The sequence below is a fragment of the Falco rusticolus genome, chromosome Z (genome assembly GCF_015220075.1).
Source record: "Falco rusticolus isolate bFalRus1 chromosome Z, bFalRus1.pri, whole genome shotgun sequence".
Lineage (NCBI taxonomy): Eukaryota > Metazoa > Chordata > Aves > Falconiformes > Falconidae > Falco > Falco rusticolus.
In genome coordinates this window covers 6,445,125-6,517,213 of record NC_051210.1, presented here as the reverse complement: position 1 = coordinate 6,517,213, position 72,089 = coordinate 6,445,125, and the positions used below count along the sequence as shown (strand labels likewise).

The 72,089-nt window shown below is 41.0% G+C and overlaps 1 long non-coding RNA gene across 1 annotated transcript; it reads left to right on the top strand.

Moving 5' to 3' along the window:
• The first annotated feature begins 26,461 nt into the window (after nt 1-26,461).
• LOC119141771 lies at nt 26,462-52,453 on the top strand. Its single transcript, XR_005102034.1, has 4 exons — nt 26,462-27,340; nt 36,726-36,877; nt 42,420-42,576; nt 46,999-52,453. It is a non-coding gene; the product is annotated as an uncharacterized LOC119141771 (long non-coding RNA).
• Nucleotides 52,454-72,089: the final 19,636 nt, after the last annotated feature.

Here is a 72,089-nt window from a genome sequence, read left to right as displayed (position 1 = left end):
CCTCCAGGCATGGCAGCCTGGAAAATGCTGGTATCCTGGGGAATGCTGCAAGCTTCCCTTCAAAGGCTTCTCTGGTGTAACAGGGAAACACCCCCCCCCTCCCACCCCCCCCCCTTTTCTGGCATAACACAGACTTGCTCTGCTCGGCATTCCCACTCCTGATGGTTTTTCACTGTCAAGCAACTTTGAAAGGAAAGGCACAAAATGCAACAGTTCACATTTTTCCTGCTTGGATAGCCAAGCCCCAGGGAGGCTTGGCTCTGAATGCGGGGCTCGTCTTGCTTGGGAGCAAATGCTCCCATCCCCTCTGCCCCTTCCTCCTTGCCAATCCTTTTCAGCTCACACAGGGGAATCCTTCTGCTCCTTTGCTAGGCACTAAGGAAAGTTTTGCTCTTGGTAAATAATGATAACAATATTCTTGTCTTGGAAAGTCTGAGTTAGGAGCGGAGACAGATTTCCACCCCCATCCCTCCCGTTTGCAATAAAACAGGCAGAATCCATCACAGACCAAACTCAAAAAGCTTAAGTGAAGCTCACATCCTTTCATCCCTGCAGGACTGGAGAGAAACAGAGTCTGTTAGATTAGCAAACATTAACCTCTCGCATAGTTCTGGATGTAGGATTAATGTCTACTGAAGGGACAGCTGTATGACCCTCACACATACACTAACTATACATTAGGGCTGTCACTCTATCGATTGGGAGAAGTTTGTGTGAAGAAGCATTCCCCACCAGGGAGCAAAACAGACTAGTGCTGGAAAAAGCCATTTGTACTCTGGTAAGACACGCTTCTAAAAACTCAGTTCCCATTTCTGGCATCCACAGTGCAGATGAGCCGTAATCTGCATGCTTCACCCCGAGGTTCTGCTGCATACAGACCACACACAATTTCCAGCTGTGACCCTGGGATCGGCTCGTCTTTGGGCAAAACGCAGACCTGTGCCAATGCTGGATTTGCACACAGTAGAGCACTGCTTGGACTCTGCCCACATGGGGTTTTAAGTCCCCGTGGGATTCTCGCTGACTGTACATTAGCATATCTATTCCCCATTAGCTACTTTGGAAAAGGCTCCTCTCCAAGATTTTCCTTCCTTACCCCTTATCTAAGAAAAAAATGAAATAGGGGTGAATAACACGTTTGTCAAACTTTTTTCCTATTAAAATATGAAAACTTCATGCTATGAAAAAACAGGTTGATTGTTTCTTAGGGTTTGCTGGATTAGGTACAAACACTGGGCTTCACTCTGGTCACACCCTGTTTTCATATTAGTCTAACCCTTCTCATAACACAGGAATTCCACAGAAGTAACAGCAGGTTCAGTGCATTTCTGAAAACAGACTTATTTTAGTTGTATAAATGAAAATAAATGCTTATTTTTTAAGCCTGTATATTAAACATTAATGGTTTCTTGGAGTCTGATCCACACAAATATTTAGATGTCAAATATTGAATTTTCCAGCCCTTGATGGTAGGAGAAATGACTGTGCTGTGGGCTCCCAGGCTCCCTGAGGGAAGGAAGGAAGGAGGTGCATGCCCCAGAACACGCTCAGTTGGAGCCTGCGTGCCTTGCAGGGTGTCCCAAAGGGCACACTGACCAGTGGTGTGGCCCGTGGTGGCCCATACAGAGCTAGGTGCCTGATGAGGGCAGTTGAATGGAGAGAGAACAGGCAATGAGATGAAGCCAGTGCCTTTTTACACAAGCCTGGTATGGCTAGGGCATGTGCTGAAATGATGAGCTACCTGAGATGAGTTTGCAGGCAGATGTGTCCCTTACAGATGGTTGTACACAGTCCTTGCTAGCACATGGAACAGAACAGAGCCACACACTACTAAAAATCATAGAATCATAGAATGGTTTGGATTGGAAAGGACCTTGAAGACCATCTAGTCCACCCCTTGGCCATGGGCAGGGGCACCTTCCACTAGCCCAGGTTGCACCAAGCCCTGTCCAGCCTGGCTTTGCTTTGGTTCAATGTCCCTTTGGGACACCTGTGACTGGGGAGGAGGGTCTTGCAAGAACAGGGAGTGGGCAAAGTGGACCCCAATCCCCTGGGCAGAGGCAGTAGCTGAACTGCTGCTTGCAACAGCCAAGCCAAATGCTCCTTAAGTGGCCAAAACCCGGCTCCTGAGTGGTACCTGGCAGGGAAGGCAGCTAGTGACATGCCAGAGACACGATTGCGGGCTTGTCTTGAAGGGGTTGGAGGCTAAAGACCAGGATAAACTTGCAGCCCCAGCAGCTGCGCTGAATGTTGTCGTGGCCGGCACACGTACGGCAGGGCTAAGGGGCTGGGCAGGCTGGTGGTCCTTGCAAAGGGGCTGCAGGCACCAGCTCTGCTCGGTGTCCTTTACAGGGCTGAGGTTTTTACTCAAAGGACATTTCTGGTGGTAAGTTACCTGACCCAAAAGCTCATGCTGGAGCCACCTGATTCCCAGAATCTGCTCTCCGACTTTCAACAGAAGGAGCTGCCAGCGTATGTGGTGGTGCAGAGTCTGTACTGGTAACTGACCAAGCTGTGAACTGGCCAAAAGTTATCCTACGGGGCAGTTTCCAAAGAAAATGCTGATTTGGCAGAAGAATGTTTCAGAGTAATATATAAATTTCATCAGCTCTTTAAATAGGGGAGCATCAAAACGCTTTGCTGGAGCAATCCTGAAATATTATCCACCACTTTGAGTTCATATTAATAAGGGAGGCAAGACAAAGGTGAGAGCAGCTGTTTTAGATTTTTTTCAGTCAGGTTATATCAAGGTATTTAATAGTGCTTGCTGACAAATTGTGAGGGTCTTGGACTTTGCTCTTAGCTACTGCAGTGCTGAAACCCTGCAGTTCTGGAAGATGCAAATATTGGCTTTGGTCAGCTCGAATCGACAGGTATAGGGAAAAACAAACCCACAGGGAAGAGAAACAAAGAAGTCTCCTCTGATGGGCACAACGGAGATTTATGTCTTGCTAAGCCTGTATCCATCTCTTTATATATTTTGTGTAAGACAATTACTGGGCCCTGGGCCCAACTTCTGGATAGTATTAAAGGGAAGATCCTGACTGGAAAGGTAAACATTCAGTCAGACCTCTGACACAGTTTATTTTTCGTGTGTTCAGCAGCAGGGAGTAGAATTTTTTTTTTTCATTACTGAGGGCCATGCATTCATAGCTGTGTGCATGGGTAGGCAGGGAGCTGCTGGGTACATGGAAGCAGGAGGTGAGGAGCTGGAGGGCATCAGTCCTGTTGCTCCCAATCCACCTTTAAGTCATTTAGCTCAAATGGCCAGATGAAGGGTTAGAAAAAAATTGCTACACTAAGATACTCAAAAACTAGGCACCATCACTTCTCTGGAAACGCGTTCTGCTGGCAAGTAATTTGATTTTTGCATTGAGGCAGACAAGGACAAGAAAGAGCTTGCATTTTGTGGGTGTCTTGAAAGTCCACTGAGGGTTAATTGCAACTTTCCCAGGAATTGCTTGGGTTTTAATACACCCAGAAATTTGAGGTTACTTAAAGTATGAAATGGCATTCAAGTGGTTAACACTCACACACTTCTGAACAGTATTTGGAAAGGAAGTATGGTCTCTTGCCCACCCATTAACCTCTGCTATTATGGGGCTTTTATACCAGCAGCAGTAAAATTCACCTCCTTGCTGTATGTGTTGCTGTATCGAAGATCAAAGTTCTGCAATTTACAAAAACATGGGAAGTATAGCATAGTTAAATCTGTTTGTTTAGTTAGTTTAGTATCAATGAATAATGAATTTCTGCTTGTCCACAAAGGGCATGAATGAAAACACCAAATGAATGAGCAGGGATTTCTTACTTCAGATTTTACAGCCATTGCTGTATTGATCCTTCATTTTTTCTGAGTGGATACGTGGCTTACCACACCAGTGCCTCATTACTATGATCACAGGGAATGCATTAAAAATGGTAGGATCCACATAGTTCCAGTACTTTATATAACTATTAAAATTAGCTGCACCAACCATTTCTTTTCAGCTTGCACTGTGTTAAACAACGTTGAAGAAATACAGTTCTGGCTCTAAGTGGCTTTTCAGCTGTACTGTATTCTAGTATACCAACAAGACCGTCACTAGTAAACTGTGTGTGTGTGCTGGTGGATATTCTGGCTGTGGAAGGCAAGCGTGGAGGTCCCATCCCCAAACCCACTGATTTTTAACAAGACAGCCATTACATATGCATGTGCATGAGCTTGTGACTGGAAGATGATCCCTGTTGGACATCCTTTCCTAGAGAGCTGAACATGAACTTTGCTGACCAACAGCTGTGGTCCTCCTTCAGCCAGGAACTCTGACAGTGACTTTAGTTGGAAAAAGTATGTACATCCAGTTGACACTGTGTACTGGACTGATGCTACATTTTGACCTTGAGTATTTTATTTTTTGTGTGTTCCAAGCCATTTTTTCTAAAGGACATTAAGAGGGAGAAATAGCATTAAAACTAACTGTGGTACTTCTCTATAAAAACTGTTTTATCTTCTAGGTGATGTTTTTGAGATTTTCCCTAGCATTTGAATAATAAAGACAAAAGTATCTCAGCATTTTATTACGCTTTTTGTAATTTTTCTCAGCTTCATTAACACAGACAAAATTATCTCCTCAATTTTGCCGTTTCAGTTCTCAAATTTCCTTTCTCATCTGCTGACACGATGGCACCCTGTCTGGGCTATGAGCATTTCCACAGATTTAAGTTCAGAATGCTGTGTTTTTACTGGATGTAAAAAATGTCCCGAGACGTGAGTTTTGCAACTACAACTTCAGTTGTAGTTTACGTCTGATTTGACATCGTCTCTTTGAAATGACAACAGCTTTAGAGAAGGTGTAAAAAGCAGCCGCTGATACCTTGTGATCACTATAAAATAGCATGAGAATGCCTACAACAGTAGGAGCAGTGTCCTGGCTATATTCCAGTTTGGCTAACTACATCCTGTTTTTCTAAATTCAGGCTTATTTGCGAGCTTGATCCAAAGCCTCCTGAAATAACTGTTTTCCCATTGCCATGTTCTGGTCCGGGACTGGTTGTGCTTCACTGCTAGGTGAAGCCTCATCCACGTCCCAAGTTTTTAATGAAGAAATAAACTTTGTTTTTACTAGGAAAGGCTGAACTTCACATCTGCATAGCAAATAAAGGGCCAGTAAAATCCTTTATGTCCTTCTGGCTAAAATATCATATATATATATATATATAAAATTATAATTCTAATTTTATCACTTAACAGTTCTTCCTTTGTCACACATGCCCCCCACCATGTAAAAAAGAGAATTACACCAGTATAAAGGTAAATGAGAACAAGAGGCAGGAATCTGTCAATAGACCTGCTCTGTAGGTAGGGGGAAATGCCAAGAATAAAGTAACTCACGGTGTGGGTGCGTCAATTGTTTAAAAATGACAACATTGTCTGATTCAGCTGTCAGGATATCAGAAACGTATATTTAGGAATGCATGGGATAACAATAAGTTGTATAGCAAACAATGAGTTAAAATTCCAATGTAAGAGAAATCTGCAGTCAAGGGACTTTCTGTGTAAAGCTAGCTGCGTTCAACTAGTTCAAAAGTTTGGTTTTGCAGCAAAAGCCTGGAAAAGGAACTAAACGTTAGGAATCTGCACTTTTGAATGTAATTAACACATAGTAAGCTACAACTTCTGCACAATTTCATATTTAGGGTGTCCGTTTCTTGTTTCCAGCTCTGTCTAGAACTATCCATCTGATTCTGCCAGGTTATTTGTAAAAATACAGAGCTGGAGGTCACATCTTATTAGATAATCATACAGTGTAAAGATGCTTCTCAGCTACAGAAAGAGGGTAAAGCAGTTGCTCTTTAACAGATGCCATGCTATATGAATTATGTCATTTCCATAGTTATAAAACAACTCGAGAAAATGTACTGTAACAATATGATGTATGCTAGGATTGATTACCCCCAAAATCCTTTCAAGAGGAAAAACAGAGCAGGGGAAAGGGAAAGGCTGTTTCTATCCAAGCTTCACATCCTAAAGGTTTAGCTTCTGTGGAGAAAAGCCTCACGTTTGGCTGTTATATAGGGTGGTCACTCCATTTGTGTATTCATTATGCGCATTAAACAGTCAAATATATTCCTTCCAGTAAATATGAATAGTTTAATTTGTTCTGGTGAAAGAGAGACAACTATCAGAAATAGCAATAAAAGTCATATAATGAAATAAGAATACTAGAAAATCTGAGGATTTTAGTACGGTCCATTATTCATTCAATTCCTGGCAGCCTTTATGATTACAAATCACTTGATTGACTAACTAGACATTCTCAAAGTGAATTATGAATCAGGTTCATTTTTCCTGGTTGAGAGTTGGTACATGTTGTAACTCTTCCACTTTGTGATATATCAAGTTCTTGTAACAGTAATAAGAGATATAATCAACTCTTTATTTCAGGACAAATAAATTGCCTTTTCAAAAATGAAATGTGGTTGCTAACATTTTAACAGTGTGCAATGTAATTCCTTCCTGCTATTCTCAGAGTGCAATCTGCTGTGATGACATAGCTTTCGAGTATTTGACTTTGCTGAAATTATTTTAAGGGCCTTATACCCTCAGTCTGTGCATGCTGACCTCCGTGAAAATTTGGCTCTGGGGCAAAGAGCAGCTAGCGGTCCCTTCCCTTGCAGAAAATGAGCCTCAGACACCTAAACCCTGGGACACAATTTGCCCTTTTGTGCCTGGCTCAGATCTCAGCTTGGGAATGCCGAAGAGTTTTAAAGCTGTTTAAGTTTACTTTGGGGGGGAAAAAAAAAAAAGAAAAAAGTAAAATGAATCTCTTCTAAAGTGTGCTTGACCCTCAAATCCTCTTGCATGAAAAACTCCCTCAGGCTTTTGTGGAAATTATGCAAGGGGAATGACTGGCAGGCTGGGGTGGGAGTTATTTGTAGAACAAATGCACAATCAGATCCCAAATCCCCCTAGAAAAGGTTTAGTGTGAGGTGCATTTCACCTTCGAATGGCTACAGGGAAATAAAATTGGAAAAAAAAAAAAAAAAGAAAGAGACCAGACTGAGGCTGCTCAAAATCTGTGCGAGTGTCCGAGGTGAAAACCACTATAAACAGCATTTATGCCTCGCATCTGCACATCAGATGTAGGCAGGGCTGCTGGTCTGGGTTCCCTGAGCGTGGTGGTCTCCGGACGAGTGTGTCCTGGCCAGCAGAGCCAGCTGCCACCAGGCTGGCAGGGGCTGGGGACAGGGTGGGCACACCATACACAGCCAGCTCTGAGGGACAGGGGACACGATGCCCGCTGGTACGCTGTGCATCTTCCCACACCGTGTTCTGAGCAACAGCCTCGGCGCAGCTCCCAGCTTTGCAGGGAGGAGAGGATTTTTCCTCTGGTTAGGGAGGTCATCCTGGTGTTTGGGTACTTATTTTGGCTCTGGTGAAGGGACAGGCTGATACTCAGTGGGTTCACATTATTTATAGAACAATTTCAAAGATTTTAATCCCCTCCCAAACGCAAAAGTATGTTTCTAAAGCAGGATCTTGTGGGAGAAAAGATGTATTACCACTTTAGTGTTTGGAAGACCTTAATGTGGTCATTCATTTTAGAAACAGTGGTTACAGACTTCAGATTTATTCCTTATTCATCTTTCTATCTCATTTCTAATCTTCTAATAACCTTAATTAAATGCTGAGTAGTTTAGAATATTATTAAATGGCTTTCACAGGATTTTTTTTTTTAAATTTCTGATTACATCATGAGTACAGATTATTGAATATTCCATTAATTTTAAAATTATGATTAAGAGGATAATCCCAAAAAAGATGTTTGTAACAATTTTAACTAAGCTGTGTTAATTGATTTAGGGGATAAGAAATGAGATTTAAAGGGTGAGCAAAGGGTAAAATCAAAGCCCGCGCAGTTTTAAAATCAAGTGGATTAAGAGATTGGTCAGAATGGAGGAGGTGGTGGGTCAAAAAGTGAACGAACGGTTCAAATAGAAAATTCACTTACCTTTAGGCCACGTTCCTGTCTTTCTCGGAATTGGTATGCCAGGGCATTCAGTGTAATGTGGTTAAACATGAGATGTAAAAAGGAGTTAAAAGTTACAGATCAACAAAACACACATTGTTGGTTGGAGGGCAAAGGTGTGCAACGTGGAAAAGGAGATGGAACAGCCTGCTCACATTTTATGGTGTCTGACAGTGTTGCACCCCTGATGTGCTCAAGCACACCAGATCAGCCCCCAGCACGCCTGTGTCCCACAGGGACATGGGGATGATCGTCTGAAGCCATGCAAGGAGCAGCTCTGAGGGGGCAATGGTTTGGTGCATCTGGTTTAGGATGTGGGGTGTGGGCCTTCCCAGCACGGCTACGCTGTCCTTGTGTGGGTTTGTAATTCACTAGCTGTCAGCATAGTATTAATTTTGCTAGGTTATTTCCTGGTGCTCTGAAATGTTCCCTGGGGGTTGATTATTGCAGCTTTTCTGGTGACCACCTTCTTGATGATGTCCACCTCCCCATTCCTCACCATGCAGAGGGCTTTACGTGTGATGTTCCCAGCTCGCCTCCTCTCGTAACAGCAGCGTAGCTCTATCGTACCTGGAAAACAGGCAAGACATTTTTACTTGTGTTCCTTAAACTCTGTATGAGTGACAGGAGACACTCGCACATTGAAGGAGTTTCTGGAGTCATCAGAACTTACGGAATTGACAGCACCCTTTGCGTTCCCAGCTGGGGACGTGAGAGGAAACCAGAGCCTGTGGCACTGGGACTAGGGAGAAGAAAGATGGGAAAGCGAATGGAGAGAACTTAAGCTACCTAAAACATCATATGTCCCAATGAAGCTGGGGAGAGGCCGACTGCAAAAAAGCCACTCTCAAATCCCAGAAAGAAAAGCAAGTGAATCTGAATTTAACCAAGAAGAACAAAATACTGTAATGACTGGTGGAAGCACTGGTTTTGTAGGCTCGGCTATGTAGGTTGGGATTTAATCTGTTTAGATCTTTTTCTTCCAAGCTTAACAGCTTTAATTATTTTTACAAAGAAAAAAACCCAATACATCCTTACACACTATTAATAAAAAAATCAAGTATCATTGATATTTGAAAACAGAAATCATAAAGAACATATTGCATTCACACCAACTACATACCAAGCAGAATGTTAATAACATTAACCTTTACTCTATCAGATATTTTCAAGAAATACCACTATATTTTTTGCAACGGCTCATATCTGTCATTTAACTGACATGTGATCTTTGCTAAGTTTGCCAAATCACTGAGGCCTGAATACCATTCAGCAATGTTAATTTTGTTTTCCTATTCCAGCCTTTACACAATTATTCTCATGGCAATCATTCTAGCCTTGAGTATAAATAATACTTCAAGTGGTTTGTTTATATCCAGAAAATGATGTGTATCTACATTAAGAGATTCTGGAATCTAATGGGAGAACCATGCATATTATTAAGCTGAAATGCCTATTTCTTTCCTCCCAGATGGGAAGTAGTACAGGGTAGTGCCATGGCATATGCATTAATTTTATTCCTTCCGCAAATTTTAGCACATATTATTTTTGCAGATTTTGAATCTTTGCCTCCTACCAAATATCCAGGAGATTTAAACAGGATTTTGCTGCAGAAAATTCTCAATCTTAACACTTAGGACCCTGGATAATTCTCAGGTGAGCTGGGGAAGAAGAGCATGGGAGCAGTTCTGCTCTGGAGAAGGATAAGAAAAGAAATGAGAGTTTGGTAGGAGGATTCCTTCAGGACTAACAGAGACAAAAAGAGAGACAGTAATTTTCCTGGATCCTGTATTGCAGTCCTACAGATTAGGTATGCTTGCTCTGATGGTTCTAGCAATAAATAAAGAGCACATTTAAAATGAGGGGGATTACAACTGAAGAGCCACGAAAACATAAATCCCAGTATCTGTCCGTTGGTGTAGTTACCCCATTAATACACACAAATACTTTTCTACTTAAAAATTAGTCTGTAACAGATTTCTTCCTAAGTCTGTGGATTTCTTGCACATTATCTTCCATGATTTTTATTTCATGTTATTTGCTTTTTCCAGTTCCAGGCCTCTTCTTCCTTTTTCTTTCTTTTTGGTCCAGCAAGACTTTTTGTTTCCTCAGGACTTGAAAAAGAGGAAGGAGCACGCTGCATTGCATGCTGAATGTTTGTGTGGGAGCAAGTTGTGTGGGAGCATTTCCTCCAGCACTTTATGGATATTCTAAAGGCCAAGTTTAAAATCAGGATTGTTGACGTTTGCAGATGTGTAAGCATAGCGGGGCCTCGGCTGGAGAGGCTGGTGGTCTGAGGAGACACAAGGCAGTACAAAATGAGGGTTGGACTTTGCGTGATTGCTGTGCCTCTCCTCACTGCTTTGCTTTATGGGTTCCTATAACTTGGTCTTTGCATATGTTTGGACTTCACAAGCTGTACCCATGACTTATAAAGAGTTTTAAGTCAACATCGGTTAAGGGCTGTGGCTCTGAAGACCGGAGCCTGGAGTTGATGTTGAGTCTTGAGGAAAGCCCTGGGGGGAACTGGCTCAGGGGAGTCCTGCAGGTTCGAAGTGTGGTTGTCCTTTCAGCCTGGCTCAGCCAACATTTGCAGCAAGACATCCTAGGTGAAGGTGAAGTTACTCTTCCAGCTCCAAAGAGGAAAAAGGATATCCATAGGTGAGGACATGGATGGAGACAAGGCACGTGGTGGTCCCCACAGCCCACCACCCAAAGCAGCTCCCAGAGCAGCCCTGCCGGTCGTGCTTGGGTGATGCCTCTGGCAGGCAGGCTGTGCCCTTCTGCTCTGGAAGGAGCTCTGCTGGCCTTCAGTGGGGGCCACGATCCTCCCCACTCTCCAAAGGCTTTCTGGATGGTGAAACACATCTGTCTCCAGAGCAAAAAAGTGTATTATGGCATACAGGCATACACTGCTTGATCTGAGCAGCCAGGTCCCCCAGCCAGGTCAGCCCCAGCTACCTAGCACATTTAGAAAACATGTATCTGGTGGCCACGCGTCCAGCTGCAAATCTTCATATAAATTGATCCTTTCAGTATCTGCCCAATCCATCTTGGTTCTAATTCAACCCACCTACAGTTAATAAATATCTCAGGATCTTCCCTCTCCTCACTGAGTAACTATGGTCACAACATCCCTAGTTTAGACATTTCAAACACTCTGAATTTAGACATCTCAGTTAAGTGCTACCACTAGATGGGATGAAGCCAGCCTTTATTTCAGCGTTCTTTTTCTGTCTTTATTTTTTTTTTTTCTTCCCCCTTCCCATCAGCATAGATGCAATTTTTGTCAGGATAACTTCTGTTGTGTCTGAATTCCTCTTTGTGCTCTTCCCAGCATTTCAGGCAGCGCTGCACTGCAGCATCACACCCCTCTCTGGAATGCTATTCCCTGAAGACTCCCATGGCACAGAGAGATGGGTAATGTTTTCTGAGCTTCTTCCACTATTACCACGGTTTCTATAGAGGATCAAAATGGATTATTTTCATCTTGACATGCAAATGCCTAGGCTGTGCCCTTGGCTGAGATCTCAGCATTGACTACAGAAGTAAAAGATACGGGGGTAGCAGCTTTTTAATATCACATATGGAAGTGGCAGTCTTATTTCTTAAGGAAAGAAAAAAAAAAGGAAAAAGAAAAAGCGACTGTAGTCCATTGTGCCTCACAAAAAAAAAGCCTAATAAAAATATTTCTTCATGCACTTAGTGAATACTGTATTCACATGCAGTCGTTGGTCTGCACAGAGGCAGATGAACATTGTGTACAACTCAGGATCTTACTGTTGTACTCTGATCTGCCCATTTGCTGTGCCAAAATATCAATGGGAAGAAAAGGCACATGAATAATTTTATCAAGTGAGATTACAAACCTGAATACGAATATTTAATAAGAGACGGAATTAGGACAGGAGTAGGAAGGATTTCTGAGGTTCCTTGTGAAATGCTTATAGAGCTAAAAAGGTCAAATTGTTCACCAATTCTCACTCCACGTAACAGCAGTTAAGTAAATGAAATAACATGACCTGCAAATTGGTGCAGGATACAACTCGCAGAATCCGTTGATAAACTGTACAAGTCGTTGTGTGGTTTTGAGTTAACATGAAAGAAATGGTATCTGACCACGAGAGCACCCGCACTGACTCACTGTTTCTAATTATTATTATATTCTTTTTCTGAAACAACAGCAGCGACAAAACACCATCAAGCAATTGCCTCCTGGCTAGCATTCTCGGCAAACCCTCATGACTATTGACTCAAATGAGCAGCCCGGCAAGTTAAGTTGTTAGCTTAAATGAATATTATAGCAGAGACAAAAATGTCAGCCTGGGAACTGAACTAATAAGGGAAAGAATGTGCACGAAGCTGCCGGTGCAGTTTTAAACCTCAGGAAGAATAAAGGGAAACGCAGCCACCAAAATTAACTTGTGAGGCTGAGGTAAACAGAGCCCACATCCACCATTACGTACCGCAAAGCCAGTGAGTGCAAGACTCTTAGCAGCGGTGGCTTTAATACACCTTTACACACTGAAACTCGAGACAGGGTTTACGGTAGGTGGTGAATTAGGTGTGGGCTGAGAGTTTAGCAACCTGGTGACACTGCCAGCCAGTCTAACGTTCCTGCTTTTTGGCTTGCGTGCAGGAAGAGTGACAAGATGGGGTTAGATGACCTGGATGTGTCCTTCAAAGCAGCCTCCCGAGGAATAAAGAGGCTGTTTGTAAGCAGGGGGGGAATCACCCGGGCCCCGAGCTGTCCGAGCGGGGTGAGGAGTCGGAGGGGAAAGGTGATAAGCCACCTTGGGCTTGTTCGGCAGAGCCCCTGGCTGCTGTTCAGGCTGAGGTCTTGGACACGGTCCACCGACAGGCCTCCTGCCAGGGGATTTGTTACTGCGAGAGCTTGGCTTAGGCAGGATTTTATTACAAAAATCGTCTCGATTCTTCTTCTGTCTTATTAAAATCTATCCCACCCTTCCCTTCCACCCCAGGAGGAGGAATATTTTGTGTATATCTGGGTGAAACACACAAACAAATTCATTTCCCTCAGATCATATATTCAGAGTGATTTGCTTTTCGGAGTCAGGAGCTCAAAATGATGAATTTATTATGCAAAGTAATAATTGCAAATTATATTGGCAAACTCCATTCCAGAAAAAAATGGGTTATTAATATAACTAAAAGGATTAAAAAATACTGGCTGTTAACTTGGGGCTACTGTAGATATTTTAGGAGGTTATATATCTCTGTACCACCTAAACCACCAGAGGCAGCAGCTTTCATTTTAAAGGTCTAGTGAGATACTGTAATTAATGGGCCCACCTAACAGCATATGTCGCAGTCGTATTGAGTAGTAGCACATAGTGCATATTATGAAAGTGAAGGAAATGCTTAGCGTCATAAAAATTTGCATCTCTTTCTAGTTCATTTTTCAGTGCAAAGAAATTAAGTAGATCAGGGCTGGAACACAAAAGAATTTGACTCCAGTTTTTGGGTTAAGCTAACCTGTGCCTTTAGTGGGGTGACTGAACAGCATATTTTGACTTTATGGGTCCTTAGGGGGTCCAAAATGCCTCATTAACAGTCCCTTGAAGATATATAGTGCTTCCCAAGGGTGACTGGAGGAGCTCAGCTGCTCCAGGTGAACCCAGGGGCACGTGGTTATTCCTCCTCCAAGTTGCCCACAGGTTCCCTGTCTGACCTGGTTCTTTATGGTCGTCAGCAGAAAGGGGCCCCAACAGCTGAGGCTGAGGTCTCTAATGCAGCGATTGTCAGCTACATGAAATTTATTTGCTCTGCTGGATCTGTGTGTTATGTCAGGGGTACTCAAAGGATTAATTTGCCATCATGGTCTTCTTCACAGAAAAGCACAGCTCTCTGCAGCTACAGAAACGTTTTCCTTTCTGGCACACATCTCCCATTAGGAAGTACTCTGTGGTAGATTATGTTCTCCAGGATAGTTGAGACTTGCGGGTAATTATGAGAAGAATAAAGATAACGTGTTTGTAAACTTTGCAAGTAATGGTTGCAGTACTAATGCTGTAATTCATAGACATGGCACCATTGGAAAGTGCTGGAACTTGTTAAATTAAACCACCAGTGATATTTTGGACACAGTTTTCATGAAAACATTATGATCTGAGTGCAAGGATGGGTTTCAAGTGCTCCACAAGCAGCATTCCTTGGTCTGGCACACGTGCTGGTGGTGCTTTCAAGATGGTCCACAGCTCTTTGCTCCCCATGAGGGAGATGCTTGAGAGTCATCTGCTGCTACCAGCCCTGAAGCAGCTTCTCCAGAGCTTGTTCTGTGAGATCCTTGGTGTAGCTGGGCTTCAGACCACAGCACCAGGCATTTTAAACCATGCCTGCTTGTAGCTAAAGCCTTAAGTGATGTGCCTTTGTGAGGTGGGGATAAGGGTGATAGTTATTTAGCATTTGCAAGGCACTTTGAAGATACAGGAGCTGTGGGAGTTTACACACCACTGCAAGCCGAGAACAAACTGTCTAACACTTATTTCCTCACATCTTTTCTTGTAACGTGTCTCATTGACAGTCATTGCTATGAAAGGAATTCCACCTTGTGGAAAAAAGTCACTGGAAAAAAAAAGAGGGGCAATTGAGATGTTTAGTGTATAAACATTGAACTTATGATCAACAACTTCTTCACTGAACAACAAACCTCTATTTTGCTTTTCAAGCAGAGCAGCGAAGACCATGATTCACAGATTTTTACACAGATCCCAAGACCAACATGCTTTAGAACTGACAAAGAGGAGCAGCCTGCAGCCTTCAGCATTGCCTGCCCAGCTTGCAGTATCAACTGCAGGCACCAAGGTAAACCTACTACCACGGTGTCACAAGGCAGCTCCTCCAACGGGACCTCAAAGTGCCTTTTGGTCTTGGTCTTCCCAGGTAGGTGAGGACACAGACGAGTTAACTCCTTTATACACACACTAAGTCCAACTAAACGCATAAATAAAAGGGAATTTGAATTTAGCAAAACTCAACAAAGCTGAATAAATACTCAGCTAAAGCCAATTCTCTTGTTATTCTTAGAGCTATGCTTGTGAGGGAGATGTTTTGGAAATAGCTTTGGGTCATCCAAAACACTGGTTAATAGCCACTGCCAGAGATGTGTTACCTTGCTTGGTGTAGCAGTGTTTTGATAAGGTTTGAGAAGTTCCTGTCACTTTTGTTGTATGTTCTCAGTGAAATTGCTGTCATGGCTGATGATATCAGCAGCAAAGAATGACGTAATGGGAGCTGTATCACTGAGAAGCCATCGATCCGGTAAAACATGTGCCATAACGTTTAGCAATAAGTAGTGAAGAATTACAAATGTTTACAGCTGAACTCTGCATGCCAAATATATGAAACAAGTGTCTCCTCTTTCCTGCTAAAGTGCAAGATAGTCAGGCCAAGCCAGCTACAGAGGCTCCAGTGTGAGCAGGAAATGCTCAGATTAAAACCCATGTTGGTGTCACCCAAATTACACAAAAACAATAATAGAAAAATGGAAAGTCAGGTCTGTATTTCCTTGCCAGGGTCTCAAATCTGATTTTGAGGCTTTGGTTTTCTCTACAGCCCTGAAACCTGCAGAACTGTGGGATTTTACCTAATTTCATTCTTATAAATATTTGGCAGTCTAGACTGCCTCTACCACTGCTGAAGAGGACCAGGGTGGCCAGGAGTCTGTTCAGCCTGTCAGGTGTGTAAGAAAGGCAGTCTCTGGGTTGCTGGCTCCTGCGGACACCAAGGTGAGCCTGGGTTGAAGTGTCTCCAAGGCTGATCTTGCGGTAGGTGTCTCCAAGTGTGCAATCCGAAATGCTGAATGAGCAGCCTGTGTTTCCTACCCAGCACCTCAAAATGCATTCAAAACAGCTGACAGAAGCATCTATTCGCTTGGTAGCCAAACATCCTCATGAGTGTGGGTCTTGCATTCTTTTTCCTTTGTTTCTCAATGAGCTGAGAAAGGAATCACTGTTTTCTGTTAAAATACTTTGGGAAGAGGAGATAGAAAGTGATAGTGCCTGCCCCTTTCTCGTAATGCAATAGCCTTATTGTCAGAGCAGCACAGAGGAAGGGGGACACGTGGGTCCGATTTCCCCTTCTGCCTCGGGCAGCTCAAGCCCAATGTTTCCCACCCTTCAGAGGAATGGCTGTGGTCAAGGGGAGGATTCAGGATTCGCTGGGCCAGTGAGCAAAGATGAAAGGGAGCATGGCTTCAGGGCTCAGGGCATCCTTTCTGTTCCATGCTCTGCTCCCAGGATCATTTCTGTCTTTTATTTAAAGACTGTTTCATGTAAGCATACACAGTCCTGGGAGTGGGATGACAGAGTGGTGTGGTTTCGCTGCCTTCTGCTGACCTGCATGACATGGACTGTGCCTTGCAAAAATGTATAAAATGCGCACATTTTCCTATGAAATGAAATTGAAGATTGGGACTATTCAATTAACAGAAATGAGTAAGGAGAAACATACTGGCACTGTTTGAGATAATTAATCGTACTGAGAAGGTAAAACAGGTTCTTCTGTTTATCCACTCCAGAAACAAAGTTTAATGAAGCAGAAGGGGGTGGGGGGAGGGGAAATGTAATCAAAGGAAGCTTTTTTTTTCTCCTTTTCTTTTTCTTTTTTAAACAAAGGCTGCAATTAACCTGTTGAACTCATTTCTACTAGGTATAACTTAGGCCAAGAGATTAGTAGGATTCAAAAAGGATTAGACATCTATATGCATAATGAAAATATCCATAAGCTACAGTGGGTAGAATACTATCTCAAACCCATTTACAGAATAGCTTGCCTCTTAATACCAAATGAATCCTGTGTACCAACTTCTGTCTAGTCGCGGACCTTGTGAAGTACCTTTCTTATCCAAGATCTTTATGCAGCACCCCTACAGAAAAAAGAAAAAAAAAAAAGATGGCACCTAAAATATAATGCACTCTTCTGCATTACTGCTGTTCCAGGAAAGCAGCTGTTACATTGCTTACATGGAATAGTGATTTTATGAACTTATATATTTGTATACCTCTTAAATTGGCATTTTTACACTGTAAGTAACATTCAGTCCTGGTAAATAAAGACGGCGAGAAGCACAATCTGACCACCCAGCTTGGAGCGAAATGTTGGAGCTCTTTCCATAAGAGTCAATCCACAGTGAGGGTCCGATTTCCCACTTTAAGTCTACTCTTACTTGCAGTTGGAGCAAACTGACAGAAAAGGTCTTTACAGAATAGTTGTATACCAATAATGCAGGGAGAGAAATGGATGGCTACCAAATTCTCCACATGTGCATTTCATGCAGGCTGAGGCTAAAACTTTTCCCACCCAGTGAGTTATAGGTGCACACTGGTGTTTGGATAATCAGCGAACGTTTCTGAAAATGAGGGTTGGGTTCTTCTTCCTTCCCCTGGACTCAGTTATGGCAAAATAAATAAGGATAGGCAGATCTTAAAATAATTGTCAAAGCTGTATAATGTGGGTTTTAGCGTCTGCAAGGCCATAGAAGTTAAGTGAAGACTAACTCTTAGATTATATTAAGTCAATTGTTATTTACTGTCTGTAGTAAATGTAGAATCAGAATTGCCTTTGAATATAGACAGTGTTTTCTCCTCTGATCTCTTTTTGCTTGTCCCTCTGGCCAGCTATGCCTTCTCATCCCTGAGGAAGGCTGCCCTTCCAGCCCTTCCACACCCCTAGGAGTGAGAAGACCACCTGATTTTCTGGTTTGTGTTGAATGTATTGTATTACTGCTGTGAAAGTGTAAAAAGTTCTCGCCTTGCTGCCTGTGCCACTGTCTCACATGCTCCAAATTCAGAGAAACAAGCCCACCATCTTTACATCCACCATGCTTTGTTAAGCATCGACTGGGCTCCCAGGTGTCCTCGTGCCCTCAGGTACCACCAAAGTTTTTGCAGTCCAAAGATGTTCAGTGTCTCAAGTGATGGGGAGTTGAGAAGGTATTTCCTAGTGAAAACTCTTTCCACCATACAAATTTACCAGCTAAATTTAGTTGTGGGTGATATTTAATAATTCCATAGTCCTTTTGCTTTTGGTTTACAATTTGTCAGCATTACTTCATTACTGTTTGCAAAAGTAACAAAAGGTGTTGCAACGGGGTGTCATCTGGGCAAATTAAACCTGCAGTGGGATTTCAAATGCAGGCATTTGTCCTCTGGGATTAGGCATCAGCAGCCTGTGGAATTATTTCTGACATTTCATCCATCATACACTCAGAATAACTAAACAAACCGGTGCTGCTCTCTCCCTGCTCAAAGAACAACTTTCACAGAGCCTTCCCACGGAAATATCCCAACCTATTAGTGTCAGGAAATTGTGCTTGGAAACTTAAGAGAAAAAAGAAAAATCTTCCATAAGTGAAAGGCAGAGTTGTTATTGCACGTCAATAATGTGGATTGGGAGGTCTGCTCATAAACAGTGCTTTGGCTGGTGTAAATTGGAATGACATAACTGGTGTAGGTATATTGATTTTGTTCAGCCCAGGAATTTTCACCGTAGAAGTGACTAGATCTGCAGCTGTGAGAATCTGGACTTACTTTTAAAGAAAGCTGCCAAACTGGTATTAGGTGAAACCAGAGGAGGGTTGGGCCTGCAAAGATTGCTTCTTTTCCTCTTTTTTGTTTGAAAAAGCAAATTTTAAAATACACAAGCTTTCCACATAGCCTCTTGCACCCTGTGTTTTTCAGCCTTTTCTTGAAATGCCAAGCACATACTTTGGTGGCCAAAGTGTTTATTTCAGCCAGCTCATTCCTGGATAAATACGATGAGACTAGATTAGCTGTAGTATTTAAATACTGTAGCACCAGTGAACAAAAACTGGACTAGCTCATTATTACAGGATAATACCCTTTTAATCTATATTAAAGAAAAAATTGTATCTAATAGACCTCAAATTGGTTTCCCATTCTGGAGAGACCTCCAAGGATATATTGCAATTACAGGAGTTCCCCACCACCCCCCCCTCACCCACCCCACCCCCCCCGCCTTTAATAGCTAATATAATGTGCTTTGAAGTGATGTGGTCTCACACTGAAATCTACAATCAAACACCTAAACTAACAGAAAAGGTAAAACCCCACAAGGGAGAATTTAGAAATGGAAGTGCATAATCAGATAAATGAGAAGAAAGTTTTGAAAAGGATTGCAGAGGAGTAACAGGAGATATTGCTGGTGTGTTTCTTACTTCATTGTTGTTTTCCTTCAGTAAAAGTTCTATCAGCTGGGGAGAGTTGCTCACTTCTTTGAAGCTAGCTCTTGTTTCTCTGAAATCAGATTCCTTATTCCCAGGGCTCCACTCCGCGATGCCAGCACAAACATTACATCAGCAGCTGCACAGCACTTTAAAGAGTTAGCAAGGAGCTATCAGGCAATTACTTATTCCATTTTAGATCTCTGTCCATTATTTTCACTGAGCAAGTTTGAACCTGGGGGAATAAAAATCAGAGAAAGCAAATAAACATTTTGGAAGTCTGAGCATCTCACCTAAGGAGGCAAACTCACCTACTACTAATGAAAGAGTCCAGACCTGTAGGTGAGGAGTGCCAACAGGAAGGATAAGCCCTTTCCCATGAATAAAGCCTTGAAAAGTACTTGGGTCTTCACTCTGAGGAATATACAGAGTTTTGGTGGTGCTGAGCTGGTGCCAGCCTTACTTCTGCCAGGGGCAGGTGCAGTTCTGGCAGCTTCCATGTGGGCAGCATGGCAGGCAGGCTGGTTTCACCTGTGGCGGAGTTCTAGAGTTGGTAGGGCTGTGCTCTCTGTGAGTTGGGTAGGATGAAGTGAATGGAGAAACACAGCTTGAAATTCTTGGATTATTTCCAAAATTAAGGGCTCTTTTTAATTTTTTTTTTTTATTGTCACTGAGCCTAGATTTGTGTTGTTTTCTGGTGTGTGTGTATGTGTCTCTGTGTGTGTGAAATACAAGCTATTGTAGACAGAGACTGACTTTTCGTATAAACAAGTGTACATTTATCCTTTGGCCTGAAGTACACGATGAATAAAAGCATTAACAAGCTTCCCATAAAATAAGCAATAGTGGAACCATGAACCGCCTTTGCTTCAGAGGCGTCTGTGTGACTGGGGGCTGTTAATAATGCTCGCAGTGTCCCTCACTCGATACCAGCAAAGCCAAACGCCATCCCAGCCAAAAGGCAGCAAAATATCAAGCAGTCCCATGCAAGCTTATGAGAATAGATGGGCTTTGCTGTTTGCCCTCACCTCTGTTGGCTTGCATGGCATGTATAAATTTTACCAGTGGAAGTGCTACACTGAATATTTGGAGGAAAAAGGAAAAAAACATTCAGATACAATTTACTACGGTGTCTAAGTCAGAAAGTTTCAGGCTGTAACTTCCTCATGCTTTACAGTTCTCTAAATCTTTTGCTACCTAAACCCCATCCTTATCTGCATTGTCCTAGGAAAAAAAAACAACTTTTTTTTTTTTTTTACTTGAATGAAGCAAGGGAGAGCTTCTCATATGTACAGTTAGACATGCCTTGGCTGCTGTGGATGTAGGACTTGGGTATTTTGACAGGACACTTTTGACAGTTTTTCACAGTTGTCCCCCAAAGCAAAGCTGTGGGATTGCAGGGGAAGGACCTTTCCCCTCCGCTTTCCTCCTTTCACCCTAAAGCAGTGAGATTTACTTCCAGACGAGCACCCAAGGTGGATCTCCCTGCTTGCATCCTACCCGAAGACGTGGCCAACATTCCTGTGAGAAAGATGACTCAAACTCTGCCATTGATTTACATTGTGGCTTTTCATCTGTCCTCCTTTATTAACCTATGTGTAAGTGCATGCAGCTGATTAAATGTCTCCAGTACCAGAATTTCAGAAAATTGCAGATGGAGCGAATACTTGCCTGCCAGAGAAATTTGATAATTTTGCTGTGGGAGTAAGGTGTGAGCAGGTCTGTGCACTGTCCTGGGAGCCAGGCTTGCTTTCTGGTTGGCTTTTCCATCTTGGTCCCAGACCAGTTTAATTTCTCTGAGAACATATTTTTATGAGCTGGGACAGAAAGTGAGAGGGAATGAGGCAGGGTGGGATGGCTTGGGAATACAGCCGGGCTTTGCATAAACCAGTAGTTCAGTCATTCACCCAAAACATCAGAGGATCAGTCCTAATCCCCGAGTCAGTTATAAAACAGTGTCAACATGGAAGACAGCGCTGCATGTTTTTGGAGACATGGGGTTGGATGTCAGCTTCAGGGAGACATATACAGATCTGAGTTGCAGCAGAGCAGAGACAGGCAACTCAGGGCTAAGGATTTCCCCAGATGCTCTAAAATTAGGTTACTTTATATATTTTTTTTATCCTCCTAGACTTTTAAAAAAAATCTGGTTCTGCTTCTAAAACATTTGCCATTAAGGAAAGATATTGTGGAGGGTATCTATAACTGAGTAATTCGTAGCAGATAGCTTTTTTAATGAATGATGGATTTCCTTTTTTTCCTGTCCAGAAAGAGTGAAGTTATTTTTTCAACCTGCGTGCTGGGAATAGAGAATGTAATTTACGTGTGGTCCCTATATGGTGGCCGCAGCTTTATGGGTTTGTTCAATCAGACACACACAGTTTGGGGTAAACAGCTCTCGAACAACAAAGTACATGAAACTTGGTTACTTTGGTTTCCAAAGTTGTCCAGGAGATGCTGACAAGATAAAGCAAAAGTTGTCCTTAGTTCACTTTCCTGTACTGATCAAATAGTTAGGATGTGAACCTGTATGCCAGACTTATCTCTTTCTTGCACAAGGGTGGAAGCCCAAAGAGGATCTGTGCTCCACTGATGACCCTCGTTCCCTCCATCCCCTTCATGAAGCAAAGCACAGTGTAGAAGTTAGATAATCCCTTGTTTTATATTCCCTGAACCGCTCTCTATTTCTAAGCCTTCTACACACATGAAACCTTTGAAAAAAATTACCAGTTCAAAATGACAATGGGAGAAGGAAAGACACCTGCAGTACATTGTGACAGTCCTGCCCAGCTGGAGAAATCTTTTTTAGACAAAGAGGATTTGGTCGGGTACCCAGCCTGAAATCAAGACACCAGCTCTACTTAATCACTCTTTGTTTCCTGCCCTTTTATTTCCATGGAGGGAAATAAATACTTATAGATGAGAAGAACTAAATTTCAGACAGTTAAACGTGGGTGAGTTGAGTCCCACACATTTTTTACAGCTAGATATTTCTATAAGCAGTATAAAACAAAGTCCCTGTCAAATAAAGGTAAGTTTTATAACATTTTATGGTAGTACCTAAGCATCTCCCAAAAGACATGAAAAAGTTTCAAAAGGTTGTGATATCATTTCATGTATGACAGTAGCTGAGAGAGACAGCACAAGGCCCTAGGCTGCAGACAACAGCTTGATCCTGTATTCCTGAAAATCCTTAGAAATTCTGCCAAAGGGCTGGACTAGATGTAGTGAGAATGCTAAGGAGAGATACTAGGCTGGGCTCAGTATACTAAGATTAGGCTCAGGGGAGATACTAGACTTGTCGGGATCCTTTCTAGCTTGTTTTCGGTTCCTCGCTTGTGGTCAAAGGTTAATAGATGTATGTAAGAAATGTTCCAAGTGTGTTTTGCCATATGCACATGCATTCTGGGGAGAAAACCTGACTTTAACTGTTTCTACACATCAAGGTTGTACAGCACTAGAAGGGTCAATAATGGCAAGTCCAGGTGAAATTATGGCCCTGTTGGTGCCCAAGTGGTGTAAGCTTTCCAAGTAAAATTTGCAAATTTCTTCACTGGAGAAATTTGTTCCTTATCTCAGGCAGCTAAGGTCACCAATGCCTCAAAGCAATATGGCCACAAAAGGCACATAAAGAGACAAGCGCTCAACCGCTGTTGCTAAAACTATGGTTTCCTTACAAGAAAAGTTAGCCCTGACTAGAAAGTCTGTTTGTGTGTCAAGATCACAAAGACCAATTATGACTGTAACAGCCAGCACCATACAGGGAATTTAGAGTACGATGCTCATCCCTGACCTACCCTGCGGATCAGCTGGTGGTCTGCAGTTGCTTTACACATCTGTTGACATCAACGAGGCTGACAGAAAAGTATGTGTCAAGGTGACCCTAACTTCTGCTTTGATTAATTCACTTTATAATTTGTCACTTTGGAGGGGGGATAAAAGGGAATATATAATTAACCTCTTTTGAAAGAACAGTACCTCAATCAAGTATAATTATTTTTCTAGATTAAACCATTACAACCTCTTCCCATACTAACAGATATTATCTTAGCTTAAATCTGGTATCAGTAAAAAGTTATTTAATATATTGATGCAAAATAAATTGTGTTAGGGCTTGTTTGTGTGTGGTGCACTCTGGAAAGGGCTGTGCCTCCTCCATCTGAATAACTTACAACAAAGGCCCTATGTTACAAAGGACTGAGTTCCTAAGGACCATGGCTTGGCATGTACTTTTTACTGTATTTTTTAGATTTTGTTTTTTAGAACTTACTGTAGATTACCACTAATAAATCGCTGAGTATTTGGAGAGAGTCCTGAGCAATTTACAAATATCCAGCTATTTTTTTTTTACTTTAGTGCTTTTTTTTTTTTTTATAAAACCAAACAAACGAAGAGACAACAGCAAAATTTTAAGGAGATATATAACCTTAAGCTATATGAAGTGTCAAAATACATTTAAACACATGCCAAGAACTGAGTGGTCTTGCTTTATTCTTATCTGGGGAACATTTTACCCAACCAGAACTTTAATGTTCCTTTCTTATTCTGGGTGTAAGACCACGCTATTCACACTGGTTTCCAAGTATGACAGATTCCAGCCCAATCTGATACCGCAGTGACTGTTCATTTCCCACTGGTGATCACCCCCTCATCTTATGGCTGCAAAGAGAAACACAGAGAACGATCACAAGGCTCTCTATAATAATAATGTACACTTTTACATGCATCCATATTCTAGCACTGAAGTTAAAACATTGTGCTCTGCTTCCTTACTTTGCCATTTAGTTTGGTGAAAATCTTAAAGATTAACTGGAGATCAGTATTATTTCTTGAGCTTGTTTCCTTTATTATTTTTTTTACATTTCTTGCCAAGATGATTTGTGTAGAGCATCCCATGCCAAATAGCAGGTGCATAAAATAAATAGAGATATTTGTAGACAACACGTTGGCAAAGGACTGAAAATGCTGTTCTTCAAAAACCCCGAGTACTTTCTTCATCATGTGCAATTTGGACTGTACTAATGCAATTGCTTGTGCATGTACTTTGTGTACAGGCTCTTAGGGCATTTTGATTTGTTAGGCTATAGCTTTGCCATACACTTCTTCTGCCGCTTTTTCACTACTCTTTAAAAGATTCTGGCTCTAGCCCTGGTTGCAATGCATGAGTTTAATTAAAATCTGCAGATGTTTTCCACAGACTATGTGGAGTGGGATTTATGTTTCATCAATGAATGTACATTGGCTCCTGCCTGAATATATGCATGTACACTTCAAATACATGGGCAATAAATAGATCCTTTCTCGAGAAACAAGAACAAAACACACAAGCACGTATCCTCTACAGCAGTGAGAAAGAATATTTTGAGATGGGGGCTACCCCAGATCTGGGAGCTGTCACTTGTGCAGCATATGCAGAGATAAGGAGGAAGCTATAACATAAACACAGGGAAGGGACTTGGTGTTCATTCCAGTTTAATTTGCCAGAGCACGATCTTTCACCCACATGCTGGAAACGGGGACGCGTCCCCTCTCAACCTGCAAACCGGCTCGCTGAAAGATTGGCAGCTGCCTGCAGAGCAGGCACACCTTGCGCTGGGTCCGGGGCAGGTGATGTTTCAATCAGGGCTGCGGTGATGAAAGGGCTGCGAGGGCTCACCTTTCACACACCGACCTAAACAAACACAATATCACGTCTCTGCTGCAGCCCAAGCCGGTCCCTGCTTCAGCATTCCCGGCACACACTCAGCTCGCTGCACGCTCCCAGACATAACTCGTCTACATGCTCCTGTGTCATTTTACATCGCTGAGCTTGGCCTTTCAGGAACCGCAGGATAATGCTTCCCTATCATCCCAGCAAACTGCAATTTCATGTTTACCGAAAAACAGGGAAAGGAATGAAACTAATTTCAAAACCCCTGTTAATTATTGATAGGTATAAAAATTGTCCTCTTGTGTTCTGAAAACTGGTGTAAAATGTCACAGCTAGAGAGTTTCTTTCCAGTAAGTTATTCTCAGTAAATTTGGTCTGCTCATTGCACGCATACACATATAGATATCTCAGATCTGTCTTTATATATGCTTTCTCCTCATGAAAAGCATTCTGACTACTTAACAGGCATGTGGGATCCTGCATAAATTATGCTGATTCTATATGATTCAAACTATAAAATATAAAATTACATTTCATTTTCAATAAGCGTATACACAAACCATGCGGAACATGAAAGGTCAGACTGGAAGTTCCTCACTCTCATTTGTGAGTAATTTTTTTCCCCATCCAGCAGCCCCATTGATTTCAGCTGGGTTGAGTAAGAGGTCTCACGTAAGACCATTATCTGGCCTTGTTTTAAGACCACTTCAGGGCTCCAGTCTTGCAATCTGATTTGTGCACAGACAGATGCATGCTTAACTGATGTCAGTGGGCTGCTTTTTTGGCTTGGGAAGGCATTTCGTGGATCAAGGCCATAACAGTTAACTCAGCTACCCAAACAAGAAAATGATGAAGCTCCTCTGCTGTGTTTAATTTGATGGCTTTGAGATTATATCAACTTTTAGCTTCATAGATGTGCGGTGTTTCTCCACTAAAAAAGTGTAATATTCTTACCGTACTCCCACAACTTTGAGAAGACAGACAAACATCATGCGAATGTTAGAGAACAAGCAGTATTTAGTGTACCTGAGGTGGACCACACCAGCAGAATGGCAATGCCTACAGAAAAGGCCATCCTTTCAGGACACCCATTCCTTCCCATGAATTATGGCATGCTTGTTTGTCCTTGCTGCCTTACACCGAAGTTTCCAAACTTGCTTGTGTATGTGCGGTCATAGGAGTTAGGTGCCTGTTTTCAGAAATAACGAGTTTATATGAATGCTGCTCAGTTCATGGGAAAATGGATGTGACCTCAAGAAACAGCTGCACTTTGATTCTGGAGATGAGGTTTCTAGCTTTAGATTTAGAGATCTCTGTGTTTAGAGCCTGATTCTGATTGCTCTTGTATTGCACAGAGATCTGCTCTCACAGTACGGTGGGTGCTGAGCCAACACCCTTTGAAGTCCATGGAAACTCTCTCACCGACTTCTAAAACAGACTGAGTTGTGCCTGAATTCTACAGCCCATTTTTTCTGCCTCAGTCACCAGTGTGGTCTCCCTCCTGGGTATCATGGGTATGGAAGCTAAATTAGCCACCCAAAAAATTTAACAGAGCGTTAGACAGAGGTGCAATTTCTGTGACAATGGAACAAAGGTACCTACACATTTTAAATAGCTTTACAGTGCCAGTCTGCTTTCACTGATATCTGTTTTAAAGTTACCTGTGATCAGAAGTACGAGTACTCTCTACAGGATACTTTTCATATACTTTTACTGGACTCTGCCTGGCACACTCACTGATCTCTCTTCAGCATGTTCTCTTTTTGTAGATGATCAGACATCTCATTTCTTTAATATACGGCGTACAGGAGATGGATGCACCTACATGAACACCGTTGCCACCAGTGTGCACTGGTACAGCAGTCAGGCATGCATTACAAGCAGAAAGACTGGGGCTGGACATGAATAAAAGTGTACTGTCATATTGTACATGAGATGATCTTTAGAGACTTTACCTGACCATTGTTTTCGAAAGCGTGAACACCAGTGTAAGCTTTGTTAGTTATCAAGTGTTAAGCACACTATCATGAAGTCCACATGCACTTACAGTTTTGGTTTTTAGGTCTACTTTCCCCAGGTGTAAGGAAAAATGGTGGAAGACGCAGAAAACCTTTGCTTTGTGGCTTCAAGGTGTCTTGGCTCATAAAGTAATGCTGGTGTGGTACATGTCTACAACTGGTTGTCTGGGTTGGAGCAGGACTGGAAGGTCTGGGAATGAATCCATGCAGAATTGAATCCTTTCTGCATCTCCTTGGCTGGTGAAAAGTCACATTGCTGCCCACAAGGGCGCAAATGTTGAATAAACCATCATTTTGGGTAGTATGAATCCAATCCGTTGCCTGGTTTTGAATGTTCATTTTCATACTTACTAGGAGCTACAGAACACTTAGAAGGTCATCTCCATGGGATGGCTTCTTGCTGGATTTACAAGGAGCTCTCCTAATCCTTCAGCCACACTGCAGAAGGCAATGAAGACAGGTATGGGCTTCCTTAACTGTTACCACTTCTGTTCATCTTCCATTCAGCAACTGTCTCACCCGTGCACGTGTTCCACACAGTTTTCCCTGGCTGTGCACTCAATACGATCTGAATACAGCCGTCAAAATCTGGATCAAGGCACATTTCGAGTTAGATTTCTGTGTCGTAGTGGAAGGAAAGATTCTTGGAAAGTTGCTCCATGCCATATTTCAACTACCTACAGCTAGTTATTTTGGATGAAACTTTTGTTATGGTTAAAAAAATGTAGATCTTTCTAGTTAACTTCTTGCTTTCACTTAAAAAGGCGTCTTGGAGCAAAGGTTAAGACCACAAAGCTTCGCCCAAAATTAAGGGCTTGAAAGTAAAGGTTAGAAAAATTTGAATACTTAAATATAGGAGCTTAAAATGGGAACCAGTACACCTCCTAAGCCATGTTATTTTCTGTATTAATCTACCTGTTTGTATGAAACAGGGGCAGACACATTACCAATTTTCAGTCATTTTTGCTGTCAGTGAAAGGGGATGACTTTAACAAATAATTATTTGCATGATAATGTTAATAATAATGCCAGAAAAATTGATGCCACTGAGTACAAAAGAATGTGTGAAGCAAATAGGGGTCAGGATCAGGAACACTGAAATGTGAATATTCAATTAACAATAATAGAAAAGATGTGGGGCATGGTATGTAAATGAAGGCTGCCTGGGGCCAAATGTTCTCAATAGCGAAGCCAACAAGATATTAAAAACATCCCACATGACTTTGTTTTTCAGTTCATGAGCAAATCCATGTTGAAAATATGTTTATCTGTTCTAACAGCAAAAACAAACACATTCCATAATGTATGTATTAGGAGGATGTATAACTGGTGTAGCATTCATGGCTAGGAAAATGTGACTACATACAGTAAGTGCTGTGGAAGGGAAGGGGGGAAGAGGGAAAAGTGGTAAGAAAGACAGATGCTTAGGAGAAAAAACTTGCTAACCAGAGGTTTTTACATGGACCACAGCATTGCATGTCCCACATGCTGATTTCTCGAGCAGACCTGTTGCCAAGATAAATTTTTTCTTGGACTCTAGAATTTATAGGATGTGCTTGGCTTGCATCAAGAACACAGCAGTTCCTTCCCCACACAAACAGCTCTATCTAGCTAGGCTGGATATAAACAGAAAGACTGCTTCACTAATTATTTATACAAAGACAAAGATAGCTGCATTCTGGAAGGTTCGTAGGAACTGGATTTTTTTTTTTTTCTTTACTGTGTTTTTGACTTTCAGGGCTGTCAGACTCCACCGAAATCTGTCTAGACCTTCATCCACAGGAAGGTAGTTCACAAGTTTACTGCTTTGATTCATGCAATGATCGCCCTCCCCCCTCCCCCCATCTCCCAAAGAGTATTGATACTCTTTATACAATAGTAAAATGCTTATATAAAACAGGATCTTTACCTGGATAAGGTGTTTCTCTTCCTACCTGACCCCTCGGCTTTTGAGACTGTTTGTGTGACCAAGGATTACTCCAGACCTACCCAGCACCGACCTCACTGTAAACGTTTGCATTACAAGGAGTTTCTTACATGTACTGCAAATGCGTTACACTGACATGTTCCAACAAACAGTGGCTTTTTCAAATCAATATGACTACTTTTATGAGTCAAGTGGAACTCATTCATAAGTGTTTTCAGATGCAAGCCAACTGTTTCTTATATTATGCTCCATCTTCTTTCCCCCTTTCTCCCCAGTTTTAGAGCAAGGGGTTGAAATACTGAAACAGGCTTAGCAAGGGGAGTAAGAGGAAAATAATTTTCCAAGTGCTTCACATACCATTGTCCTTGTCCTCTCACTTGTGCATGAAATGCAGCTGAAATACGGAATCCATGAAATAAGCTCCTAGCAGTTTACAGCAAAGCCACAGGAAAAGGAGGCGAGAGAAGAAAGAATAATGCAGCCGGTGGAAAGTCAAGTAGCATTTTGGACAGGCAGAATACTGTTGAGCTGCAGTCACCTAGGTCCATAAAGTGAACCTTGTAAATAGTCTTACTCTATTTTAAGCACATTTTAAGGGCCTGTGGGATTGGGTCTCAGTTTAGGCTCCAGGATTAGCATTCCTCTTGTGCAGAGTACCATGGAATTTTAATGAATACAAGTAGTCAGAATTTCTGCTGTCTCCCAGAGATTTGTTTATTTACTAATTTAGAGACATGTTTAAAATCTTACTTCAGTGATGCATCTGTACCAGCTCCATACTGAGGCAATAGTTAAAAATCGACACTGAGAAAAGAATGGTATCTGTGAGTCATATATAGTCCTAGACACACATATAAATGATCTCTGAAAATACCATCCCCAGGTTAGATAATGAGATATTAAAAGATTACAATGGACACGAAGATATGGCATCAAAGAGTCCAGTCCCACTTGCTATGGAGCTTTCTGTGTTTAAAATAAAAGAAATGGTTAAGATAGGGTTTGAATTTCTGTTGTAAATGTATGAGTATTTTTCCTTAGGACATGGTTGTCTCTAGGACCTGATTAGCTTAGTGCCTGGTTTGGTCAGATAGAGTTTTTATATTGAAATAACACATCAGGCTCTTTATCCCAGGTCCTCCAGGGGAACCGGGTATTTAACTCCGGTTGGCAGAACCAAACAGCCCCATTTCAAGGTCTATATCTCAGCTGCTCTCTTTCTTTATTTCAGGTTCTCTGAATGCTTTTCCCCTTTAAAATCTTCCTTTAAAGTCACAGGGACCCGCTGGCAGCATGAGGGAGGGGAGCTGGGTAAGAAACTTTCTGAAGCCCTTGGTCTCATCAATGACCCGCTAAAATGCGTTGTCTAGCGTGAGAGTCAAGACGCTCAGCCCAAGCGTCTCTTTACATTCACAGCTCTGTGTAAGCAATCTATACGGATTTAAGAGGGCTGATCAAGAAAATGTTTTTAGCTTTAAGATGAGGCCTTGTGAGTTGTGCACTAGATGCTTTGGGACAAAGTTTTAAACCTTTCATTGGCATTTGCAAGAATTAAGTAGCTGCCTATATGGAATCTGGTTGCACAGTCCTGAAAATCTGGCTGTATTCTTTCTGTTAAACAGAACCAGACAACAATACGCAATGTGGTCATTTTTATTTCAATAGTATGAAATATTTTGGATATTAGCCGCTTCTTAAAATGAATATGAATTTCAACAAACACCAGGAAAAACAACAACTTCAAACAAAAGTAAAAAATTACACCTCACCACAACTCCGAAATCTTCCCAGAGCATTTTATACAGTTTCTGAGGCTTAGCTGTGCTCTCAGCAACCCTCTGTTTCAGTTTCTGGAGCTAGAAAAATCCATTCTCTGTCACTTAATTTGTCTCATAACATTACAGGTAGAAGTAAACGATTATTTGTGGAATTTTCATCTTCTTGAAAAAAAGATACATGTTTTTGTTATGATTTAAAAGTCGCTTGAATGTTGTAGACTGCTGGAGTCAAGCCAAGCTTTGGTAAAATCTGGCTAGATAATATATTCTTTTTATGATAAATTCAGCAGAGTGAATATTCATAGCTGAAGTTGTGTTCCCTGAAATACAAAATTTATAATAGAAGTGAGATTGTGTTCTTACTGTGTTCTTAACAGCCTATATGAGGCAGATTTTTTTTAAAGCAGCTATCTAATTACCTTTTAAAGTCAATTACTCTACTTGTTCCCTGGGTGACTCTGGTCTCCAAAATGTATTGGCTGAAGTTTTTCGTTATTATTTCCCAAACAGGAAAATAAAAACTATGAAAAATCAATAACAAAGTTCACATGAGCAGATGTTAATATTCTTCATAGTTCACTGTAAATTCAAGGTAGCGATCTTATTGGCATGAAGACTGATATTTTGGATGGAACTTTTTTAGTTAGTAAAGTCAGTAGCAGTAGATCCTTGGAGTTGGTAGCAAAAAGTCAACTGCACATTTGAATACTTAATTTTGCGGCTATAAACAGACACGTCACATTTCCAGCAACAACAATGGGATGGTTTTCAGCACTGCTCTACCAAGCAGGCATGTTTTCTATTTTCTTCTTGTATATACAATTAAAAGCATTCCCACCAGAGAACTCTGCCCTGCATTCACTTCTGAAACAGAGCATGAGAGATGTCTCTCCAAAGTAAAAAATCTCCCTTTCCTTGGGCCAAATAATGAAAGGGCAGCCCAGCAGTGCACCGCTACTTCTAAGGCTTTTAGTAAAAGTTTGAATTCACCGAACAGTCATCAACACTTGCCCTAGTGCACAATTAATAAGTAGATCTCTGGTCACTAGAAAAGTATTTTTTTCTTCTGCGTGGAAAGGTGAGTTTACATTTTACCTGGCTAGAGATAAGGAATTGCAAGCGTGGAGTATAGGCAAGTTCTCATCTTGCTCTAGGGGATATCCACCAGTGCCTGTGTTCTTGTTGAGTAATAATGAGATACCATAACCAAACAGTAGAATATGCATGTCAGATGGTTCTCCAATAACATTAGAAAAAAAGCAGCTGATGTATGGGATATTGAAGGCAGATTAAGTTGTTAATGTATATTAGTATATTCTTAATTTCCTTTTAATTGAAAAAGACATATTGACTTTAATTAGAACCATTTCACAGGAACTGTCAATTAGCACATGTCAAACTAGTTAATTCAGAACAGAATTCTTTTAATTAGGGTCTGCTTTCCTTTAACTGTGGGGCCAATGAAATCAGCCTTTCCTTATCAAGATTTTAAATGTCTCTAAGACATACAATACAAATGTAGTCTCTTATCTATTATTAGAAGCCCATATGGATAACATTAAAATGATGATGCTGGCATTGTTCATGCAGCACAAATCAGAGTTTCCTTTATGACTGTTTGAAAAAAAAAGAAAAAGAAAAAGATGGCTTTGAAGAAAGACTATTTTAAATACACAGATTTATCCTACTTTAAAGAGACTACAAAATTTATGACACGCATGTTCACATTTAAAGTATTATTTAATACGTCTGCTCAAATAAATGGGCCTATTCAAACGTTTTGTGTGTTCTATCAGCCAAAGACACATAAAACATTTTCAAAGCATGCAGTAACGTTCTTCCCTTAAATGAACTGTAATCAAAAGGAGAAAACAGACTCGATGATTTTTTTGGGACAATATAAAACCAGCATTGTTAACTTTCATTGCATGTGAAGATTTAACACTGATTGCTAATCCAGTGGCTGCGAACACTAGTAAGCTAATGTCGTCTCAGTTATCAAACAGCATATAATCCTGGTCTTGACTCTCACATACATTTTCTGAATATGTCTCAAGTTTGCTGATGGATCTCAACTCTTGGCTGACATACTGGTGTAGAGACCTTCCCCATGGTTCCTGGGAGCTGCCATGTGCAACATCTATAATGATGGTTGCATCCCTTTGGGAGTAAAGAACAGCTGAGAAAAATAAAAAAAAATATATAAAAGGAATGATTGCAAAATCTAGACAGTTTTATCATATGAGGTTTAGCCACTGTTTTACTGACCTATATCAACAGAGGATTACAGAGATTAGTGAAAGAAATACTTAATAACTGAACTGTGGATTCCAAAGAGGATTATCTGGTAAGATATTTCATGCATCCTGATGCTTTGTTGAACATATTAAGGACCTGATTATGGGCCCGGGTAACCCAACAATAAAAGAAGCATAGTTTCCCAAAATGAAGTACAACTGGGATGCATTAAAATTTAATGAATCCTAGAAGTACACTTAGCTAGGATCCTAACCACACCATTTTTTTCCCCCCAGGGCAACTCTTTGGTATGCAGCGTGTAGTAGAGTTGTAAGAGTGCCGTGTGCTAAAACTTGTGTTAAGGTTGCTGCAAAACTTTGAAAAGTGGATGCACTTCAACTAGATGATCTTCAAAACTGAAAATTTGCATCCCAGGAGTTCTTCAGATCAAGCGAGAGGCTCTGTAGACACGTCACTTCACTGCTACTGTCCAGTCTGAAGCGTACCCTGACTGTAACTAACAGCTGTAGTTCTACTTTTAAATGTGATTGTAAATAGGTAATTTAAGACCCTGATATTCATTAATCCTATTGTGGCCCATATTTAATCTCTGCTTATCAGTTTAAATGCTTACCATAATTTAGAAGTCTTTAAGCAGATCTAAGTCACTTTGGCACTGAATTGCATAATCCAAGTTCTTTTATAACACAGCAGAAACAATGCTTTGGATTTTGATCATATTGCTCAACTGGCAATATATTGTTTGTTTCAAAATGGCAATTAGCAATAACTCTTCTTGTAAAATCATCCCCACATTGGCTGTGCATAGGAAGTATGGGTACATTAGCCACCAGTGTCACGAAGCCTTAGGTGACTGTCTTTGTGCTTGCATACTATGTATTACACTGAACTTCAAACTGCTGGAATATTTGAACAGTTTAAACTATAGGAAACTTTCTGGTGAAATTTTTAGTTCGTGTGCTATCCCAGTCAGGTGGGTAATAATTTACCAAATCCATCCCTTACAGCTGGAACAATGGAGAAACAGTAGTATGGGGGGAAAGTACCTTACCCAGGGCCCAGACCAAGTCTGTTAGAAACGGAATTAAAAGCTGAAGCTCCCGATCCTCTGAAGTTGCATGATCCTCCCTGCAAACACACCAATGCACCTCTCAGTGCAGCCCACTGTGTGCTGTGCCCTTAAAGCAGTGCAAAGCATTTTTTTCCCCTAATTAATACTAAGGTGATTCATTGCTTAGCAGCAGCACTAATATTTACACACTTATGGATCTCATGATTAAGTAGCAAGCTTTGACTTCAATTAAACCTGACAGTTTCTGATAGCAGAAAGTCATTACAGAACTTCAAAAGCACTCGAACTGCAGCAAGATCTTTACAATTACCTATATAATATCTTTCAGCCTCTGTTGGCTCCTTGATCTTCTGCAGCAGGCCCAAGTTCCCTGTCAACTTTGGTCTATAAGAGGTTGAACCTTAACGCATGTTATTTAAAAAAAAAAAAAAGTGAAAATGCTGCAGTATACAATGGGTTTCACCCAGTTGACATTCTTTTTGGGATAAGTGCTTAATAAAAATTGCCCATGTGAATCATGTACTGTTCATGTATTGTTCACGAATCAAACCAAGAACCATTTAAAAATAACTAGCATTAAGGAAACGTAATAGCTTTTTAACAGATTATTTAAATGACTGTAGCTCTGATTTCCAGTCATTTTATCCAAACAGCCATGGCAGAACTATCCCTGAAAAGGGAGTAACTTTCTGATTAAACTCTTTTGTTGTTGGATTTGAGAAATATTCTAGAAGAGAAAATTTCTCAATTATGCATTCATCTTTCAGAGCCCCGGCATGGAGGGTGTAACAGTTTGATCAAACCCAGCTGAAAGCACTAATGGTTTGGAGGACTCATTTCGTTCTTACAATCACTGTGAAGAAAGCCTTTAAATACATTCAGAGTAGAACGGACAGTTTGTTCAGAGTAACCATTGCGTAAATCACTTCCTCGGTAGTTTCTGGTCCCCACAGCTTGGCTTGCCTGGTACTTTCGTAGCATGATGTGACAGCAATCGAGCAGCGACTGTGCATTTTTGGGGCCAGATTATCAACCCATCTGATTCTTTGATTTTTGCTCTGTTGGCTGTATGCATCCCAATGTAAATGAAACCAGCAGATACCCTCATCTGCTCATGTGCCATTGGCTCCTTGGCCTGGTGCTGAACTCTCCATCACTTTCTCCTTTTCCGACAAGGGTGTTTAACCGTGGCACTTGTGCTCATCTTAATTAAACCATTACAGCAACTGGTTTGCAGCACCTGAAGATGGAGCCCCCTCTACTCAGACTGGGAGTGTTCCTTGCTCCGAGTCCTCCAGACCGATGTCTTCCATTTACTGGTGTTTTGAAGTGGAGTTCAGATTTTCTAAAAAACTATGGTCTTTTGGACAACCGCATTCCACTGGCTCTTTTTGATAACACCTGTGCATCTTCGTGTTAATGATGAAAACTTCTCACTGGAAAAATAATGCTAAGGCACCTAATATACGCCTAATTAGTTGCAATGTGGTTTGGTAGCTGCAAACAAGGACAGTCAGACGGCTGTCCTGTCGTCTCAAAGAAGGGATCTGCAGACCATCAGCAGTTCACTGATCATAGATGAGGAGCTGCTGCTCTTGCTCCTGTAGTGTCTGTGGGCATATTCCTCCAGGTCACATTGCCTCAAACTACAGCAGTGTTAACTACTCCTTTATTAAACAGTTCTCCAAGCATAACTAAAGCATTTGGGTTGTTAACATACATAATAAGTTATATTTAATAAGGTTTCAAATCAGCACATTGTATTTTGCAGCAAAGTCATAAAAATATGCTAACATGATAACATCTAATGAGGGAAATGTTGCATGCAGATGTCTGTTTGCCTATTATCCCATAAAATGACTGTATATTTTTATTTATATGAGTAATGTTAGACACAAACATGTTACCAAAAAAGCATTCATTTAGGAAATGTATAAACACAATGAGTCTAATATAAGAAACTGTTTTAAAACACATTTTTTAGTGTTTATAAAATGAAGAGAAATTAAAAAAAAAATTGTTCCGAAGTACATTTTTTTTCTCCCTCATGATGAGAAAGAAATATAGGTTCTCAGCTGGCATATTATTTGTGATGTGGCAGCAAAGTGAAATTTGTGCCTCGCGTCTGTATCCTTTACATGATGCAAAGGAGTATAATTTTATTTTTGTTTTATTTGAAGGCTCTGTCTGGGCACATTGGCCACCAATTTCATTTTTATTGCAGTGCATGGATAGCAAAGTCACATATCCTTACGTTAATGCAAAGGGTATAGGAAAGGAAAGGGAAAGTATAATTTTTGTTGTTGCTGTTGTCATTTGAAATTTCCATAGTGTCTGTGCACATTGGGTACCATTTCATTTTTATTGCACTGCACTGATAGCAATGTCACATATCATTAAGTTAACACCAAGTTAAAAAAAAAAAAAGGAAAACAGATTCCTCCCCCCCCCTCCCCCGCTATTACTATTGTTTGAATTTTTTTGTACTGTGTGAATATAATTTCTGTGGGGTGGTGGAAGTACTGAAAAATCTAATATCCAATGTTAAATAGATAAAATGGTTTACATCTTTGTATTGCTCCATGTGATTGTGGATAGAAAATGTAACAGTACACACATTTCTTATCAGAGGGATAAAGGTTTGTTTGATATCTAGAAATGGTTAATATGGAAACAACAATTTTTCAGGAAAACTGGAATAATACCAGAACTTAATTTCCCCAAATCAGTATATTTTAATAAAGCACTTATCTCATGCATCTTGAAATGTTTTTCATGTCCACCTCACTGCCTTTTAACCCCTGAACAGAGAACATGACCTTCACTTTGGGATCCATAGTTGTGGCGGACCTACTCCTCAAGGCCGATGTGTAAATAACTGCCACCAGGATGGAGATGGTGCTCATGGGGAGCACCAGACAGCTCTTGGCTGCTCTGTTTTACGTGACAGGTCTTGTACAGGTCAGTACTAATAGCAGGCAGGAGTACAGCCCTTGGGCTCCTTTGGGAAATTTGTGCCTTAGTATGGTGAATCTATTGCCGACAATTGTCTCAGTTTTGGAGAGCAAAAGAGGCCAACTTGTTTTATTCAATCTATTATTAACCATTCCCATATAATGCACAGCTCTGCCTCTTTATCCTTGATCTTTGGAGCAGCTGTGTTGTGGTTCTTTAAGTCAATGTCCATTTTTAAGGACCCATTCTTGGACAATCAAGTACAGGGCAACCAACCAGAGATGGCAAGATCCAGTATTCTCCTTCTTGGTCTACAGTTCAGCTGTATTGCTGCTTGCAGCTTGCACCCTGCTCTCCAGACAGACTACCCCATGCTGGGCAGCAAAGCTGGGCAAAGGGCTGGAAGGCACATCCCATGAGGAGTGGCTGAGGGCTCTGTGTTTGTCTAGTTTGGAGAAAAGGAGGCTGAGGGGCAACCTCATTGTCGTCTACAGCTTCCTGAGGAGGGGATGTGGAAAATGAGGTGCTGAGGTCTTCTTCTGGGATCCAGTGACAGGACGCATGGGAATGGTTTAAAGCTGTGCTGGGGAGGTTTAGACTGGGCGTTAGGAAGCCTTTCTTTTTGGGAAGGGTGGTTAAATGCTAGAACTAGAAGTGCTTAATGCCCAAGCCTGTGAGTGTTTAAGAGGCATTTGGACAATGCCCTAAAACATGCTTTAACTTTTAGTCATCCCTGAAGTGGTCAGGTAGTTTGACTAAATGATTGCTGTAGGTCCCTTCCAACTGAATCTATTCTATTCTATTCTATTCTATTCTATTCTATTCTATTCTATTCTATTCTATTCTATTCTATTCTATTCTATTCTATTTCTATTCTATTCTATTCTGTTCTATTCTATTCTGTTCTATTCTGTTCTATTCTATTCTGTTCTGTTCTGTTCTGTTCTGTTCTGTTCTGGGTCTGTTCTGGGTCTGTTCTGTTCTGTTCTGTTCTGCTCTGCTCTGCTCTGCTCTGTTCTGCTCTGTTCCGTTCCATTGCGTTCCATTCCGTTCTGTTCCATTAAATTCCATTCCATTCTATTCATAGTCTATTAGCTGGCTGCTGTAATTCATAATTGAATTAATGGCTTAAGATAAGGAGGCTGCATCTAAGGGGCAGCCCAGACACCTTCCATTGCTTTTGCAGTGTTCCCACCTGGTGCTTGCAGTGGAGGTCAGGCTATGGAGCATGGCCTAAAGCCGCATATTCAGCAGCCGTAATGCCCCTTTCTTTTCTGTCACAAAACATTTTGAATATGAACCTTTTTGGAACATGTGGTTTGACCCCAACATGACAGAAACAAAGCTGTGGCAATTCCAAGCTTGTCCATGGGCCTTTGGAGACCCTGTTACTTGAGGTGGGATAAAACAGCTTCCAGGGTCTTCCACTTTTGACCAGGAGTAGGGCAAGGAAGGATCTTGACTGAGATTCGTGGTCTTCATGAACCAGACTGAATCTGGAAGGACAGAAGAACCTCAGCCAACACATGTTTAATGAAAGCTGTGTGACATTGAACAACCACAGATGTATGTAATAGGTTTTGTGGTGTCACAACAGGCTACATCCCAATAAGCCACCTGAACACAAACATGTGACAGCTACCATGGTTTTCATTTTTAATTCATTTCCTTGTGTGAGGCTTGGAAAAGCCTCCTCCTTGCCCATTGCCACAGGCTACTCGTGTGCAACGGCAGCAGCACTCCATCTCTAAAACGTCATCTATCATGAAAAAGCGAATCATAAAAGAAAGGCTGGCCAGAGGAATTCCACAAATCCATCCATTCACACCAAATTCAAGGTGTCAGCATGTGTACTTCTGCTGCCGTTCCCTGGATGGTGTCCACGACACAAACGCCCCTCTGCAAACAATGCTAAGGCGGTGGGGATGGCTCCTTTGGGAGTGTTGGTTGCGGCGTTGGGCACAACCTCTGATGGTGCCAGGGTCCTTTTTCTCCTGTACCTTGAGCGAGACAGAACAAGTGTGAGATATTTTGTAGCAGGTGTTAGAGAAAGCAGGATAATGTGGCAGATTTGGAAGAAGTGCTGGAATGGGAATACGCTGCTGAGCTCTCCATCTGGAGAGGAAACCCAGAACCACCCTTTCCTTGCGAGCTGCAGGAAGAACAGGGGAGCGCGTGTTTGGGGGTTTGTAGAAGACAAATTTTAGCTTGTTTTTAAATGCCTCCATATGTTTTTATTTTTGTTGTATACTTTCCTCTTGGCTGTCCTAGAGCTCTTTTGTTTTATACTGGCACGTCCCAGAACATTTCTACGTTATAAAAAACCTACTTATCTCAGGGCTCCACAAATGAACTATGACTTTTTCCCCTCCCTGCGTTTTTATTAAGCTCAGTGGGACTAATTCCCTATTGCTCCCACCTTTTGTAGGCCTTTGTACTGGTGCCAAATGGGTGTAAAATGCTGGCTAGAACTACAAGACATGCCTCTGACTGATAGAGCTTGAGGTCTGGGATCACACACCAGAAATTTGTGTCCAAACCTTACATCTCCAGTGTGGGTTGAGTCTCTCCAGATGGCAGGCGATATTCCAGGTGTTAATAAGCTACTTTCTCTCCTACTTTTATCTCCACAGCAAAATGCCGGCAAGCCTTTCACATAGTCGTTTAAATTAGGAGAGATCATTTACAGACACACACATAGGTATACGCACAATTTCTTTGTAAATCAAAGAGATTATACATGTATATGATCTCTTCTACATATGTACATATACGTGTGGTATTTTAAAATAACAGACTTTTAGGAAAAAAAAAATCAGTCTGAAGTACCATTACAGAAAATGAACTTACTTTTTTTGAACACTGTGCTATCTAAAAGCAGTTTGTTTTTCTGGGGAAGGAAAGGCAGAAGAAACACCGTGTGTGAGCAGTTTAATGCCCTGCCTGTGCCAGGACCTTGGGTACCAGGGGAGGGATGTTTGCACACAGCTTAACTCCTTGTCCGGAAGGAATGGCAATACACCATCTCCACACAACGGCAATTTACTTGCTTTAGTTGGATATGAGTCATGGTGGTTTTTGACAGCCAAGGGATACCATGCAGAGTACAAGGGCTTGGCTCTTGAGGACTGGCCAACGCTCCCAGAGGGTCAGAGCTCAAACAACAGTTTTGCATTTTTAGGGGTCCAAGAGACACCTGGGTGGGGCTGCAAGCAGTCTGGGGTTGAAGCGTGGGATAAGCTGCCTGTGTTGACATGGCCATTACTCATCATAACCATGCCGACAGAAATTACCAAAGTTCAGCTTTGGTAATTTCAAACCCACATTGCAGCGGCTATGTAATGGGAGGAACAATAGAGAACTGGACTCCGCGTACAATGCATTTTAATAAAATTCTTTACAGGGTTTGATTTCTAAAGGATCTCTCATCAGCCTATTCCCTGCACTTCTGTGAGAATCACCACAAACATTGGCATGACACTGACTTAGAATGGAAAACATTAGCCGGAAAAATGGGTTTTCTCAATATGCTGAATACACTGCTGAAATCTCTTTGCAATCCACCTGCAGTCTAAAGACTTACTTGTTAGAGTAACTGGAGTTAAATAACCAAGTATGGACTTACCTACTTCTCACATGCTAAAACTCCTCTACATCCAAAAAGGCAAGAATTTTTTTTTAATCATTATCAAACTCATATTCATAATATAAATTACTAATGACTTTCTGTGATTAAACTCCTCCATGTAAAGCTCTGGGATAACTGTAATGGATGGTGATAGACACTGGTCCTCAGGTAAGTTTAGGGTTTCTGTTAGAGAACTTATCCTTGGGGCTTTTTCATTAGCATCTCTTTAGACCTGGTATCAACCCACACCTCCCCTCTCAAAGACTCTTCAGTGGCAGATCTCTGCTCTGATGCACTTCTTGAATAATAGCTTATTGCTTAAACTTCAGAGTAAAAAAAGTCCTGCTTCTCCTAATTCAATCATTTATGCATCTGGTAGCTGAGATACAAACAGTCTGGTGTCATAACCTTTGGAAAATAATAAAAAAAAAGCAGCTGACTCACAATAACCAAGAATAGGTTTTGCCCCATTCTTTACAAATAAGACAAATTGAGTACTGATAGTTTATAAACATTACCATGCTCTGGCAAAGCCAATTTAAGTATGAAGTACAATGTTGAACAGTAACTGTCTTGATAGCAACAGCAGGAAAACACATCATTTTTCTAGGCACTATATTTACCACAGTCAAACCTCTATTCATCCCCCACTCAGGCAAGACTACATTGAACAGGAATTTTCTCTGAATTGGAGAAATAGGGATATGGCCATATGTAGAAAGCTAATTTTCCCCTTTCATGAACTCAAGCTCTGATTAAAAAAGAAGTAATTATAATTTTTCACTAAATTAAATTTATTAAAACCATTCAGTCTGATAATCTACATTGTCAAGTTATGTTTAATACTTATTATGAGACTAAGCCACTGAAATATATCTAGTTCGAGGAAATATCTTCAAACTTCAGCCATAAAAGAACTATATTAAAGCAAACATTCAGATTAATTGATGATGGGATTGTGTTGTGTATAACTGCAAAGAAGAAACCTCAGACTAAATCTGTTAGTGTTGGGTGAAATCTTGAGGTCATCACCTACTCTTTGCAATCACTTCCTCAAATGTTTATACATGTAAGTCCTGACTAAGAGTGAATTAATAACTTCAAGATTTAATCTGATGTTATTAAAATTTTGCTGATTGTTTACTGTGTTTGACCAGCTTATGTAAATACTCTTAAGCTATTGCATAGTCTGTAATTACTGTGCAATAGATGAGGTTACAGGCTAGCTAAAAGCATGTGCCTTGGCAGTAAAAAGAAAAGAATTATGCTAATGTTAACTTAATTGCAAAATTTCTGTAAAAATAAATGTATCGAAGTATAGTAAAGCATCTGAATTTTTAGACCCAAATGTTAAAATCCTGATAAAATGCTAAATATATAATAATTAGCAAGTACTTTTGAAACAGATAGTTCTCCGCTGCATTTTAATACACTTAAGAACCAAAACCTGCACTAACAAACCAAGAGGTTGCTAGCATGTTCTACAACAGGCTTGGTAACGTTTAATGAAAAAAAACCAGCGAAAACATGTCAATACTTCTTTGAAAGTCACTTTTATTGTGGAAGCAATATTAACGCATTTGAGCAGAACGTGAGTAGCAGAATATGATCTGATGAAAATACGAAGTAAAAATTATTGGAATGGGCCAGAAATTCAACAGAAAAGGCTTTGGTAAAGGTTATTTTTCCAGACACCTAGTGCCACAAGTACAATTATTGGTAACATTCATTATTTCCTTCCATTGACAAATATCAGAGTCAATGCTGAGGGTCTTTAATTTTCCTGCCATGCCAAAGGTGTGGAAAGAAAGATATTCGGGAAGGAAACTATTACTTCTTTGCTCTAGGTTGATGATTATATTCATCATAGGAACTGACGTCATGTTTTACCATCAAATGACTCTGTGTATTACCCAACAGCTCTTCTACCTGGCTCAAGGATGCACCCCAGAGATTGGTCCAGAGGGAGAAAAATGCTTGCTGAAAAGAATACACTCTTTTTCTCAAAACATGAGCATCAGAGCATTTATCATAGAACACAGCATCTGGCCATGGAGAACCTGCAGCAGAACGAGAGGTAAGACCTGCAGATTTTCAGGTGATTGCCTTCTGTAAATGGAAACACTGCTGACGCTTGATGCTGTGACTTGTGGACCACAGGTGGAAGTTACCTGACATTAATAATTGATGTTGCAACATCTCCTAGTCTGTTTTTGTGCCAGATAACCTCACTTAGTTTAAAGAACCACTGCCAGGAGCTTAAGAGCCATCCATTTTGGTGAGCACCAAATGGGCTAAGACTCCTCTCATTTTTTTTTTTAGAAACATGTGAAAAACAACTACTGGAATTCACAAGGGAATAGTGATCCCTCTCCATAAATTCAATTGTTCCTAACCTTTTGACACAGCCCATAAATAGCCTTCATATATTTCACACACACAGACACATGTAATAAATTACATGAACAATGTATATAAATACTTACTTTACAAAAATACAAACTAAATATAAAGTGCTGTATGAAACACCCATGTATTAGCAAATGGTTAATTTCCTGTGCCGATCGATAACTGGATTGCATACCTGCCTGCTCCATTTGCTGTGCCACTGTACTGGTTGCAGGTAGAAAGTGGTAGCAAAGAAAATATTAACCCACTGGCAGTGGGGCTGTTTTAGCAAAGGTTACAGCATAAACAAAGGACAGGGGAAGCTGAGATCTGGCTCCTGGAAAGGCTTATATGATTTTCTGGAGGAGGTTATGAAGTCTGGAAAAGGAAAAAAACAACCAAAAAGAACAAAAAAAAGAACCAGTTTTACTTCTGATTTTTTTTCTCAGTGAGTTTATTTAAAGTTTTATTTGCACACATGATTAACTTGATAATAATAGCAAAAAATTAAAGAATGTGCCAGTATTCCAAAGTGCTAAATCAGAAAATGTTTATGGGAGAGAATAATTGTTCTTCCTCAGCTTTATACCTAAAAACCAGCTACCCTACAGGAATCAAAACCAGAATACCAGCCTGGGTTTCTAAGTTTTTTCCAAATTCCTCCTTGTACTTTAAAAGTACTGGAAAAGGTATCCTGTCTGATGAATTGGATGCTTTATTTTTTTAAATAATATCATTAAAAATGTTGATGATATTTAGGGTGGAAAAATAATTGGAAGGGTAATATGTAAGAAAGTACTGAAATTTATTACCTGTGTCAATGTTAGCACAATTTCTTGCTGAAGATTCAGGGAAAGAAGATTAAATTCATAGACTAATCTATTTTGACTTTTCTTTAAAATAAAAATAAATTAAATTTGTGCCTTTCAAATATAATGATGCTGATTTGCATTTTCAAAGAAAAAAAGTATTGTTAAACAGTGAGAAGCACTGAACCATTCTCACTGCTGGCAAATGCCCATGGTACTTTTTTTTCCCATCTTCCTTGGGCGTGCAGCTTCTTCTATGAGAAACTATTGGTTTGTCCCATTGCCATGAGATAGCACAGGGCCAGACAATGACTAGATTGAACAGTCACACACACAAAAAAGATGAGTGCCATATAAATGCTCTGCTTCTTGTACACCTTTAGGTGACCGTGACCTTAACCCTAGAAAGTGCCATAGCAAAATGGGCAGAAAGCAGGCAGCCTCCTCCTTCCCAGATATGAGTTAAGAAAACTTGATGGATAAAAGGATGTTGTAAACTCAAACACATCCTTCTGAAACAATGACCAATCCCATCCATATGTTACCCACAGTAGGCCAACTGGTACTGCTGGGTTATGGAAACCTGAGGAGGCATCTGATCTGCAAGTAATGTCATGAGTTGCTGTGGACCAGCTGAAGTTGAGAAGGAAAACCCTTTAGGACTATTAACCAAAATGGTAGTGTTTTGCTAATGCCTATTTAATTGAGAAGTACTTTATTTGGTAGCCATTAACACTTTTGCAGCCCCAACTATTTAATATTATGTCATGACAAATAAAGGAAATGATGGTAGTGCAAGCTATTCCCGTAACCAAATCATAAAATGTAGAATCACAGAATGGGTTGGGTTGGAAGAGACCTTTAAAGGTCATCTAGTCCAATCTCCCTGCAATAAGCAGGGACATCTGCTACTAGATCAGTTTTCTCAGAGCCCTGTTCCAACATGACCCTGAATGTTTCCAGGGACAGGGTATCTACCACCTCTCTGGGAAACCTGTGCCAGTTCCACCACCCTCATCGTAAAAAATTTCTTCCTTACATCTAGTGTGAACCTAACCTCCTTTAGTTTAAAACCATTACCCCTTGTCCAATTGCAACAGGACCTAAAAAGTCTGTCACCATCTTTCTTGTAAGCGTGCTTTAAGTATTGAAAGGCCATAAGGCCTCCCCGAAGCCTTCTTCTTTCCAGGCTGAACAACCCCGACTCTAAGCCTGTCTTCATAGCAGAGGTGTTCCAGACCTCTGAGCATTTTTGTGGCCTCCTCTGGACCCCCTCCAGCAGGTCCATGTCTTTCCTGTGCTTGGGACCCCAGGGCTAGATGCAGTACTGCTGGTGGGGTCCCACCAGAGCTGAGCAGAGGGACAGAATCACCTCTCCCTTGACCTGCTGGACACACTTCTTTTGATGCAGCCCAGGACACGGCTGGCTTTCTGGGCTGCGAGCGCACGTTGCCAGCTCATGTCCAACTGTTCATCCCCCAGCACCCCCAAGTCCTTCTGGGCAGGGCTGCCCGCAACCCCTTCACCCCCAGCTTGTACTGGTACTGGGGGTTGCCCGACCCAGGCACAGGACCTCGCACCTGGCCCTGTTGAACCTCATGAAGTTCATATGTGCCCACTTCTCCAGCTTGTCCAGGTCCCTCTGGGTGGCATCCTGTCCCTCAACTGTGCCAACTGCACGGCTCAGCTTGGTGTCATCAAAATATATGGTTTGTGAGTGCAAAAAGTAAAATAGGAGATAAATCTGAAATCAATACACTTGAGACAATTACATGGCTCTACCACAGATTTAATTGTGATGATCTCATTTGGGTCTACCTTTCTATGGAACTTCCAGTTTATAACGAAATGAGGGCCAGTTATGTGGAGTCAGCTAGCCATGGTTCCTATAACTTCATGTTTTCACCAAAGCAGTTGGAAACAATCCTGCTTCTGCTTTATTTAGGAAAGTATAAAGTTCAGGCAGGACCTCAAGAACTCAAAGAAATCTTGAGCTGAAACTCTGCCAGGTAACATAGATTAGAGCATATACTGACAGGCCAGGAGCCGTTAAGAATAAAAGATCAAAGAAGCTCTGAGAAATGAAAATAGCCAGAGATCTCCAAAACAGATATCACATTATTAGATTAATTACCAGTGCAGGTGGTACATGTGTAGACAGTAGCATATGCTAGAGAGGACAGCCAGGTTGGATGTTGAATTTCCCTGTTCCTTCATTTCTTCCTTTCTCCACTTCATCAATCCCCATGTCAAAGGACGGCTGTTTCTGACCATAGATTTCACTGGAATTTTATCTAGTTAATGGGGATTCTGCAAATTAATCTGGGATGCTGCAGCATAGTTCAGTGGATTATGCTTTCAAATAAAATTTCCAGACATATCCCTCTATTTTCTTTTTCATATTTTCACCCCATTATCTCAGTGGACTGTCTTACAGTGGTTGTGATTAAAGATTTAAAATTAACACCAGTTACCACACCACAGTGCCTGAAATACTGAGCTCATTTTCTCCAATAAGATAGATATATCTGGATAAATATTTTAATGACAAAGTCAGTAATTTTTTCTCTCCATGATTACTGTTAAAACCCCTCAAATATTTATAGATTTTTATTACATCTCCTCATTGTCAACACTTACCAATACTCGGAACTTAACCTTTTCCTAGTGAATCAGCTCTCCTACTCTTTTAAAGTATTTTTGTTTCTAAATTCTATTCCAAGGTCACTTTTCACAGGAAATAAAAATGTGGCCTTAACAGGCTGATGTATGGCATGAAAAAGATGGAGCAATTTGAGGGATTCAGTAATAGCAAATTACCAGGACTGAATGATCTCCCTCCAGAATTCTGAAGCTAGAAAATTATTAAGTACAGTATGTATAGATGGGAATATACATTGTCTTTTTAAGACAGTAATAAGAAAATATAACACCCCCATCCCCCCTCTTAGTGACTGAAAAGCACTAATATTGTTAACTTCAGGGGTTTGAGTTTCTTTTAAAAAATGGTGTGAAAATCCAGACTCATTTCAGTGCTGGGGAAACTGAGTTCTTCAAAAGAAGATGATAATGCAGGACTTGAAGGAGAATAACCTGAAAGGGCTAAACCCATGCCTTTTCTGCAGAAAGGAGCTGAATTAGGGCAAAACATGTGAAAGTTAGCAAGGAACAAAAGCCCCCTGGACTTTGAAAATCCTGTGATAAGGATAATCTAAAGAGAATGTTTAAGGAAATAAATCTCTGTGTAGGAAGTAATAGACTCCTACCTTGAATTAAACTGGGTATTATTTTATTATTTGTAGTGCATCAAGCCTCTCCTAGCAGCACAAAGATGAATTAAAATTGCGTTAAGGATGGATAATCACCTCTGCTGTGTTACTCTGGATATGTCCATACAGCAGACTGGGAAGAAGGTAAGAGCTAGCTACTGTCAATAAGTTGCTTTGGGGGGCTGTAAAACTAATTTGGCCAGTGGAAGGCTGTTGGGGTAACTGAGATGGCTGTTGAGCTCCAACTGTTTCTCCCAGCTCTTTGCAGGGTCCCACACTACACAGCAACCTGTTCGTCTGTCCGTGTCCAAACTGGGGCTGTGTCTTCTCCCAAAACAAAGCCTGGCTCTCCTAATTTGTCCTGTGGAGGAGGTTGCAGAGCCTACAAGGTTGTCCTTAGCTCCAGTGGAGCTCCATGGAAGATTTGCTTGTGAAGAGCTGTGAGCTAGCTTGTGTTCAGGCAATCCCCTATTTAAAAGAATAGCAAAAACTCAACCAGCAATTAAATAAGGTTTTTTGGTCCTTTAAATGCGTGAATAATACAGGCACCAGTGTCATATTGCCGTACTAGCTACATCTTGTTGGGTGTGGGAGCACATCCATATTTGTTCACCTCATTTTGGGAAGGACACCTTTGTCATTCGGGTGACATGCCTTGGACATAGGTTTCATTTAGCTTGTTGGGTTGCAGAGCAAGTGCTTAGAGCTTCATTTGAGACTCATCTTTGATTCACCCAGCCTGTAAAAGAGAAGACTAGCTGAGTGGAGGTAGATGAACGACCAAAGTCTTCTCCTTTACTCTACACAGACTCACGGACCAAAAAGACCACATGGATGGATGGAAATAAGGGTTAGTTCCTCTATCTTACTTGAAATCAAACTGGAAACCAGCGCCATTCAGTCAAATATTTTGGCTGGATTTTTCAAAAGGGTTGGATTAGTTCATTCTTACTATTCACTGTAGCTACTCATATAAACAGATAAATATGTGACTATTTAAGCCAAATGGTCTTTTCCAGCTTTGAAATGATATAACTGAGAGCAAACTTTGGCTATCTAAAAGTAATCAAACTAATGTTTCATGCTGTACAGTAACCTTTTTGCCTGAAGGAGTCGGGGAGGAAATATTTTCCCATGCCAGTGGGAAACCTCAGTTTTATTTTTCAGCAGTTGACCTGTTCTTGAGGTACTTGCTCATTAACGTTGGAGACACAACATGCCACTGCCTAATTCTTTGTGGCAGAGGTGTTACTACTGCAGTTAGGAGAAAATGTTGAAAAGAGACCCAGAATTGAGGGAATAGTTGTTCCCTTTGCTTCTCAAGGTATGGTTCAATCATTCCTCTGTAGTCCTCCAACTTTCAGTCTATTTTCTTACATTCTCAGTCAATCAAATGTAATCTTTAAGGTATCCAGTAATTATTTATGCCTGGGTTTTTTCTATGAAACCACAAGCAAGCACAAAAGTGATGCAGGGCACTGGGTAACGGTGGCTCTCCCACGCACGTAGGTACAAAACTAGTGGAGTACACCTCTGCCTAATGAGAAAGCACAGGTGTTCTGACAAGCAAGAACAACAAATAAAAAAAAAAAGTCACTATCTTGTCAAATACTGTGTGCATATCAAGGATCCGGAATACAAAGCAGACTTAACAGCAATCATATTTTGAGTAGAATTTGCTTGAATGTAACACCTTCTCCCTCTAAGGTTTTGAGTGTGGTATCTTAAAGAAGATCACACAAATTACTCATCCTGGGAACAAAGGCTCTTTTTTTGAAAGCTGTCAGCTTGCTGACAGTTATGATGAGCATTTACTTCAGGCTTGTAAAACATATTAATCAAACTTGTTCCTATAACTTCAGTCCAAGGAGGGTTACTGTTTCTTTTAGAGAAATGTTTTACATAAGTGAAGAGCTCTGAATACGTATCACCTTGAATGCAAACCACATCTATGCCATTCATTTATTTGTAATGAATAAATACTAGTCTACACCAGGCTTAAGGAAGATTAAAGCAGTATATGGAAATCTGTTTATTACAATACTATTTGCCAAAGACCTATGCACCATTCATTGAACCTTGAAAAACATTTGAAAATATGGGTTGCATTTGCAAACTTCAATGTATGACATGGAGAGCTGGCAAGCTGCCTGGTTTCTACTTAAAGGATTGTCATTCTGGGAAAAATAAATTTCTCTAACTAGACAAAAGTCAATGTTTTCATGTTTTACTGCAATCAAACTGATATGGCTGACAATTTAATGTCTCAACACTTAAAATATCTGTGGATAATCAGTTACCTCAATCAATCATAACTACAAGATTCCTCTATTTTCAAAGCCTGTATACATATGACTGAGATATTTAACAGTTTAGAGAAACCTTCCCATCCTTAATCCTTCGTGATTTCTCTTGAGCAGTGCATTAATTTTTTTTTCCCCTCAAATGCATGACTTTATAATTGCTGAAAAAAAAAAGAAATGCAACCCTGTACTCTAATCAGATTTTGAAACCTTTGTGTTAATGTCCTGTTTTATTTGATTCTATGTATATTTTATAGTCTGCTTGCCTGTCAAAAAGATGTGGAAATGTGCTGGCATTCCAGCTGAAGACATCCTTGTGAGTGAGAAAATGCTCAAGGCTTTTTTGAAAGTGGGTGCTGAAACATACGTTTCTCTTCTTTGACTCCAGGGGATGCTAACAGCTGCCCCAGCAGACAGGTATTACAAGGTCAAAGGCTACATGAGCTGTGCACCTTCAGGATTTGCAGACAGGAAAGTAGATGGGTAGCTTCTCAAAAGTAATAATAAAAATACCAACGACGATGAGAAGAAGAAGGAGCTGACAACAAAAATGAAAATGAACCCGAAAGAAGCGAATTCTGGGTAGCATAACACTTGGCAGAGCTGATTTTAATATCTGACAGGTTGAGTTCACTAATCTTTGCTATTCATATTGACGTCAAACTTCATACAGTTTTAGAGATTTGTATCTATTAAGACATACAGCAGTGTTCCTACAACATGGGAACAAGTTTGCTAGTGCCTGCCGTTCTTCCTCCGTGATAAAAATTGATATAAACTGTTTTAAACGCCTAACAGATAATTACTCTCAACACTCAATAAGGAAAGCTACGTCTTTAGAGCCTCCTTTATCTTTAAAAAATAATACAAAAAAGCAAGCCCCCAAACCACCAACAAGACAAAACAACAATCTTCCCCCCACTTTCCTCCCTCTCTTTTGTTTCTTTGATTACTTGGAGCCTTGTAATCAAACTAAGCTTAGTTTCAGGACCCTTGGGGCAGTATCTCTTAGTTCCCTGTCAGGCTGTGTTGCAAAACAATCAATCTTGCTCTTGCGCCGGCTTGGTGGAAGTGCCATGACACGAGGAGTGCAATGCTTTGCTCTTGCTGTGAAGCTTCCATGACAAAAGTTTTTATCAGAAGCTGACTGTATTTAGGATTATGAATATGCAATGACTCTCATTAGTATTGAAGCACAGAAGCATGGGCTGACATCCCCCGCCACTTTTAGCTGCTGCAGAGTCGTCTAATGAATTGTCTTGCTCTTTCACTAGCACAGGCTTTGCTGTTATGGCTCCCTGTTCCAAGGGGAGTTGCCCAGTTTGAGAATACTGTTGACGGCAGAAATTAATTGCCAAGAACATCTCTTGATTTTGTTAAACAGTGCTAGACAGCATTTAAATTGTCAAAACAGAAAACCATTACACCCTACAGGAGACAAAACGGTCACCAGCAAGAGGGCCCGTGTGTCCTTAGCATAGCCATGCACAAGGATACAGGTGTGGCACAGGTGCATGTACGGTTGTACCTGTACGTACAAATGTATGTGAGTGCATTGGTGATGGGTCTCGGAAACCTGACATCCTACTGATTTATGTGTTATTCTTCCAACTAGAACAAATAAGGATAACAGAAAGTTCTCCAAATGTGCAGGACTCCAATATATTGCTATTTGATCAACCCTTTAATACGCTTTCTTTTCCCTTTGGGACCTTGCCAAACATTTTTCAGCTCACACATCTGCAATCTTTTTGAATAAGTTACTGATAAGGATGTTTCCAACAGATGATTAAGATATCTGGCTTGATTTGTCATATTTGAGGAGATGTGTAAGCTTTCAGAAACCAGTGGAAATGACCCTTTTTTTTCCCCAGTTGGTTAAATTAAGTATTTTTTCCCTATTCATCTGAAATTTCATCTGACATAAAAGGAGCTTTTGTGGCTCTCTGCAGATTGTGAAGGATAGAGTGAATTGGAATGGATAATGTATTCCAAGAAGCGTAAGTAGCATTCTGAAAGGTGTGCTCATACTGCAAATAATAAAGAATATGAGGTTCTCCCAAGAAGATGTCAGCCCCGAGCAGCTCTTTATCCATTTAATCAGTAATGGAAATGGTCCCAGTGCAAGGAAGGAGGATCTGTTTAATTTTTACTGCGATTTTTGGCACCATTGCTCTAAAGCGAGCTTGGCTTACTTCTTGACCCAACCCCAGGAGTGTCTGTTCTCATCAGCTGGAGAAAAAATCAACATAAAGAACATCTACATGTTGGGAGTATCAAATGCAAGAGCGGTTTAAAATAAATGCAGTTCTGACAAAAGTGGCTCAAGTATCATACATCAAACACTTGTTACCTCTCTTGGCCTTAGTGATTGCACGTGACTAAGAAAGAGTGAGTGATAAAATCTGAAGAAAGATGAAACCAATCTGGGCCTTTTTAAAGATCATCAATCATTCTGTGCGGCCATGATATTATTAGTTCCAGTAAGCCTTGTTCTCCCATTTTATGGACATCATAAACCCCCCACCCCTAGACCAATGCTACCATGGGAAATCATTTTTATGGGCAGCATCTTAGTGTTGGCCAATCAGATCTAATCGCATAACAAGCTACTGAATTATTCAACGTTCTCCCTAATTTTGCATTCTTCCTGCACTTTGCTGTCACTGCAGGGTTTTAAAAGTATGTGTTTTTACAATATTTATTAAGAAGATAACCATACACAGGAATTTCGCTTTCTCTGTCTTTCAATAATAATTTGTTCCCTTAGATTGTAGCAGTATATACATTACTATATAAACAATATTTTTTCTAAAAGGAATAGCAATCCACAGTGTGGCACTCGCCTTTAAACTCTTTCAGCTTTTAAAATACCAAACGTAAGGACAACAATGGTGAAACAATTGTGTTCAAACATAAAATATTCAGATTTACTGAGCAAACTGTAACCAGCATGTCTCTTAGCTGTTGCTATGAATACAGGGCTCACATTGTATATGAAAATATTTCAGTTTTAATTGCAAATCTGTGCAGAGATGATTTGGGGTCTGTAATTAGCACATAAATTCCAGACTTTGTGACTGCTGTGAAAACACACATTATTTATGGAACTATTATCTAAATATAATTCAGTGTTTTTTGCTTTCAACAACTACTGTAAAAGTCTGATTTAATAAAATGTGAAAAATTTCCCGTCTCTTGCACTTCTGTTTACATTATGAAGCATTCATTCCTCTGCACTGCCATTTCTCACCCGACCTGCAGTGGACTTTGCTTTCAGTGGCTCCATACTTCACTCACACCTCGGGGAGGTTTCTTCACAACCATAAAGTGCCAGGCACTTAATTTGTTTAAAATGAAAGCTTGGATTATGCAAATAGCTCTGAACTGCGTGAACAGAGTGAGTTTATGTGACCTCCATCCTCGTGCTTTTCATCCTGGGTAGAAGTGGGAATAGACAGGAGCCCTGTCTGAGCTGCTTTTAAGCTACTGTATGCAGATTTCCAGTTATCCAGACAGGGTTACTGGAAGGACAAAGTGGTCTCTTGTTCCCACCCACTTATTGTAAACTGCATGCTCTGCCACTTCCAGCTCCCATCAACGCAGGGTACAACCAGCACAAAATTTGTCTTCCTCACCTGCAGTACCATGCATTTTCGGAGCTCGTTACTTTCACAGTCTGTGTTACAGCAATAGTTTTTCAGACTCTCTTACATTCTAGAGTTTAAAAGTGTATTTTCAGGCTATATGGAACTGAGCATTTCCCTTGCTAGTTTTGAGCTTGTCTCTAGGTTAAGGGCTGAAGCTGCCAGTGAAGTGGCTGGGCACCAGGTATGCACAAATACCACAATGGCAGGTTAAATAATACAACAGAGCTTGCAGTAACAACAGCAAAAATTTATTACAAAATTAAATTGCAAAATTAAAACTTATTTACATCAAAATGTGACACACTTGAAACTTCATCCCTTCTTTCTTTTTCTCCCAGCCTTTTGGCTCGCTCTGGATATATAGTTTTGCTGTCTTTGAAGGAAAATCCTTCCCCACTTTCCCTCACCCTCCCAACTTCCGGACATCCACTGCCTTGCTGCTCTGGCAGCTCTGTGCAATGGTAACCTTAACAGCCAACACAATAATAATAATAATTGCAATAACCACCAGTGCAGTTGCCTTGCCTCTCCCAGGCCTGCATCCCTTGGCACCAAAAGCTGCGCCTGCAGGAGCATCCCCCAGCCCACCCTGTGGGAATAGAGCAGGTGGGCTGGACACCGACCACCTCAGTGTCAGAAATGTGCAATGTTTTTGCATGAGGCTACCAAGATTTGCCCAGACCTGGGAGTTACACCTCCCTGCATCTCTTCCCAGTAGCTGGTGATGGAGTCAGGCAGGATCCGTGCACGGCGTACCTTGCAGCTCGGCCCCCGGGCGTAAATTTCGATTTGAACAGCGATATCAATGTCATGGCACACACGCTCCGGGAGGGGAGTTACGAAGAGTAATTGAGAGATTCAGCTTGAAGCCACTGAAAGCTGTAATTTAAAGTTCCAGTACTACTATTACCATTAAAATTTAAAGTGACAGAGGCCCAATTATGAATGGTTATTTTCTTAAATAAAATTGCTTTTTCCCCCCCTCTGCAAAGCACTCATTTTTGCCTAGCCATCGCTGTCACCAGGATCTGTCTTTGTGGCTTCTAGTGTCAGTGAGATGCTGAGCCTCCCACCCGTGACAAGAAGCAGATCAACAGGGAGGCTGGGAGCCTTGCAGGGGGTGGCAGGGCAGATGGCTCTGCAAGGAGGTCTGCGAGGGTCCAGCCTGCTCTCCAGGCAAAATTAGGCATAACTTTAGTATCTAAAGAGGACCCCAGCCCTGTTGTCATAAGCTGGGAATGGCATCCAGGGACAGAGGAGACACTGAGTACATGCTTAGTGAGGAAAATAAGTATGGGTGAGACTGGAGATCTTTTCTGACAGATGACTGGGTTAGTAATCACTATCATTGCTTCCTTCATAATCTTCATGCAAAAATTTGCTGGTTGTTTACATGACAAACCTTAGCATCCAGTACAGCTTATTAGACTGTCTACTCAAATAATACAAAAAATTCTCCTGGATATTTCTTTGGCTGGTGCTACACCCACATTCATTTCAGATGAATAGGTTATACTGTCTTCAAAATATCAGTGGGACAGATGGCAGGAAAGCTACAGGACCCAAGTGCTTGCCATGTTCTCACACTGTTGGTATATTTTTTCATAATGCCTGTCATGATAAGATGCCACAAGGACCCAGACTTTCATGTAAGAAGGAAGGAAGGTATTGCATTCTGAGAAGGCAGGCAGTTTTAACACAGAATGTCCCTGAGAAGCGGCAGAGTTCTGCTGCCTTTCACACAAGGAATTCCGAAAGTGAGAGTAGGATTTGGCTTGCAGGTAGCACAAATGTAGTCTAAGAATTTGGGGAAGTAGAGCTGTCCTAAGAATATCAACCAGACCATCCAATGTGTGTACATACACAATTCAGATCAATCAGTCTGATTTTTTTTTCACTTTGTTATCAACATAAATGCATCTTAATTCGAGATGCAGAATGATGAATCCAGTGTTTTCAGATGAGGTCAGTGACACATGAATAACTGGGGCAGTCACTAATAAATACCCAGGTAGAAAGGAAAGAAGAGCACTTCTTGCAAGACAGAATCAATTATTTCTTGGTACAAGTGGTATCCACGTATTAGGTTATTTTCCTAGCCACCTGTCACACAGCTACACACAAGACCATGACATACCATTCTCACCTTCAGTGATGTTAAACAGAAGAATATGAGATGTTTTCCATACACTGGTCTTCATCAGCCTGAATATTTTTTGGTTTTAATTCCCACATTTAACCAAATTGGGACTGTTCACAAGAAAATGTCTGAAAAATCCCTCAGACCACACTAGAAAGCATTCACCAGGAGGGCTGCAATGCAGAAGCAGAAGGATGTTCTCTCTGAAGGTACTTCTGGGGAAGCAGAAAATGATTGCAAGAGCGGAAGACAGGAGTACACCCACCAACTCACAGAATAGACTCTGATAGTCAGGAGTATCTGCATGACAAAAGAACAGAGCAGGGAAACAATCTGGTGATGTGGTGGATTTTGTCCCTGGCTACTCTCCATAGCAGAAATTAAGGTCATGAGTGGAACAGGTTTTTAATGATGGACTGCAGACCACGGTCAGCAGTTGCTTTCTGCAATACTGGCAAATTCAGTGTTGGGGGTTCATCTGCTACTTTAAACATTTGAAACGGGACACTGCATAGCAGCTGGAGGCCAGCATCCCTCTGTGCTAGGTGCTGTACTAACACAGGACCAAAAACATCTGGAGCTTACAACACAGGGAGCTAACTGGAGACACTTTGCTGTCCTGTTAAGGCCATGCTGGCAGTGATGCTGAGCCCCAGAGGTAAAAAATCATCCCTTATGTTACCCCAGCAGCATCCATGCACTCAGATCATCATGTATGTGGTTCTGAGATTGACCTGGCCAGGGCTGGCCCCACACTCAAACTAAGGTAGCACCATGCAGCATCACCAATGCAGCACCTCCCAGCACCATCCTCACAGCTGGCTGAATACCGGGGCCAAGTGACCCCCATGATTCAGCTAGGGCCTTCCTGCAAAGACCAGTAAAGGCCGGTCCCAAAGAGGGTTAATTAGTGTTGGCCTAGCGAATGCTGGTGAAATCATTCAAGGAGGGACACATGCTCTGTGCAGATGGACAAAGCTGTGATCTGCTGCCAGACTGAAAATAATAAATAAATTTTATGTTATGCACTGTAGACACTCCTTACCTGTTTTAATTTTTAGTAGAAATGTTCCTTTTTAAGCACCAGGAGCAATATGAGTTTAATGTGAGCTCTGAGGACCATGCAACACAAGCATAATTGACTCGTTGCCATCACTTGCTAGATATTTTTTCCTTTCCCTTTCCCAAGTCTTAATGTTTCCTATGTTCTTGATGGCAACAGAACATGCTAGAGAGCCAGAATTTGACACAGAGCTTACAGCTTAGTAGTCAATATTGAAATTGGAATTGAGTTACTGTGTAAGTAATTGCCGATAAGAAAGCTGGAGTAAAAGGGCTGTGGAAAGACATAAGGCACCTTCAGGTCACAGACAAAAGAAACCAGAAATAATAATGTTTACAGAGGTCAAAGGTTTAATTTTTTTAATTATTATTGCATCAGTGAAAGGAGGCCACTTTTTATGTGTGTGGCTTTCTTCTGTAAAATTTAAGTTTGTCTTAGATGGAAGTTTGGTATCTTTCCACAAACTGGTGTCATGGCTGAAAAGCCAAACAGATGAACAATATTTACACTGAACCTTTGAACTGTTGGCCTGATATTATCACTCTTTTTAATCACAAAGTACCTTGGTGTTTACTAACCTTACTTTCATCTTCTCTGTCTCTGCTTGTGCTATATTACCCCATCTGCAATAAACAATGAAGAAATCTGTAACATCCTGAGTAGTGACTATAACCTGTCCTCCCCTTAATGACAGGTTTATGCAGTTCATCAAAACCCATCATCTGAACAGATAAGATCGAATTCAGTGGCTGCTGAACTGGACATATGTTGAGCTGAAATGAAAGCAGTGAGGTGTCTGTGCTTATTAGGGTCTTCCGAATAAAAGAAGTCTTGGTGTCGTACTGAAAGGCAGCTTTACTGTCATCCATGGTGTCTTCTGGGAGCTGAAACTGTAAAAATAAGTGAGAAACAATATTTGCTCTATTCACCAGACAAAACCTTGTAACGCTACTTAAACTGGGAAAAGAGTTTTAGGGGGAAGACTGGGGGAGATGAAGTCATCACATCCTCACCCAGGACTACTAACAATGCTAGGTATTGCACACAAAGCTCCCGACCAGAGTGACGGTTCTGTTAAAAAGCTCAGTAGTGTCATTTGGGATGTAACCTGAATTTCCCAGTTAGGTTTCAAAGCAGACAGCATGCTGGGCAGAAACAGAGCTCCTCCAGTCTCTAAGAGTCTTCTGTTTCTCTTTCTTACCCATGTTCTTAGTAAAAACCAAGCCAGAACAAAATTAGTATTTTTTATGTGTTTTTGCAGAGAAGGACGGCTTGGCAGCTGGGTCTTCATCCTGCGAACAGGTCTGGCTACATGCACATGAACAGTCTAACTCAGTGACTTTTGGGTATTACCTGCTACCCATAACAGCATGAAACAGAGAAGGAGGGGGTCTACTTAGCTGCAGTCTGGACTGGTGGTTCTATTTCCAGCTTCATCAACAACTTTTTGTTATTCTTGATAACAACGTTTATTTTTTCTGCATTTCAGTACCTGAAAACACACATAATAATGCTTTTCCACTGCATAGTGAGGCTAGTAGTCTTGGTTTATGTAGGCAAAGTATTTTGAGATCCTTGTAGGATAGGAGGTATAGGAAAAAGAAAGCTGTAATTGGAGATTATCTGGCAAGTAACACCACCTTTCAGTACCACCACCTTAGAGTGATGCCATCACATCATGATATGCCCTTTTCCCCTTTCCACTGACAGACCCTAGCTCAAACCCTATAAAGATACTATTTGCACAGATGCAGAGGTGAACACGGCTCTCAGAACTGTCTCTGAGACAAAGGAAAATGTTTTCTTGTGGGGAAAGCTCATTAACAGTCTAAGCAACGATGGAATCAGCACTTGGGGTAACTCCAAAACCACCTACTCAAACTGGCGAGGAAGAGAGTTAGAGACAGATCCTGGTGGCAGGATTAATATTTCCCCTGGCTTGGCTTTTGTGATTTATGTTCATGGCTATTGAAAGCAAAAGAAAGAAAGGTTTCAAAGCTGTGTTTGTATTCCCCAGCAGAGCTGTTTGTGATTTCCATTTTGTAGGAGATTTTACTTTCTCTTTTATCCATTATCAGGCAGACAAAACTGAAAGACTTTTACTAATTCTTATTCCCCTCTATTGACATCACCACCAGATATAAATTTGGGAAAGCTGCTTGCAGCATTCAGTTCAATTAATATGCTGGTGTTGTCCCTGGACTGGAGAATGCTTGTAACTACATAAGTTTGCTGCTCACTGTCCATTCAGCAAAGGGACTGGAGAAGACAAGGGAAAGAAAGGAAAATTTTAACCTGTTCATCTTCTTTCCTCTATCTGTGCAGTGCCTTTGCTGCCAGATAAATAGAAAACCAGGATGTGTGCCCGTTAACACCTTTGTGAACAATAAAACGCCTGTGTATATGAGATAAGCAAGTGGGCACTACTCTGAGGTTTTGAGTTCATGTTTTGTTTACGCTTCTTCTTGGTCCTGTTTCTCCCTTCCTTCTTTAATTTGTGTAAGCACATAACACACAGAGGGCATTCACCCAGCCAGCCTCCCAGTGCACAGGGTGTGGAAGAGAATGAAGGAGCCATCATTAAAACACCTTTCACTTCACTGCATCTGCATTAGGCATACTTTATTAGGCACACTGATGACCACACTGTGAGGAGCAAGAGGAGCTTACAAGAATTGACTTTAGTTTAGGCCTAATTCCTGGGAATTAAGCAGATATTGAAGACTGTCTTTGCTCGGGAAAGCTCTCACTTAAACCTATTTGAGAAAGGATGCAAGACACTCTTTTAAATGTAAGCATATGCTGTTCCTGATAATCAGACTTTGCATTTTGTAAATTTAATTTGCATCAACAGTGAAAAAGAAGTGCACATTGCTGTATGACTTTCATTTCAGCCCCAGCATCGTACCCTCACTTCCAGAGGTATAAAAGGTAGCTCAAACTGCTTTTGTAAACATGCAATTGGGCAATATCTGCACCGACCTTTTACTTAATGATGAGGCTGCTCTAATGAGCCTGAATTACATGGGCTGTAGTTCCTGGCTACTGGGAGTGCTGGGGCACTGCTCCCCATGCGAGCTCTACCCATGTACAGCTCTCATGAGAGGTCACAAGAAGCATCCCAGGGTCTCTGAGAAGACGACTGGGAATGGGACCATCCTGATGAAGTGTGGTTAAGGGGTCTGGGGTAGTTTGACCTGAACTCTCAGCACAGACCTAACCATAACACTTTGTAGCATCAGACCCTTGATTTAAAGCACTAGTGGAAATCTTGAGGCAGGTTAAAAGTGTCAGATACAGTGAAACGATGACAGATCTGTCCGTGGATGTCCAGCTAAAGGCATGGATGTTCGTCAGTAGCACTGAGGACTGTAATCATACACTGCAAGATGGACACATAATGGGGGAAATAAAAGAAAAACTCTCCTTCATCCTTCACTCTCTCAACCCACCACCCTGCATAACCTCTCATAGCTTGAAGCAAGACAAGAAAGTCAGCATTTCGCACCCTCCAACAGCTTTGACATGACAGGTATGGTATTTTCTTACCCACAGAATTGCCAAGGAAATCCGCCCTAGCAAAAGTGCAAAAGTTTTCAGTGTAAGGAGGTGGGGTGCAAAAACTGGCTTGTAGGCAAAGGTTGAAATGACTCAATCTGAAACAAAATGTAAAGCAATTACTGCTAGGAAAAAAAAGATCATGCTGACATTTAAAGGCTGCATTGATAGTATCTGTCCCTTCCCAAGCTGACATAGCAGCCTTGATTTGATCCCCAAATGTTTTTTTTTTTTAATTTATTTTTTTTTAAATATATTTAGGATATCCCTTATTTGGAGGTGGGGGGCTGCAGGATGCATTGCCTTAACTTCAGTTGTTGATGCAAAGAAATAATTGCCACCCCAGAAAGGTAATTACATATGCCATTGTTTATACACATAATAGGCCTGGAAAAGCATGTTCTGCAGATAGAAAAAAAAGAAAATCCTGCTTTCACATCAGGGCGGAACACTATGTAAAGTGACAGATCGCCACAAATAGCATTCAAACCCGTGCACATTAGTGGTTGATTTTTCTTCTGGGGAAGAGGGGGAAGGGATGAAGGCTAAGGAATAGGGTGGAGAGAAAAAAAGAAGACTGTTTTGTTCAACAACCATAGTAACATATCCAGTGGTTTTTACTCTCATGATTGCTGCTAAATGAACCTGATCTTTAAGAAGTTGTTTTTAAAGTCACTGCCTCAAAGGGACATTTTCTGTTGTTGCCATCTTGTGCAAATACCACTTCTCCTAAAGTGGCCTTAATTTGAATTGCTTTGAAAGCAGACCACATAATCTGGTAGAATATGGTATGGCACAATACATCTACTCTTTGTGCCTTTAGTACCACATAGAAAGTGAATTTAGGTCACAAAAGGACAGCTAAAGTCTCTTTCCCCCACCTCCCATCGTAATATATGTAACAAACAAAAGAATAAAACAAACAGTGTGCTATGATGTCAAACCCATTTTGTTGTTTTTTTAAAAAAATGCAAAATGTGTATTTCTTCAAAATATTAAAAGTATCAGGGCTAAACAAAGGGAAAAAATACATATGTATTTCGATATTGAACTAAGCATTGTTAGATGCTGAAGCAATTCGTAGCAGGGCTATTCTCTGCTGCAGTGTCCAGCAAATTGCATGACCTGCTTGTTAGGCTTGACAACAGTGTTTTACCTAACAAAGGCCTCAACAGCTCAGAGCAGCAGAGGAATGTCAAAATGAGCACATTTCACACACAGATGTGTGACCATAATAGTCTATAAGAAGATGCATGGGGTGGAGGGAAGGGGCTGGGGGCTGGGAAGGCTAACAGTTAGCAGTAGGGACATGGCCCTACTGACCACATTTAATCAACCCTTCTGTAAACAATTCAACGTTTTCATTGTTCTCTAAAAACTAATAAAGAGAAACAAGCACTTTTCATTCATCTTGAAGTAATTTTCTGTCAGGTTTGAGCCCCTTGTGGCCTACAGCTTGTGCATTGCTAGCTGTGTGATACAACAACTATTTCAATTTATTTTACAAACTCTGGCCATTGACATGTCAGTTAGTGTTCACCAAGCCGGCATCTGAAATTGTGCAGTTAACGAGTTTTACAACATTTCTATCAAGAGAAACTGTTTAGCATAACTGACTCTTAAGGAGTTATTATACCTCTAAAAATCCATTTTAAGGGGCATTATTTAAATAAAATAGAAAAACGGTTCACTGCCTTTTAAAGGGGCTACAAAAAAAGTCCATCAGATCCAGTGCAGTAATCCTCAGCTTAAAGCACTCTTGAGAGCACTTCTGGGAATTATCAGCATAATGAAATGTTTTGTGAAATGTCCAGATAGATTCCTCTACTCAACAATTTTACTGCACCATATTTATTTTCCTTCTAGTTTTTAAAGAAGTGAATTACTTTTTTGAGGGGATGACTCTACATTGTGCAGATTAACTGAACACATTATTGCCAAGGCTGTAGTCTGAGCGAGGGGTTCAGTCTGTGTGCAGTCTATATACATTTGCAGCTGGGCGGGGGGAGGGGGGGGGAAGTCAAGCCCTTTAACCTATACTCAGCTCTAAAAGGGTTAAATTACAATGAGGCTTATGCAGATTTGCATTTCTCTTGTACTCCATTTTTCCCATACTCTTAAACAACTTTGTTATACAATGGCACCTGTAAAATGCTTTATTAAAAACAATTCTTAAGTTAATTAAACAAACAAAAAAGCTTCTAAAACTGAAAACTGGTTTAAAGTGCTCTGAAAGGAGAAATTTCTGAGTTTTAACTTAGAGACTAGATATCTATCTATTAGCTGTGGTGACCAATGATCTAAAACCGCTAATACCAAGAGTCCATAATGGTAGAGAAACTGCAGCATATGAGAGAGTCAATCTCAGCATATTAAACCACCTAATGGAGTAAAACCTGTGTCTGCCATGTAAATTAGTGTTTCTGCCTAAAATGAGCACTGGTAAGAGAAAAATTACATTACGGTACAATTACAGATACAGTAGGTACAATACCCAGATGTGCGTATACTATGTGCACAGATACAGTGGGAAAGCATATGCAGTGGCCTGTCTGGCCCTATTTGTTCAATATAATTTCTATCTAGTTCCACTAAAAGCCTCAGAATTACATGCCAGGAAAAAAAAAATAAATTATCCCAGGTCTTGAGAGTTTTTTGCGCCGATTCTGACGTTGCCACGCCTGGAGATCGATGAACAGATGTTCAGTAACTTTGATCCACAAGACACCTGGACAATAATTTGTGGTCTTGGCACCTTCTCAGAGCAAAGGCATAACCTTTCCCAAAGGTGTAACCTTTCCACAATCACTGTAGGCACTGCTACAACATCAGTGCTGGAGGAGACATCTCCCAGGATCTCCCAAGGCAGAGACTCATGTGGGATGGCTTCCAGACTGTTAAAGGTATGATTGATCAACACTATTAAGTGAGATGGTGGACACTTTCTTAACAACTGGGCTACAACTCAGTTTTGCGAGATGCTGAGCGTTTTGGCACTGTCTCTACGTAACAGGTTTTAAACACGCAGTCAGTGGCAGAGCTGGTTACTCTGTCATTAAAGCAGTAGGCTTGTTTACAAATGAAAGCTTTACTGGAGTGGTGTCATGCTCCTTAGCACTCTGCTTCAAACCTTGGCATAGCAAAACACATAAAAGAGGAGAAAAAGGAGAGGGTTTTAAAAATATATTGCTTAAATTTATGTTAGAATCAGGAGAGAACTTAACTACACTTAAATAATGTATGAGTGGCTGGACTACTGAAAGGTAGGGAAAGATGAAGGCTATCAGATTTCTAGATACTGAAGAATTTGGCCATGACATTTAAAAGCACCCACTGTACAGAGAAAAACTGTCCTACTCCAGAGAGCAAACCAAGGAGAGACAAGACCAGAAGGGAATGCTCATTTTGTACGAGACTGCTAATACGGCCAAAATGGTTGAAGAAACAGAAGAGTGAGCTGAACTTCATTCTAATGATGCTTTCTAGTCCTGTGCATTCAAGCTTCGTTGTTCCTAGCTTACTGCATGGTCCACTGGCAGACGCTGTAGCAGGAGCAGGAAAGGTCTGCTGGAAGGAGGTAGAAATGGGTCATTAAAAGATATCCTACATGGTCCTCCCATGTTTACAGTGTGTGTCTCCTCCTCATTACAAACCCCACTCATGTTGGCTTCTTGGACTGCAGAGAATTTTGATGGGAAACTCAGAGCGGTATCTACAACCATGGGCAGCAGCAGGAACTCTGAAGTGAAAAAGAGCAGATAATCGCAAATTTGAAGACCTCACAGTGTCCTGCTTTGCTGTGTGTTGGCGAGGTTTAAAAGATGCAAGCATCTAAGAAGAAGGCAAGGATAGGAAGCAGTTGACTGCAGTCACGAATTTCAGCACAGTTACTTACAGTCATGTATTTTCCATGAGTTTAAGTACTATGGCAGCAGGAATTTTTTGTCCCCTCATTATTTATACATAAGTATTTGGCCAAAATGGAGGTAAATACTTCTCAAGCATGCACAGAGGTGTCACTGATTTTCTGTTTCACAGTGGAAGGTCTTTTCCTTTGGGGGAAACATCCATGTAAAACAGGAAAAGAAAAAGGAGGGTGAATTTTAGGTACGACAGATTTATTTGTAGTAAATGAAAACTCAGTAACTGATTTTTTGTGTGACCAAAGCCTTAAATTCTGCTCCACTGCTTTTTCTTTAGTTCACACTGGTTCAATTTTTGTATGGGAGTTGTTTAATTTTTAGTTTTTCTCTTTTTTGAACGGACTGGTTTCCCTCTTGCAGGTAACATACACATCTAATTTAGAGGAGGCTGCAGCAGGGCTTGGAGATAGACAAGCTTGGAAGGGTCTAAGCTGGGGTGGAGGCAAGCTCTAACTATGTCCTCCTGCAGCCCCATGCGGGGCAAGGTCCCTGCCAATGAGCTGTGGGTGGGAAGCACCTTGGCTGAGTATGTTTGTCCTTAGCCTGGTGTTGCTGGGAATAGGCTTTTGCCTGTTCATTAATTATTCCACTAAAAACTAGCTTGGCTATCCTTCATCCCACACTGCAGTTTGGACACCTCAAAGCTCTAAAGTATGAGACAACATTGTTACTTTAACCCTGCGCCTATATGCACAGCTTTTGGTTCATATTCCTTTGCACTGCTGGGCTAGCTGTTTTCCGTCCTTATTCCCTGGAAAACATTTCCCTTATAAACAGGCAGGTAGCATGGTCAGTGGAAAGCTGCATAAATGCACTCTACCTCTCTGGGGGTTTTGTTGTCCTTGTTAAACCTTTTCCCCTTTAAAAAAGGCTTGTGAAAGCTTTGCAGCACAAGGTCTGAATTAAAAGAATAATTTGTAACAATGAAGACATAATTTAGGTTTAGGTAGATTTTCTTCAAGTTATCATTTAAAAACTTTCAAAATCATGTAGAAATAAAGCAAAACCGAACAGCCACATCAAAGCTGACACCGCATGGTGAAGAAGACACTTCTGTTCACAACCTCTGTCCCTAGGTTGCTGATAATCAAAATGCCAAATTCCCTTGCGTTCAGCAGAGCTACGTATCAGAATAATGAGATGCAAGTCCATGTCTGTTTGGTGCTACCAGTAATAATATCAAAAAGCTTTGTGCTGAGAAACTCGTGACCTTTCATAGTCAAGAAGAAGGAAAATGAAGAAAAAGAAGGAAAAAAATACATTAAAAGAAAAAAAAATCAAAACTTTTTTTCAGCTTGCCTTTTATATATTGTCAGTTGACTGAGGCCAGCTTTCCTTGGCCTTTCAGGATGTGGTGACATGGCTATTTGCCATAAGTCTGAAACTCCAGTCTGACACTTTCAAAATAAAGTTTCTTTTGCCTGTGAAGTTGAGGTTGGTTGGTATAATCACTTCTGTGAGAGCTGGAGATGCCGCCTGCCTCTGTCACCACCACAGCTGCCTACAAAAATAAAGACATAACAGCAGGAATATCCCTTTTATTGCTTTTTTCTACCCTGGCCTCCAAGAAACAGAGCTTTTTTGGTCATGACAAGGCTGTGTACATGTCCTAATAAGTTTTGCACTCATTAGGTAATTGCAGCTGAATTGCTAAGGGTATGGAAAAGACTGTGAACCTAGAAGGAGAGCGAGAAACTGCACTTGAACCTTGCCATGGTCAGGTATATCCAAAAGATGCGTGTTCTTTCCCATCCCATAATATACCCATTGACTTATTAATATCCTAGTCAGCTGCTAGATGATTTTCCATTCATTTCTGGATCACTTCTGGATCACTGGTTTCGCCCACGGTCCCTTTACCTTTCCTTCCTCTTCCAGCCAAGCCAAGCGCCACTCACAACAAATGGACCCGTTCAGCCTCACACTGAGTTGCCACAAAAATTCAAGGTGAGGCTTGAATTCACTCAAAAACACTTCACTTGCTACTTCATAGGCATTGAAGTCTGCTTGTTTCTGAAGGATGATGTAAAAGAATATGTAAAAACCCACAGTTCTCTAACCAACTGCATGAACCATAGACAGTAGAAATGATGAGTAAAGGGTTACAACTAACCAAAAAGAAGTCCATGAACACATCCTACCAAAGCAGGCTGTAGAAAACACCCTATGGAAGCAGCAATAAAAAGCACAGTGCTTCCTATCTTACTGAAAGAACAGGTGAGCGAGCAGAGGGGAGAAGAGGAAGCATCGGTGTCTACCCTGTGAACCTGGAAGGCGTCTGGGTGTAATGGAATCTGGGAAAGGACCAAAATGTGTAGACACACCCATTGCAAGAAATGTTAGGGAAATTTTTCTGAAAGGGAATGATGCTTAAGGCTCCTCTGCCTTTGGCTGCTTGTGGGTGTTTTGACCATGGGCTGAATGTTGGTGGGGCAGCCCTGGCATGGAGCCAGACCCACAAGCACAGTCAGAAACCGGGTCGGGCAGAGAAGCAAAATGACAGCTTACATAGAGCTCATGTGATTTAATAGATTTATGTCATCAAAGTGGTCTGGGACCTGTCCTGGTGTATGAGAAGCTTTTGACAGCAAGCTGACAAGGAGACTGAGCCATGCATCCCTGGGGTAGACCGAAGCCTTGTCCTTCCTTTGTCATCTTGGCTGGCATCAGGACTGCTGAGATACATTTCCTCAGGGAGGAGAACACCCTGTTTGTTTGGGCAGTGCCATTTTCTGCAATTAAACTGCTATTTCTGCTTTCACTGAGTGCAGGATGCACATGCTTTCATCTGTCTGTGGGGAATTTTCTTCATATAAATAACAATGGTATCATTGATACGGTGATTTTCTTGGGAAGGTCTTGCAGTAGGTTTGCAAGTCAGACAGAAGCTCTAGCTAGCAATCGCTTGAGCAAAAATAATATCTTTAATGTCCTGGAATGCCGGTGCTTGATGTTTCAGGAGTAGCTTTTATTTATCATTCTCTGTGTCACCTACCTACCTCAGATGATAGTGTTAGCTGTTCTTCCTGGATGAAAGGCAAAAATAAAAGTCTTGTATTTTAGAGGCACTTCAAATACATATATTCTTGCATCGTGAAACCCACAACACCTTTAAAATAAAAACCTTCTGAAACAGAAGAGAGAGTGGACACTTAATTAACATTTGGCAACATCTTGCGGCCAGTCAAAGCCCATAATCACAGGGACATTGTGCCATGGCTTGTGGGACAAGCTCCATTTTGTGGGACCTAACCTAAAGGTTGCAAGGCAGCTGCCCCCATACTCCTGCAGGCAGTGCAGCACAGAGCCATTGGGAAAGAAAACCACGAGGGGATCTGTCTGCTGCTGCCTGCTCTCAGTTACCCAAGCTCATGCTATAATATTTGGATGAACAGAGGCAGATGTCTCGAGTGGCCTGATCACATTGAGGCCAGATTTAGTGACTTTAGTGGCTTTAGACCAGATTCCTTCTTCACTGCCAGTGGAAATGTGATGCTGGATAATTTACTAATCTAGTGATCTAGGATCTTCAGTGCTCCAAGAAAAGGGAGAGCAGGGAAGAGTGGAGAGATTTTTCCCTAAAATGCTTCTAAGAGTATTTCTTTCCTTCTGACAAGATCTCGCAGTATTTCATGTATTTTTGCACTAATTTGGCTAAGGGTGAAACAGGTATTTCAAGATTCACCTGTAGCTTATGAACATGGGAACTGAGTCTTATGTGTTAGAGCAACAGGTCAAATTCAGATTTCAGGATTTCAGAAATGTGAGCTAACCATGACCCAAAAGTCAGGAAAAACCTAACAAGCAGAAGAAATCAAATAGTGATTTGGTCTGTCAAAATAAGCCTAAGCAAGAAAAGCACAACCTGTAGTTATTTTTTGTTGTGTAATTCTGTTTGAAAGGCCATAGGAAAAAAATTGTCCATTCAAATATTTGTATGTAGATCTTTGACACAGGGCTCTCCAAAGCGATTTGCTCAGTTCCCTTGAGTGTGTTTTCTAACCATACATCAAACTACTCAGAGTTGCAAGTTATGCTACAAATTTATCACATCACATGGCTCTGTGATGCTGTAAGTAAAGTGCTTGCTAATGTAAGCTGATCTATATGAGCTCTCAAAGAGATGGGAGTATCTTTCTTAAACACCCTGATGCTTTCCTCAAATACTATAGTGTTGTCCATGTATAAAATGTGCATTTGTTTTACCTAACTTATTTTACATTTATTTCATTAAAATAATGCAAATGCTTCATGTGGACTTTTAAATATATTTATTCTGGGTTTATACTAATTTATGAACTTGGTTGATTACTAAGTTTTGCTGGACTTTTATCTAAATAAATGTGTTATTAATAAGCTTATTAAACTGGCTGTCTCACCAACACATCTTTCACTTAATGTAAGACAAGGTCTAAGTCAGGATACATGTAGAAAATCAGGTGGTAGCAACCAAATGCATATCCGTTACCAACTTTTTACTTTTTTTTAATCACAACTGACTGTCTAACTGCCTCAGTGTTAGACATTGTTATACTGTTTGCCACAGAATAGGTTCATTCAGGGTTTAAAAGGTGGATGCGTGGCTTTCTCAAATTCCCATGCAATAATTCCTATGTAAACTCTGAAAATGTAACTGATAATATGTCAATGATTACTATACAAAGAAGTTAAATATTACAGCTAATTTTCTCACTGAAATCCAATCCAGGGATTAGCAACAATGGGGAATCTGTTTTATTTGCATTTAATTTGTACCTTCACACTATTATCTCCCATGTTTTAGTTTCAGGAAATGTGGTCTCAGGCTATTATAACCACATTTCATGCTGCAGTTGCACTGTTATTTGAGCTCTATGCTTGGAAACAACTTAGTGAAAAAATAAAGCCAGCATACTTTATTTTAATTATACTAGGGCTGTGTCTAAATACAAAAAAATACTACAGTATATATTTAATATGGAGCACAGATTAACAGTTTTATGAGACATAAAATCTATCTATATCATTTTCTATTTAAAAATCAGTTATATATCTTTCAACAAAACAAATGCCTATAGTGTAAAAATGAACAAGGAGAGCATCAAACTAGCAATCACGTAAGCAGTAAATAACATCTTAATTGGCCTGGAATTCTGGAGTTTGATTTTTTGGGGACTGGGTTTTATTTATTGATCTACGTGGCATATTTATCTTCCCAGTGATTTGTACAAGTCTATTCCCTTTCCTCAATATCGGATCCATGTATGGTTTTATATTGCAAATCCCATCTGGGGAAATAGCCAAGTAAGAGAAGCACTGTTGCTTCTGGAAAAGCCATCCATTTAAAAGCTTTTCCCAAGGCAAGGATAACTTTGCAGTTTTTACACTTTGTCTTCTGATAAAAAAGAAGGGGACAGAGGGAGAGGGAAGAAATGCTGCTATTATGCAGTTGTCACCCAACGCATACTTCAACAGTCCTTTACTCGTCACTGGTCTGGCAGCAGCGAGAAAACAAGAAAGGATCCCATGTGCACTGGGAAATGTCTTTTTAATGCTCCTGCCTATGTTCCACTTACCAGTGAGGCCAGCAGACAGAAATGGATAAGGTGGGCTTTATACATCATCTGCAAACTCCGGGTTCGGTTCTTTGCAGAGGAATTTGTGCAGATTTGTTCTTAATACCCATGTTGTATCTCAAGCCAAGCAGCACCTCACTGCACGCATTGTGCTCTGCTGTGGGGCTGAGAACTGGCAAACTCAATCATCCCCAGCCTGGGCAGCTGGCACTGGCATGGGATTCTCCTCTTTGCTAAAACTAGGTGTCCACTGCTGAAGTCAGTGCTGGGGGAAGAAGGAAATCTATCAATGACTTTCTTCCTTATAAAAATGTTGCTGGAAGTGTCACCCCGGAGATGTTGCCTGGCTGCTTTGCTTAGGGTGGTTGAAGGCTGGCCCCTAGAAGCACTTCTGCTGCTGGCTGTGGAGGGAAAAGTTTACAAAGCAGCTCTGCAGTTGCCTGACTTCTGCTTTTGTGAAAGTGACGTTATAAACACGGAAAAGATCGTGTGCTGATAGCTGTCATTGCTCTGGTATAACCTTAGCTGTCTGGAGATGAGCTAATGAAATTTTTTGGTGTGTCTTTTAGAGAATACATTTGCATTTGACATAATTAGTGGTAGGCAGATCCAGCTACATCCAGGGGGAATCTCAAGACAACTGCTTTGCTGACTATTAGTGCCTAATTTCTGAATGTCAAACCCTGCACATCTTAATTTCTAGAGAATAAGCTCAATTGAACTTGCTCCCCAGTTATGCAAAAACTGCTCAGATAAAACCAAGTGGACACCAATGTAATGAATGTGGTTATTAAATTGTTTCAATTGAAAGAACCCTATTCTTACACCATCATAATGGGAACAATTTATCCCCACTGATCGGCCTGTCTCTTTTTTCTGAGCTCTCTTTGATCTTGAAGCATATTGCAGTGGTGTGTCCTATTGAAAAGCAAAACTGGGGCAATTTTAATGCTTTTGTACCTTACCAGTGCTCTATTTTTTCGCTGTTTAAAAATAGCTGTTAATTATAAGTGCAGTTTAAATGTCTCAAGTGACCCAGAAATGCAGGTTGGAATGAGACAGATTGTGTGTCTCATATAAAACAGATGTACTTTCACAGAGCAGTCTGAATTCAGCCCTCAATATGTATCTTTCTCTAAGGTTATTTCAGTCAGGTATTGAGCTTGTCTAGCACTAAGCTATAAAATCCCACACATTTTGAACAATGAAGAGAAAACTGGATCTATATTTACCTCAAGAATAAAAAGCCTCTTTTTCTGTGTGGGTGTATTTTGCTGGTAGTGGTTGATGGGATGAGGGCATTTCCCTTCGACTTCGGAGACCCAGGAGACCAGATGCCTCATTTAATCTCCACCTCTTCTGCCTCTTGACGTAATAAGCCCATGCTTTTAAAGAACATTTAGTGGTAATAAACTTTCAGGAGCTCCTCTTATTTCGACTGGATTAAGCGCTGCATGACTACCAGCCATACCTTGCAGATATAAAATTTCAAGCTTTTTCCTGCATTTTGAGTGGCTTGAAGTCTTTCCCCGCCCCCCCCCCCCCCTCATCTGCCAACAATCCCTTTTAATTCCTGTCTGTGATGAGGTTCATCAAGAAAAGTCTGAAGAGTAGCATGCAAATTAAATTAAGGCATATTAATGATTTACTGGAGGGCCTGAACAAATCAGTTATTTATATGTCTATTTATTTGTATGTTGTTAGACAGCAATTTACAGACATTTCAATTCAGCAGCAAGACTCTGTTTCAACTTTCCGATTAGAATAGGCTGTCGAGTGCAATGAGTTTGATGAGCTCTCCCCTGTCCCTGAAGATCAGCGGTACACATTTCAAAGCCACCACCACTTCATGAAACTGAATGGTTTAATGGCGAAGGAAGCCAAGGGTCAGCCGAGCTTGGATTGTACATTCAGATCTCACTCATTAAGAGAGACTGACACCCCGTGAAGGGGTGGAGGCTGCAGGAAGGACCAGCATGTGAGTGTGGAAGGACCTACATGCTCTGCAGCTGAGCAGGAAACTTGAGCCACGAGAGCATTTTAAAGTTTTTCCTCTCTGCTTGGCTATTAACTGTCACACACATTTCCTTCTGCATGCCACCTAAGAATAAGGCAAACAAAAGCAAAAGAAGAAAAAAAACAACCCCAGTGTATTCAATTCACTGGCTCACAAAAACTTCTTAAAAAAAATACAGAATTTTGAGGTTCATGCTCAGACACTTACATCCTCACATAGTCAGATGTTCATGTGACGGATAGAGAAATATGCTCGTTTGATAGTGGGTGTAAGTGTGTTATTTTGTTTTCCACACTCCTGGAAATCATTTTCAATTCAATGCTTAGGAAACTTCTGAATCTCAGAGGATGTTAGAAGAATAAATTGGCTATGATATATTGCAATACTATGAGTCCAACTTCAAGAGAAGCCACAGACCTCACTAGTTTCGAACATCAGTCCCCAAAAGACCACAGTGATTATATCTGCCTTTGGGAACTTTCTAATTGTGGAAACAAAAGTGCTTCCTTTAACTATTCCCACATTAACACTTAATGCTATCACGATGGAAAACATGGATTTGATAGTAGTTGAAGCAATAGCACATCTATATTTGAAACAAGAAAACTAGCATTTGGAAAAATGTTCATCAGCTATCGCTATCTTTCCACCTCTTTGGGACTATATTTTGGTGCATAAAGGATTTCTCAAGACAGTGATGTCAAGAGGAAATTTTCTACTAAAACTCCATGGGCTTTGTTTTAGCCTGTAAATTTTCACATTGTTATTCCGTGAAGCTCCAGGGCTGAACCTCAGTTTAAACATGTGGATGAGTTAACCACCTCCTAGACAAAGCAGTGCAGACTCAAACGCATAGTTAGAATGGAGCACTATGCAGATGCAGCATGGACACACACATAAAAGCTCCGCGGCGCT